At 40.5% G+C, this 60,948-nt stretch overlaps 1 protein-coding gene across 1 annotated transcript; it reads right to left on the reverse strand.

The window, feature by feature from the left end:
• Positions 1-14,080: 14,080 nt before the first annotated feature.
• Positions 14,081-58,966, reverse strand: prdx3 (peroxiredoxin 3). Its single transcript, XM_042066089.1, has 7 exons — positions 58,827-58,966; positions 58,313-58,409; positions 57,265-57,406; positions 51,167-51,302; positions 22,495-22,598; positions 20,958-21,123; positions 14,081-14,261 (listed from the first exon to the last, which is right to left on the reverse strand). The coding sequence occupies exons 1-7, from the start codon at positions 58,860-58,862 to the stop codon at positions 14,211-14,213; spliced, it is 732 nt and encodes a 243-aa protein (XP_041922023.1). The 5' UTR covers positions 58,863-58,966; the 3' UTR covers positions 14,081-14,210.
• Between the last annotated feature and the right edge of the window lie 1,982 nt (positions 58,967-60,948).

A 60,948-nucleotide genomic window follows, 5' to 3' on the forward strand; every position in this document is an offset into this window, starting at 1 on the left:
TGCAGACACTACCACGCCATCGCTCACTTATTTTAATGACACCTGATTTCGACACATAATCTAACCTAAATAAGTGTTGCTGTTATTATCATTAGGCTATATCTTATCACAGTCTGACTAAATACATAGTCATACATTGTGTAGTTGTTTGTAAGAGACATCGTTGTTAGTTGTTACAGATTCTTTGTGAAAAAAGATATGTGCTGTTCTTTCGTAGATGCTAAGTATATTAGCTCATAGCATGCTACATCATGCTAGCATTAGCCAGTTGATAGGTAAAGTAAAAGGGCTCTGCTATATTGATCCGAAGTGACGTTAGCCATAGTCCCCATAATTTACAGTCCTACTTGTTTCAAATGGTTTAACGTAACCAGTGATTGCCGCCATCATCGTTGCAACTTCATTTGAATACACTTTGTCTCTGGAGAAGGCGATGTTAAGTTTCATTAACGTTAACTCTTGCTTAGTTTTGCGAATGGCAATAAACGCCACCTAGCCTGCTAGGTCGACAACCTCGGTATTCCCATTTATGAATTAGCCCGACAAATAACTTTACTTGTGTTTTAGTGAACACATTATTGGACCATAGCTTAACGTGAGGTAGGATTCAAAGTTACAAATGGACAATTTGCTTAGTATGCTCATAACAGCGGTATCTGAAAATGCTGAGTTAAGGTATCGTTGTTACCTGCGATTGCACTGCTGGAGAAGCATTTTGCATTGGTATGATTTGATCAGGTATTCCCAGTGATGTGTAAATCCTCCCATAGACATACCCCATTTCAAAATAATACGTCTAAATTGAAAACTGTGACAACTCATTGATAGGCTCTCTCAATATGTCTGTAATCGTATGCCTCTACCACAGGCTTGCTAGTCTTTCACCAGAGAGGGTGCTCCATTATAAATCAAAAATGTAATACTGCAGCCTTCATGTCAGCTGTAAAAATATGAGAACATGGACCTACTACATCAGGATACTCTGTAAACATTTTACACATAATCAAGAAGCTACTTTGCTGTTCAGTGTGTGATGTGTTTAAAGTGGTACTACGTTTAAAGAAACATTTTTATTCTTTGTTTCAAGTGCATAAGAAAATACCACATTATGATGATGATGGTTATGGTTACCCTTAACAAATACAAAACAATATAATACTTAAAACAGGGATCATTCAATAGCCTAATGAAATAAACAATGAGGGGGGAAAGCAATAATAAATAATAATGCCCATTCAATCAATTATATCAAAAACATGGTAAGACTACATTAAAGAGAATATCAATAATAAAAAATGTCAAATTAATCAACAGCCTATAATGAAAATAAAACAGTACTACTGCATACAAACCATAATGTATAAGAAGTGCTTAAAAGACCAAAAACTATCACAAGAACGAAGAGCACTGGCAACTCATTCCACCAACATGGAACCACTGAGGAAAAGAGTCTTGAATTTGACCTAGCGTTTAAGACTGAAGCTCATCAGAAGACCGCAGTGGGCGGTTGGGGATGTATATCTTGATCATTGAATTAAAATAACAAGGAGCAGATCCAGTCAGTGTCCTATAGGCCAAAGTGAGAGATTTAAATTTAATTCTGGCTACTGTAGGGAACCAATGGAGAGTAACTAGGAGAGGAGTTACGATGTGTCCTCTTTGGCTGATTGAAGACCAGTCATGTTACAGCATTCTGAATGATATATCACACAAAAGAAATTAAAAAAAAAAAACATTCAATATTGATTTAGTATCAACAAATAATTATTATTTTAGTAACGTCTACATCTTTGTGTAGGCTACAGTTAAATACTAAGCAATGGCCTCTGACTTAAATACCAAGGCAGTTAAATGACCGTGGTATGGTATAGTCTACGTGATACACAGGACTACACAGTAAACCCATTTAAAAAGCATCATCATCTCAGTATACCCATTTAAAATAGGCAAGGATACGTATTTAATAACATTTGGGGTTGCTCACAGTATACCCACCACTACAACTAACTAACTAGACTACACCACTGGTTAAATGGCGCATTGCAATTTACAATTTGTGTGAGTTCAGGGGCATACAGAAAGTTGAAGTTTGGGTGACATCAATAAAGAAAATAGAAACAAAGGGATGTGTACAGACTCTAGTATGAATGAGGTCACATTAACAGAAGGTTCAGAGCAGCGGCAGACTTTTCTTGGTGCCACGCAAGTTATTGAAAGTCATGTGTTTTCAGAACGTAGTGGTGCTGTGCCATGTCCCATGTATAAGGGGCTTCATGTTGATCCAGTGACGGTGGGTGATGTCAGGGAGATGGATGTCAGGGGACTTGGAGAAAGGGGGAGGACATGCCACCTCAGACCACTCCAGCCAAACCACTTCACGTAGGCATTCCCTTGCTTGCAGACTAATGTAGATCATGGAGACCACCTTGCCGCCACCTCCAGTACATTCAGCCATCACCCATATCTTACCTGCAAAAAGGAAAGTTACAATAAAGTTAGTCAGACAGTTTTACAACATTACAAAGCATCTAATCAGGCACTCAACACCACTAGTAATACCAATTAATTAAATATGTGTGTGCAATAAACTTCACAGCCTACCTAATGTTAACTACACATTTAAATATGCGGTGTGAATGTTATTAACTTGCGTCAGCTTGAAAAATAACGTTATCAGTATGACTGATCATGGACGTTAGATGACAAACTAAGGTCTTTCTCAAATGTTCACCGATATCCCTGGGAAGTGACTGGTTCTTGGCGTAGTGTTTAATGCAGGCGTTTCATTTATCATTCACTTATGCGGTCTACAACTACCGACCTACCGATCTATTTTTTTACAGTCTATGCTACCGACCTACCATCACAGAAGTAGCTCTAACAGAGGTGTCTGTCGTTAACGTTAGAAAAAATGCAACGCTGGCAAACTGGCTAGTAGTTACATTAACATGACGGGTTGATGAGGTCCATGCTTCACATTATGTTAACGTTAACTTGCGTTGCTTTATCACATCATACCGTTGCTTTATCACATCATATACTGTACTGACTGTCTAGTGTTATTAATCCCCATGTACAGTCAATGGTTACTCCATGTTGAGATGGCATACATTAAGATTGAGATATTTGAAAACAGCAACAACTAATAAAACCAAGTACATCATGCATCGAATGTTACGGGAGCTGTGTGCTAATCTTCACTTCAACGACTAACTTAGCCTCCCGTTAACGGTAACGTTAATGTAGCTGCTAACGTTAGCATCTATTTCGCTGTCCGTATTTCTGTTGTTAGCTCATTAGTATTCACCATACTAAATTGTCACAGTCTATAATCAACATAATAAGCTCTCTTAGACGTATTTAAGAACACCAATAGACAAAAAAACGTTTCAGTTGATACGCAACACTTACCAGACAAGAACAAACCGATTGTTGTTTGTACTGTTTAGCTAACTCACAGCCGCAAAATTCATCCAGCCAGCTAGCCTTCTGCGCCGAGTCGACCTGCGTTGTGGAAAGGAGAAGGGGGCGGGTTTCACTTGACAAGGGGCGTGTTTAACTCGCTGAGTGGCAACTGAGTGGGCGTGCCTGACCGCGACTCCTCTTCACTGCGCATGCTTCAACTTTTGCTGCGCAGCCGCACTTCAAATTGGCTCCAAATTTTCCAAGATGGCGTCGCCTCGGCGGCTTCAATTCCATAGAACACTGTAGAATGCAGCCACACTGTCCAGTTCTATATATACAGTCTATGATTTAACTATTTTAAGAAAAGGTATAAGTGTGGCCACAGTTCGGCTGTGGCATAGAGGGAGGGGTTATGCATAGATAGATAGATAGATACTTTATTGATCCCCAGGGGAAATTCAAGGTCTCAGCAGCATACATACAAGACAAACACATTCTTTAACAGCAGAAAGAGTAATTAAAGTATATAATATAAAAACACAACTAAGCAGTAAGGACGGTAGAAGATAAAGAATATGCTAAATATACTAAAATACAAATTATACTAACACTTAATACAATATATAAAAAATATACTAAAATACAAATTACAAAAATACAAATTATACTAACATTTAATCTAAATCGATTCTAAAAACAGTGTCCACATAGTAGTGATTAATAAATCAGAGGCGCTTGCAATGACTGAGGCAGGGACTGCATATGTGCTAATGTGCTAATATAGCACGCAAACAGTGAGGCAGAAAGACAGTGGTAAAAGTGCCTAGTGGACAGACAGTATCCAAACATGGAGGGGGTGAAGAGGCAGACAGACTATGCAGAGAAGTCTATCTCTCCTCTTCCCTTAAGTGAAGCATTGAACAGTTCAATGGCCCTGGGGACAAATGACACTCTCAGTCTGTCTGTTGTGCAAGGCAGTGAGCTAAGTCTCCAGCTGATCAGGCTCTTCTGCTTTACAATAGTGCTGTGGAGTGGGTGACACTCATTGTCCAAGATGTTGATCAGTTTGTTCAGGGTCCTTTTGTCAGATAGTGAAGTGATGCACTCCAGTTCAGCTCCCACTACAGAGCCAGCTTTCCTTAGCCTGTCAATTCGCCCCGCATCCTTCTTCTTGTGCTTCCTCCCCAACATACTACTGCATAGAAGAGGACGCTGGCAACAACAGACTGGTAGAACATCCTGAGGAGCTTACTGCACACATTGAAGGACCGCAGCCTCCTCAGGAAGTACAGCCTGCTCTGCCCTTTCTTGTAGAGTGCATCAGTGTTGGCTGACCAGTCCAGTTTATTGTCCAGGTGGAGACCCAGATACTTGTAGGTGCTAACCACCTCCACATTGACCCCATCAATGTGGACTGGTAGCAGAGTGGGCTTAGACCTGCAGAAATCCACCACCATCTCCTTGGTCTTTGAAGTGTTAAGTTGAAGATGATTGAGTTTGCACCATTGCACAAAGTCCTCCACCAGGCTCCTATACTTCTCCTCCTGCCCGTTCCTGATACACCCCACAGTTGCAGTATCATCAGAAAACTTCTGCGTGTGGCATGACTCGGTGTTGTAGCAGAAGTCAGATGTGTACAGGGTGAACAGGACTGGAGAGAGCACAGTTCCCTGTGGCGCTCCGGTGCTGCTGATCACAGTGTCAGAGAGACAGTTCTTCAGTCTGACGAACTGTGGTCGCTCAGTCAGGTAATCTGTAATCCAGGTTACCAGGTGAGCATCCACACCCATCTGCAAGAGCTTGTCTCCCAATCTGAGGGGCTGGATGGTGTTAAAAGCACTTGAGAAATCAAAGAACATGATTCTCACAGCACTTTTCCCCTTGTCTAGGTGGGAATGTGTCCTGTGTAGAAGATAAGTGATGGCATCGTCCACGCCCACTTTCTCCTGGTATGCAAACTGTAACGGGTCTAGTGCATGGCGTACCTGGGGTCTGGGCATACCTAAAACCAATCGCTCCATTGTCTTCATCACATGTTATGTAAGAGCGACAGGTCTGTAGTCATTAAGCTCACTAGGGTGTGGCTTCTTAGGGACAGGGGTAAGACATGATGTCTTCCACAGTGTTGGAACTTGTCCAAGGCGTAGGCTCAAATTGAAGATGTGCTTCAGTGGCTCTCCCAGTTCTGCAGCACAGGCCTTGAGTAGCCTTGGACACAGTCTGTCAGGCCCCACTGCTTTATTGCTGCGCAATTTCTTTAGTTGGACTGTCACTTGATCTGTTGTAATGGTGAGGGGTGTAAGGGGAGGGGAGGGGGAGGGGTGCATCTGGGATCTGTGTGTCTGATCGCTGTTGACTGAGGTCGTTGTCACCTCATTGTTCGTGATCGCCATGTGGGGGAGGGGTGCAAAATCCAGTGATGGTGGGGGTACGATAGCCTGTGATGATGGAGGTGAGTGTTGCACTGGTATTGAGGGGGTGTGGAGGTGGGGGATGGTGGACAGACCACCGCCATTGGAGCTGGAGCAGGGAGTGTAAAACCTGTTGTAGAAGTGGTTCAACTGGTTCGCCCTGTCCAGGTCCCCCTCCACAGAGCTGCTGTTCTTCTTCAGGCCAGTGATAACCTTCATGCAGTCCCATGTCTCCTTCAAGTTGTTTTCCTGCAGCTTCTGTTCCACCGTCTTTCTGTAGTTCTCCTTAGCTTCCTTCAGCTTGAATTTGAGTTTCCCTTGCACGCGCCTCAGCTCTGCCATGTCCCCCTCTCTGAACGCCATCTTTTTCCTGTTAAGAAGGGTCTTGACATTGCTGGTTATCCAAGGCTTGTTGTTGGGAAAGCAGCGTACAGTTCTGGTGGGAACAACAATGTCCATGCAGAAGTTCAGGTAGTCAGTTGTGCACTGTGTGACCTCTTCTAAGTCCTCTCCATTCTGTAACACACTCCAGTCAGTGCACTCGAAGCAGTCTCTCAGACCCTCATCCACTTCAGGTGTCCACTTCCTGAAGGTGCGTGTGGCAACTGGTAGCCTCTGTACTTTGGGCTTGTACATGTAGGTGTTTGCACTGAATGCATCCCTCACGTTTGCATACATGAGGTCTATTGTCCTGTTTTTCCTTGTAGGGCAGTAGAAATTTGTGAGTGTGGAATCCATTGTTATGTGATTGAAGTCGCCAGAGATCACAAAAAAGGCGTCAGTGTGTTGGGTTTGAAGCCTTGCGATTGTGGAGTGGATGACGTCACACGCTGTATCCAGGAGAGCTCGAGGTGGAACGTAAACACAGACAGCAATTGCGTGCGAGAACTCCCTCGGCATGTAGTACGGACTGAGACTAACCGCTAATAACTCCACATCCTTACAGCATACAGTCTCCTTCACTGTAACATGTCCGGGATTGCACCATCTATTGTTAATGTACAGCACCAGTCCGCCTCCCTTCCTTTTGCCAGAAAGTTTACAGTCTCTGTCCAAACGAGCTACACTGAAGCCAGGCAGCTCAACGTTAGAAGTGGGGATATGGCTTGTTAGCCACGTAAAGCATAACAAACTAGAAATGCAATTCCGAGGAATTACACGAGGGGATGCAATCTTCTGGTTAGGGTGTTGGTGGGGCTGTTGAGCTTGCTGCTAGCTGGTTGGTAGGGTAATTGTGATACCAGCAAGGGTGCTTTTGGAGTAACCAAATTTGAATCTCGTGTGACATGGCACTCTTGAGATATCACATTTAAGGTGTTTTTGACCTTGACATTTGACCTTCAACCTCCAACATCAACTCACTTCACCTTTGAGTCCATAAAAACACTCGTACCAAATTTGAAGCATGTACGTCAAGCCGTTCTGGAGATATAATTCTGAATGCATGAGATATGGCTGGGACTTTTATTTTGACACACAGGAAACACTTTAAGCTTTCACTTTCACGTTAAGCGGTACGTTTGCGTTAAGCGGTAACATAAATTTGTACGTTAAGCGGTTTGGGCTGAATAGCGTGCACAAAAAGGTAAAAAGAAAAATAATAATAACTAGAAATGCAATTCCAAGGAATTACCAGTGCATGAAAATGCTTAAGTTGTGATGTAAAATATCATGTATAGTTAAAACAGATAATACAGAGATGGTTACTACGGTGATGCTAGGATAGACATGGTGGTTGCATAGATTAATAAAAGTTGATAGTTTAAAAGTAGACTGTTTAAAAGCTGAATGTAGATAGTTTAAAAGTTGTTGATAGACAGTAGATAGTTTAGAAGTTGTTGATAGACAGCTAGTTTAATAGATAGTTTAATGATGGTTTAAAAGTAGACCGTTTAAAAGTTGAAGGTAAATAGTTTAAAAGTTGTTGACAGACTGGAAGTTTAATGAATGTTGATATTCAAATAGTTTAATGGCTGTGTATAGGTAGATATTTGACGATAATTGAAAGTTGGAATGGCTCTGATGTTTGCTAGCAGTTATGCTAAGATTTTTAACTATGCTAACCATGCTACTTAGCTAATGATTTATAGCAGTGCTAGCAATGCTAACATGCTAACCATGCTACTTAGCTAACGTTTTCTAGCAGTTTAATGAATGTTGATATTCAAATAGTTTAATGGCTGTGTATAGGTAGATATTTGACGATAACTGAAAGTTGGAATGGCTCTGATGTTTGCTAGCAGTTATGCTAAGATTTTTAACTATGCTAACCATGCTACTTAGCTAATGATTTATAGCAGTGCTAGCAATGCTAACATGCTAACCATGATACTTAGCTAACGTTTTCTAGCAGTTTTAATAAACATGCTAACTATGTTAGCAATGTTAACTATGCTAACCATGCTACTTAGCTAACTTAACTAACGTTTTCTAGCAGTTTTGCTAAACATGCTAATTATGTTAAACATGTGACTTAGCTAACCTAGCTTATCATTTTTAGTAGTTATGCTAACTATGCTAACTAGCATGCTAACAATGTTAACATGCTAACCATATTACTTAGCTAATCATTTTTAGCAGTTTTGCTAAAAATGTTAACTAGCATGCTAACATGTTAACTATGCTAACCATGTTACTTAGCTAACCTAGCTAATCATTTTTAGTAGTTATTCTAACTAGCATGCTAACAATACTAACATGCTAACTATGCTAACCATGTGACTTAGCTAACCTAGCTAATCATTTTTAGCAGTTATGTTAACTATGCTAACTAACATGCTAACAATGCTAACATGCTAACTATGCTAACCATGTTACTTAGCTAATCATTTTTAGCAGTTTTGCTAAAAATGCTAACTAGCATGCTAACAATGTTAACATGCTAACCATGTTACTTAGCTAACTTAGCTAATCATTTTTAGCAGTTTTGTTTAAATGCTAACTAGCTACAGTGGGTAGGAGTCATAGTTGATGACAAGTAATAGTTACTATGGCTGAACAGTTGAAAAGTTCAGTAGTTTAAAGGGTTAAATTGTTTAACAGTGAAATATTGTAGTGAGGACTTTTATTTTGAAACAGTTGTTTGAGTTTTTTGAACTGAGGGCTTGTATCTCCACTTCTTCTCCCGACGCCTCGTCTTCACTTTTACTCCCGCTCTGCAACCCCGAAAGCACCACAGTTCCTCTGGAATGTTGTCGCGAACACAGCCAGCATTCTGTCATAGTGCGATCAGCTGGTTCCTTGTGTACACAAGCTTGCTGCCAAAAAGTTGCTTAGTAAAAAGTAAACAAAAGACGTAGAAACAAACACTAAGACACGGAGCTGCTGAGGCTGCCACGCTTGACGGCGCCGGAACAATCTTAGCACATTTAAAAACAGGAGTGGACCCAAAGTGCTTTCTTTACAAGTGATGACACTTTTTTTGTACCAACAGTACTCGGTGACCTCAAGAAACGGATCTATGAAGAGTTTTCCTTTAATGTTTATATTTACATTTATTAGCAGACACTCTTGTCCAAAACAACATACATTATATTTTAACCAGACCAAACGAAACACACCAGAAAGATAACTCACTCCCTTCAGGATTCTCAGAGAAACTCCACACATCTTGAGAAAAACAATAATTTCTTTACTATAATACCTGCATTTTTCCAAATAAACATTTTGTGAGGTGAGAAGTTGTAAATGAAAGTCTGGCTTTGGGACCCACAATTTCCCATGTTCATTAATGGCCTCCATTACACCAAACAACTTTGACAAGATTTGAAAAAGATACTTCAAAGATTGGAGTCCTGAGTAAAGCTTGAATGGGGGGCATCAATTAGGCATTAGGCATCTTTTAAGAATATTTCCCAAATCTTGTCAAAGTTGTTTGGTGTAAGGTGGCCATAAGTTGCGACCCATATATTTTTTTAGCGATCAAGCCAACGGATACGGTGAGCTACATGGTAAGACACGCAAAGTGCCTGGCCTACATGTTCGGAACATGCTGATGTAGGCATTACATTTGTGAAGTACTTGACAGGTTTGTCATTGACAGGGGTGCTTTGTTTCCATGTGGCATTTTCTCACGTGCCAGCTATTCAGTGAACACCGCTCACTGGGGTTTCTGTCCCATCTTGTCTCATTTTAAGTGAATTCATATCCTACTTCAAATATTCAGGGTCGTAGCCTACTTGCATTTACCGCTCAGGGTTCCCACGAGTCATGGAATTTCTGGAATATCATGGAATTTTAGAAAGTCTATTCCAGACATGGAAAGTCATAGCCTAGAAATCTAGACGCGCCCCTAGCGCCAGGGCTAGTCTAGCAACTCTCCGTTGGCTTGTGAGCTCCAGAAATCGAAACTCAATCAGGCCAATGAAATCGTGTATAGAGTCGTTAGGTGGGCTTAAAGGGGTGGTTAAGGATTTTGGACATAGGACCTAATTTCCAAGTAAGCAAGTGTGATATTTATCAGTGGAGACCATTTTCAACACGTTTCATCCAGTCCTTCTAATTGCAGGGTTCGCAGGTGCTAGGCTAGCGCAAGTCAACGGTATGTGCTAGCCTGCCACTAAAGACAGTCTTACCCACTCCAAAGTACACCCGAGGCAAATAAATTATAACGCCAGACTATCGATGTAAATGTCTGTATTGACAGTGTTATTTCTAACGTTATTCTATCCTTGCATATCAACGATCGCATTACATTTTGAGGGACTAGTTTCTTAGCAGCGGCGGAATTATACTTGCTCCGGTTAGTAGTACTGCGCCGAAAAGTAAACAGTAAAGCGCACTCCAATGGGGATACCTAGTAGTAGCCTTGGTAATATCAGTCCGCCACTGAGTTGCAAAATGACTACTAACAACTTTAGGGACCAAAGTATAACTATTGCAACGCGATGCAAGGGTAGTTGTATTTCTTACACTATTCTATCAACACAGACATTTACATCGATTGTCTGGAATTTGCCTCAGGTGTACTTTGGAGTGGGTAAGACTGTCTTTAGTGGCAGGCTAGCACATACCGTTGACTTGCGCTAGCCTAGCACCTGCGAACTCTGCAATTAGAAGGACTGGATGAAACGTGCTGAAAACGGTCTCCACTGATAAATATCACACTTGCTTACTTGGAAATAAGGTCTTATGTCCAAAATCCTGAACCACCCCTTTAACATAATGATTGATGGCAGAGTTGCAACGGTTTGGCTTGAATTCCCTGCTACTTGAAAACAAATGAGATGGATGTTGCTGTTGGCGAACAGTGTGACACAAGTTAAGCTTTTATTATTAAGTTGGCAAACGTTTAAACTAGCCAACTAGCTCCGCTGGTGGGAAATGCATGGTACTCATAGCGCTGCCGCTGTCCTATTGCGTGCAGAGAGAATTTGAAAGACAACTGATTATCTCGGACTGAGCACTGTGAACGTTGAGTGCCCAGACCCTACATTTTAATGTGGGTCTGGCTCGTCAGGCTAGGAAAGTCAGGGAATTTTATAATTTTGGGGGCATAGTCATAGCCTGGAAAATCCAGACCCTGGTAATCTAGAAAGATTAAGGATCTGGCCACGAACAATGTAATGGCCCAACTCGAGGAATGTATATGAAAATCTCACTGCACGCAATTGGATAACACTACGACCAATGTTTACTGACCTTCAACGTTGCAGCGGTCGTCATCAGTTTAGCTCGCCTCTGGCCCGCCTATATCAGATACGCCGATTTGATTGGTTCCCCGGATGCAAGGGGTAAAAGTAATGTGCATCATTGCCACAGTGTCTCACAATTCCATTGTGCTCTCGCGAGAACTCAGGATTTCCAGGGTAGCATAGTCATGGAATATCGGAATTGTAGCAGTTTAAAATTTACTTGCCAAAAGACATTAATGCAAATATATTTCCACACAGAATTGATGTATATCTGGTTATTAGCTTTACTGCTTGCTTGAGTTAGTGGTGGGCCCTAAACACATAATTTTGCGCAAATTCATCTAGAAGAGCCAAATTTGGCACAGATGTAGCTCAGGTTATACTGAAATGATTTAGCTAGGGCGCCAGACCCTCATATCCCCTCCTTAGCACTATTGAGAGGGCGTTGCTCTGCGGAGCACATGAGGAATTGTGCCAGTAGCATCGCCGGTTCGAATCCAGCTCGATGTCGTGGCGGCCATTGTCATTGGCAGCCGTGGCCTACTGGTTAGGGCTTCGGACTTGTTTCGGACTGGTTCGAACCCCAACCAGTAGGAACGGCTGAAGGCCCTTAGGCAAGGCCCCTAACCCCTCACTGCTCCCCGAGCACCGCTGTAGCAGGCAGCTCACTGCGTCGGGATTAGTGTGTGCTTCACCTCACTGTGTGTACACGGTGTGCTGAGTGTGTTTCACTAATTCAAGGATTGGGATAAATGCAGACCAAATTTCCCTCACGGGATCAAAAAAGTATATATACTATATATATACTTCTACTATGTACTATGTACTATATATATATATATATATATATATATATATATATATATATATATATACATATACATACATATATATATATATATATATATATACATATACATATATATATACACACATACTTATACATATAGTATAGTAACACGGGGGACCAGAGGGACAGACCATATTTCAAGATTTTAAATATTTATGTTTAATTTAACAAATAGCATATGGTGAGATGTATTAGAAATAGTTCTTTGCAATTATAGTTAAAAACGTAAAAATATTTTTTCTATTACTTATATTTGCAACTGAAGTTAAAAAAACAAAGTTAAACCTAACTCAAAGATTTTCACGTCACATGCCCAACCAGGCACAGTAAAACGTTTGATCTATGTTACTGCACAGTTAAAGACGCATACATGTCCATTCCTCTCCCACCATTGGGCTCATCTGACCACAATTGTGTACATCTCGTCCCTTCATATCGCACTGCCCTCAAGAGGGGTAAAGTACAGACTGTGCATGTTAAGGACTGGTCAGAGGACGCTTGCTTGGCTTTCCAGGGGTGTCTGGATTGCACAAAGTGGAATATGTTCAAGGAGTCCAGCTCTGATATTGATGAACTGACAGATGTTATCAGCAGTTGGATCTCATATTGTGAGAATACTGTTATTCCAACTAAGGTTATTAAAGTATTAACCTGACTTTCGCCAGATGAATTTCGTTCCGCCTAGCTCCACTCATCCATCTGGGATCGCTTCATTGGAGAGGTGTTTCAGAAGGCTGGGCCTTATCAAAAATCCTTGCATATGATTGGATATGCCACTTGTCCGTCATCTATTGACGTGCTGCTTTAACCACTCACATCGACGCCAACCTGTGACGCTGAGAACAGTCTCACAGTCGCTTCTACGCTACGTCACATCTATGAAACTCCCGCCCTGCGACCTGATTGGCTCTACCATGAAATCTGGTGCCGAAATCACTCTCAACGGAACCGATCCCAGATGGATGTGAGTGGAGCTAGGCAGAACTAAATTCATCTGGACAGAGTCAGGTTATTAAAGTATACCCAAACAGCAAACCATGGGTTACAAAGTTCCTGAAGATGTTATTGTATGAAAAGAATAGGGCTTTTAAAGGAAGTATTTTATTTTGTTGGTAGAGGCCAATGTATCCTGATAACGGCGAAGACTATAAGGTATAACCACAGACTGTTCCTAAGGATCTTTGATCTAACACAATGGAGTTGATCTGAGTCAAGATGGTGTTAGTTTTGTTGACTTAGCACCATAACTAGCTAGCTAACTAGACAGCAACTCACAAATTCAAATGAAATTAAATACAGAGCAACACAGTTGTTCACGTCTGTTATCTACTGTTAGGGAGTTAGTTAAGATATCCATCATATAAGCCTAGGAAGAAGCTCATTGCAGCTTGCAGCAAACAAATCAGCTGCTTTCGTTATGTCACATCTGACAAAACTGCTTTAGTGTGATCACTATATTGTATATACACTATACTAATATTGAAACCGTCTCTTTGTGCATGCCTGACAGAGATTGACAAACTAAACTACTTGCGTACAATGCCTTTTAGTGACTCCGTCTCCAGGTCAAATTAAGTTGATTTTTGAGATGTAATTCTATTTGACAGGCAAAAACTGTATGATCTTACACAAATTTGGGATTGAGTTTTTTTTACTGACAACAATCAACTTACACTCTTCACATGAATACTAATACTACAGAATGTTTACATTGTCATTGTCTATGGCTTGTAGGTTACAAATTGTATAACTCAAAATACCCAAAAATCAATAACTGCATGTAAGCCTATGCAAATTCAAGCTTTATTCAACTTCTTTTTTGTAGCTCATGTCAAAGGACCAGACCACGGTTTTTCAGTTCACATTTTATGACCACCATTTTTGATATCACTGTCTGTTGACAAAGTTGGATTAGTTGACAGTCTCAAAGTACTCCTTTGATCCTTGAGGCGTTGGTTTGATCTAGAAGGAAAGAGACAATTAACATGTAATTAATAGCTCCCCTCACAAAACAAACTTTGTAAACAACCAAGGACAATGACTAAATTATACATGAAAACAAAACTGTTACACTGTTAGGTAGATTCCTTTTAAACTACAAATGTCAGTTAAATATTGATTGTGCGCAAACAAATAGCCTTACAGTAACACAATAAAGCACATCCTTTGAACACTTTTGCAAATGCAGACATAGCTAAGAAACAAAAGAAAGATACCCCTCGTGATGCTGCTTGGTTATTCATGAGAGAAGTGTTTACGCCAGTTAGGCTAACACTTTAGTACTTTTACTTTTTACTTTTAATCTGATTAATATAACACTTAGCAACTACTTTCTGCTAAGGCTTCAATTGATGGACACACATCCTGAACATGTGTTGTTTTCCCTTGTTGATTATTATTCTCTTTGTTATTGGTCTACTTGCTCAAAATTGGCTCAATTTTCCCTTACAGGGCTTACATCCATTTTTTGATGGACTCTTTATCATTGATTCTAATGGATTATTATCTCATTAACAATGAATGGAGGTATGAAACATGCCTCTCATGGTAGGCTGTGGAACTGCAGTTTGCTCAGATTAATAGTCTTGGAGTGCCACATAGTGGTGGAGGACAGATTTGGAAAAACACATGCACAATACAACAAAATGCTTATAAGCAGCATTGTATATCAGATTGTAGTAAAATAATAACTATCAATACATAAATTGTGCATCCTGTAAGAAATATAATTGATCTCTTGCTGTTGAGATATGGCAGACAACAGACATTTTTCAGATCAACAAAGTGATCAAGTTCCTCCAAGATCTCAATAGGTGGATTGCACACAATGAAGGGAAACCATCAACTAATTTTCCATACTGGCTAACATCTTGGATTGTTTAAGTCCTCTGTGATTTACAGTGTCACATGCTGCTTTTAAATGAGAATTCCGGCAATTTTTCAAATAGATCTGTTTCTTGAGGCCACAGAGTACTGTCGGTACGAAAAAAAATTGGTTCTACCTAGCTCGAGTGTAGCACTGTAGCTGCCTGGCGGCTTTAGCTGTTGGCTGTAGCAGCTTGAGTCGACTGCCAGCAGATTTGAAAACCTGCACTGATTATAGGCTAGGCCCACTTGAAGGTGGATGATCATACATATTCTCAAACACATGAGAAGGAGTCGACAAATAAGCGTAAATTAAAAAGAGAACGCCAAGTTGAAGCCAAAGTTGCCTGCAAAGTTGTGCTGCAACGGATGACAGGAGAGGAATATTTTGTATATCAAAGGGCACTATAAGTTATAGTTATTTTTCATTACTTTGCACACAATGTATCCTAAACTGACTAACTAACTAAATGCAATTTGTAATTATTTTCTAAATGTAACCTGCGTTCTGTTGAACCTGCGCGATTCATCCCTGTACACGCCCAGACTTGAACCTGTGAACAGCAGCACCTCAGATCGGGAGGCGAGAGTGCTGACAGTTGAGCTAAAAGCCTAAAAGCTAAAAGCATGCCAGCAGCACTCTTGAGGCGTCGGGGAGTGAGGTTTACCAACATTCCACACGCACAGCTAAGCTAGCTGGCTTCCGTTACATAAAGTAACCTCATCACTGAAAGGAACACTGGACAAAGTAGTACTGGAAGCCATTTTAATCTTGGCATGAAACAGCTACCGTAGGAGTTAAATCACGCTCGGAATGGGAGGGGCTAGAAAGTAATATTCTCGAAACTGACATTTTGAATCAGCATTTGGCTTTCGAAGCACAAATGTTGACACGCTGCTCGAAAGTGAGGCTCAAAACACCCATGTCATGTCCTCACAGCTTAAAAATCAAGCAAATGCATGGCAACATCGAGAGTTTTTTTATGAGGAAAAGGATTTTGAGAACAACATAGCGGCAAATAGAGGTAGACTGTATTTTTCTGTCACCTCACAATGTCTCCCATCCAAATACTGCCCAAATACATCACTGCTTGTCATCTGATTTGTAACGTGAGCATAAGCTATGGACTTGAGTAAACTTTCTCTCGCCTACCAAGCACATGATGGCTTTGTTCATCTATTTGCGTCAAATGTTTCAGTGTTTCACAAAACCTCGCTTTGCCCATCCCTAATAGAGTGTACACTGCAATGAAATTGGTCTTTAACTTTTAGGGACAGTGCAACAACTTCGGCTCTTCATTTTTTTGTATTTGTGTTAAGAGTTTAGGTAAGAGTTTAAGAGGGACAGAATGCATTTAAATGCTTTGGGTTCAAGGAATTTGTTTGGAATCCTGTCTATGCTAGAAACCTTGTTGGATCTCATGTTAGTTCTTCCTTTAGTTTTCAAGTGAAAGGATGGAAAATCTTTATTCCCATTTGAAAGAGTAGATCTCCCACACATCACATGGCGAATGTATTTTTTTTTTTATCAGTTTAGATTTTACACCAATGATGGATTTAAGTGCATGATTTAAGATTGAAGTTGCCGCATTGGCCCGAATATAAGACAAGATATTTCTTTTTCCAAAATATGTGGGGTCGTCTAGGAAAAAAAGGAAAAACTCATAGATGGTGCTGTATAGGGGTGGGCGATATATATCGTCTGTGTTAATATCGTGATTGCTGTTTTAACAATGTGCAAATTGACATTATCGAGTATTTAAATTACTTAGAGGGAAAACACTCAAAATCACGCTTTGAACCCCCATACATTCACTAAATCCAGGAGGTGTATGCGAGAGCTCCTGGCTGCAGCAGAGCAAGTCACATGATAGCTAGTGGTCCACGTTGTCACACGCATGCCTAATGTTTATTTTGTGCGGCTACTTCATTCAAGTGGCATTGATGAGTTAAAGTCACGGTAGGCCTATTATATGTAAACATTAGGCTAGCCTGTGAGTATTTTAATAGTCAGTTGTAAACAAGAAATCTTCTTATGTTACCCTTTTGTAAATGGACTGAAGTTTGCTCTAACCATCAACTTTTATCGATTATGCTTTTATCGGTTAGCATCTCTATGGGATCTCTCATATACTTTAGCCATAAGCTAATGCATTAGTTTCTATTCTGTAAGATCTGCTTCTTTTTGCAGTGAAACCTAAGTAAAGGTTTGAAAGGGACATTAGCTTCAGACTTTCTCTTGGGAAACTGTCAGGCCTATCTATCCTCTGTAATGTAGCTGGCTAGACCATGTCATTGCCACACACACAAGTGGGGGCAGAATTGGAAATGTATCAGAGTGACAATGCATTGGTTTGGTAAGTCACAGGTTAGGTTATTGGTTATTATTGTAATGATACTATTCATAATGAGCTGTAAAGTAACTCTGACTTTTAAAAAAAAAAAAAATTCAAAGGATATCGACTAATTATCGGTATCGTCAAAATCACAAAAAATATCGATATTATTTTTTGTCCATATCGCCCACCCCTAGTGCTGTATATTAAGTGAGCAGCCACCATCCTTCTTCATAACAGAGGCACGAGCCTGAATGATGAAGAGACCAAGAGATCATTTCAAACAAAGTGGTTCAAAAGTAGGTCAAGTTAAGCAACAATTGAGAAGGAGCTTAGCCTAGAAATCTAGACGCACCCTAGCGGCAGCAAATTACATTTGCTGCCAGGGCTAGTCTAGCAACTCTCCGTTGGCTTTTGAGCTCGAAAAATTAAACTTCTATCAGGCCAATCAAATCGTGTATAGAGTCGTTAGGCGGGCTTAACATAATAATTGATGGCAGAGTTGCAACGGTTTGGCTTGAATTCCCTGCTACTTGAAAACAAATAAGATAATGTTGCTGTTGGCGAACAGTGTGACACGAGTTAAGCTTTTATTAAGTTGGCAAAAGTTTGAACTAGCCAACTAGCTCTGCTGGTGGGAAACGCATGGGACTCAGCGCTGTCCTATTGCGTGCAGAGGGAATTTGAAAGACAACCGATTATCCCGCCCCTCGGACTGAGCACTGCGAACGGTGAGTGCCCAGACCCTACATTTTAATGTGGCTCTGGCTCGTCAGGCTAGAAGGAGCTATGATGGCAATTTAATTATGGTAATTAATGCGATGGCGAACCCAGAAAGAGCGTCTTAAAAACGTAAACAGTCATAATCAAAATCCATGGTCCTAAAAGCAGCCGCTTCCAACAGATTGGTAGGAGAATGTGTGTGAATATTAGGGGTGTCAATATTAATCGATTCGTAGCGATGCATCAATTATGCAGCCGACGATTCATGCCTCGATGCGTCTGCAAGAGTATTGATTAATGTGTTTATTTTGCCGCCTGTTTGTTCGCCTATCTATTTTCAGCATCAGCTCCGACCTTTCTTTTACTGTCTATGGCTCTGACGTAAGTGCACTACCTACTCCTAAGCTGCAGGTGGCGCTAACCTCATTATGGTCTTCTACTTCACTTATACTTCACACCACTTCAGACCAAGGGGGCAGGCGAACGTTCGGAGAGCGTAGACACTATGGCGGATCTAAGGCTAAATAGTAGACCAGTTCCACCTAGCCATCCCATTGAACCCCATTCAATTTGGCGCCACTTTGACATCAAATAACGTTACAGCTGAAGCGTTTTAAGCCTTTATATGAACTTTTTCTATTTTCGGAGTAATAAAACATTGTGTGATTGGCTTCATAACCTCGTAACTGATTTACCGGCTGAGTAATAAACTTAATTTAATTTCACTTAAAACGTGACATAATTTAAGTAATCAGCATGCGACCAGAGTGGGTGAAAGCATCGCACAGAAGCAAAATAACCTTATTCTCTGGATAAGAACGAAAGCATCGGAGCATAACATTTCAGCGAAGTTTTGATGGATTGACAGTGGCTATGAATGTAAGGGGCTACATACCCAATCTTTCGTGCAGCTATCACAAGAGTTACACGAGTCAGACTATGTGCCTACGTTACATCTACGTCCCCTGAGCCTGCGCAGAAAGCCTCGTCGAGCAACAGGAAACGGTTGAAATTTGCTTCACCCGCCTCGACTGACGTCTAAGTGATGACTCTGTCCATATCTTTTACTGTCTATGCTTCAGACGCATTTGTTACTTACGTATCAAACATTGTTTTGTTGAGTCTGACTTTCAAGAGCGATGGTACCGTTAGAGGGATCTGGCAATGAAAGTGAAATTTTGCACACTCCAGTCGGCGTCAAGTCATGGGTATGGAAGTATTTTGGCTTCAGAAAAACAGATGAAGCAGTGGTAAGACATGTTGCCGTTTGCAAAGCGAAAGACTGTCAGTGTGAGATAAGATACTGGCTACGTCAAATCTATCAGCACACCTGAAAAGGCGCTATGGTATTGAAGGCGAGAGCACAGGCTTCCAAGCCCGCCACACCACTGACAACGTTTTTCACTCAAAAGTTGTCGAGCACTTCAAAAGAGCAAAAAACAATACAAGGCCATTGCGTTTTTTTTATATGCAAAGACATGAGGCCGTAGGCCTATTGTGTCACAGAGAACGAAGGCTTTAGATACCTGCTCCTACATTCCGAACTTCTACACCAAAGTTTGTGATTAAGTTATTCAGGGTCTGATGAGTGCAGAGCGAGTAGCCATAACTTCCGAGGTCAATCTTTGTTTGTTTTTTTAACAGTGAATAGGCTAATTGGCCATACTAGACCTGCACAGTAAGCATTAGACGTTATTATTTTATTTTGTTCTTATTACAATTGATCTGATTGCACTATATTTTACTCTAACTGTAACTGTAGGCAGTAACTGTTCTATTTGCAGTGCATTGAGCACACGCTATAGTGTAACAAGTACATCATGCGAATTAGAATTCTGTATTCTCAATAAAAGGCAAATCATTTTTTTGTTGATTTATTTTAAACTTAATAGATATCATGTAAAAATATCAAGTATTGAATCGTATCGAATTGTATTGTGGGGAATTCTGAAGTATCGAAAATAATCGAATCATTGGCTTAAGAAATCAATATTGTATCGAATCGTCATGAAGGCTCCGATTTACACTCCTAGTGAATATGTGACTAAAAAGCGTAATAATGGAATACTCATTACCAGAGCCGTCATACAGCTGAAGACTTGGGAGATCACTAAAGAGCTAAACACACATACCAACTTCAAAACTAGCCGCAATGATGGCAATAGACTGTCATTGCGTCGCAGAAGTCGTGCCCAGCGCTTGCCCTCAGACTTCGAGGAGAAGTTAACTGTCTTTTCAGCGGTATGTGATCAACTTAAGGAAAACTCATTCCCACCCCCTGGATCTGATGGAAAATGCTGATCGAATGCCAGTGATTTTTGCCATGCCAACATCTGTCAGTGTTGAAACTGCTTCGATTTACTTTATTTTCCGGCCCAAAACAATTACTCCTGAAATGGGTCTTATCAAAATCAGAATCAGCTTTATTGGCCAGGTTTGCATTCACAAACAAACAAGGAATTTGACTCCGGTTAATCTTATATTCAGGGTTCTCTTATATTCGGACCAATATAAAGTATATATTGGTATTTTAACCCAAATGCACCTCAGCAGAATTCTACAGCACTGCTACGGATATTTTTTTGAATAGGCTACTTTTCAATGATGGGCTAGGTCTATGTAAATTATTGATAATTATAGAGACATTGTGTTTATAGAATATGATGCTGCATGTGCAATACTGCATACCCAGAATACATACAGAGGTATTTATTTCAGTAAATGTAGGACTAACCGTGGGGGACTCTGGGGTCCAGCTGGCAGGGCAAACTTCACCATGTGTCTCCACAAACTGGAATGCTTTCACCAGACGAAGAGTTTCCTCAACACAGCGCCCCACAGGTAGGTCATTCACACTCATGTGTCTCACAACTCCATTTGGATCAATGATGAACAAACCTCTAACAAACAAAAATATAATCATCATCATCATCATTATATGTGGCATGTCATGGCAAACTGAGTTTGGTCACTGATGTTCATTCTGAGATATAGTGATTTGAAAGACAATGGGTCTGAAAAATTACTGAAATATTGTTTTTCTAATTATTAATTTGTTTTGGTCAGGAAGAGGGTCTGAAGTGGACATTTTTATGACCCCTGCGTAGGCAGTGTAGTGGTCATATAGGAGTTGTCAAAGTATACACGCACATAACACATAAACACACCCACACATACAAGCACGCACACACCCCTCGAGTATTCTATTAGAAAAGCACCAATTTCCACCAAATTCTAAAACAAAGATGTTTTTTAATACTTCAAAATAACATTTGAATCTTGAACAAATTAACCTTAGATTTTTCAGTAGCCATAGGTCTGTAGATTTGAACTAAATCTGGTTTGGTTCTTAACGGGAGCATTTACTGCCTTAAAAACCAGATTTTGTTTACCGTGCTCGGAGTTTGGTGCTGGGCTGGTGGGTGCCCTATTTCCGCCCACTCACTCAGCACATCAATGGTCAGACCGAGAATGCTCGTTGCGAAATCAAAATTCCACTGGAGCTCCAAGCGGATTTGTACACGCAGCCTAACAACAGTGTTCACCAGTGGTTCCCCTCCTATCTTTCTGGAAGGACACAGTACTTACAAATGCTGAGCTGCAAGTCTGAGAGTACTGCTGTGACAAGAGGGGTGGCCCCAGGGGTCTGTGTTGGGCCCTCTGTTGTTCATTATCTACCTATTCCAACTTGGCACTATCCTCAGGCAACATGGTGTTAAATTTCACTGCTATGCTGACGACACCCAGCTCTACTTATCTACAAAACCCTTCTTCAAAACCTAATTACTGCCTGCCTCCATGACATCACAGCTGGACTGCACCTTGCCGTGGTGGAGAGGCTTGTGTACTCCAATGAACCTGAGAGCTATGCCGGCGGGATTTTATATCCCTGGCAAGTTTAACTAAGCCGGACAGGTCAAAGGAGAGGAGGCAGACAAAGCAGACATTTGACAGAAATGGTGGCCATCTTGAAAATGGTCGCCATCCTGAATTTTTGACCGGCACATACCTTTTTCCAAAAGAGTGTTCCTTGAAGAGTATTTCTGCCTAATTTTATGCTTGCATCACCATTTGAACAATGGAAATAATTAATATCGACAGGAACGGTGGCCATCTTTAAAAATGGCACCCATCTTGAATTTTTGAGGGACTAGCATCTTTTTCCATTAACATGTCCTTTAGAATGTATTTGTATCAAATTGTATGCTTGGATCACTTTTTGATATAATAAGCATTAAATAGAAAGGAATGGAATTGAACCTGTGTCCTACCTTAGTGCAATTCCTGGGCCGTCTAGAAGGACTCCATAGTCTTGAGAAATCTGCTTGTTGAGATCTGACAGAAGGGGGATGTGGATGTTACCCAGACCTCCACTCTACAAAATAAATAGTCTTACATAAGTGACATACAGTACTGTATGGGGAAGTTATTTTACTGCCATGATATAGAAACAACAATTACCATTATATTATTATATGCCTATGCAAACCAGTTCAACTTTAGTCAACTTTTTTGTGAGGTCACAGTGACCTTGACCATAAGTTCATCCTGGAGTCCATTTGAACACCACACACGTTTCCACCTTTTGGAAGCAAAACAATGGAACTATAATGACCACCTGTTATGTCCTGCTTTGGGGTGTACTGCACAGCTTCTGACCCCCTGTCCTACACTTTAAGTGATCTTTTGAATGAAGGACAAAAACACATGGATGCATTTTACCCACCCAGCATATTTCTGCTTATGATTTAGCAGCATAATGTTCATAGTGTACTCAACCGGACCAACACACAGGCAACGGGACACCCACAGACAGCTGGTTACATTAGTCTACGGCCACAACAATTCCATGAGAACTACCTCAAAATTTATAATTTCCTCCAGGAGACTGCAATATTGAGAAACCCCTTTTGAGGCCCCTGTGCCAGTGGTCAGGCAGATTTATTAACAATCGTTATCGGCCAACACCTTTGCATATTTCTTCTTCCGGGGCGCAGTATGGCCGCTGACCCAGTGCTTCACGTCGGTGGTTTGTTTGTTTGTTTGTATGTTTGTACGTTTCTTAACCCTGTCTAGCCCGTAATGCAACTAACCTTTGGACAATGACAAAGCAAGAAATATGGAGCTAATTACTGCTTGGATTGCGATCTACATTGCACTGCTGCTGTTTTCAGCCAACAGTGTCTCAACCAGACAGGACGCTGACGCTGTTTTTACATGACAGACCAGCTATTGACGTTTTAGGCCCAAGCCGGCTGTTTTGAAAACCATATTTCCATGGAATTGTTTCAAGTATGACATTGCATGTTAATGTGAAAATATTACTTCATAAATGTGCCATATTTGAAATAATTTAAATATTTTTCATGAGAATGTCTATTTCTAAGATGATACAGGGTTGAATCAAAGTAAAGTTTTTAATGTCCCGTATCTACAGCAAGTAGCCTACGCCATCATAATAACAGGTTAATTGTAGTACAGGAGAGACTTCAATAAATTAAACAAAAAATAGAGGTGTATATCGGTATCGGCAAAAGGCCAAAATGAGCTTGTAAATATCAGCATATTGGATATTGGCTAAAATTCAATATTGTGCATCCCTACAGAAAACATATTGTAATGAGTTTGGTTGTTTTTTTAAATAGTTCTCAATTTTTTTTCATTCCCCTTAAATAGTGTAATTGTTTTGTTTTTTTCATGTAGTTTGTTTATCATTAACAATGAAATAACATTCATGCTCATCGCTTGAAATATTTATGATTGAGGACTCCTTCAAGCTCCTTCAGCTCATTGTTAGTCTCCATTCAGTTACCGGCAAGTGTCGCCCCTACCAATATGGCGGCCGCGTTGACATATTCCTTCTAATAGAACTGAACGGACAATGCGGCATCTACACATATATATCTATGGTAGGGACCCTTGTGCACGGAACCTTAGCTGACATGCTAGGGGATCACTCATTGATAGCCTACTGCCTGGGATTAGGCTTGCTACTTGGCAGATGTCGGAAAAGTTACCAATGTGGTGGTTACTCCCTCTACTGTGCAACAGTTCTGAAGACGGATTTCCTGTAGCTGCTGCGTGAAGCGGTGTGTGAGATCTCGGGGCATTACAAAAAGGCACAGACCAGAGCCAAATAAGATGCAGAATTTACGTCACTTATGAGCCCATTGTCAGCGGCAGTTTCAAGTTGTGAGATTTGCATATGAAGGAGTGAAGTTGTAAAAAATGAGGTGGGCAAACTACGCAGTCACTGGTAGTTAGACCAGTGGTATACCGGTGTGTATCCTGACATCACTATAGACTACTATTTGATGGTACCAAGGGTATCACTAGGTGTTCACTCATAGGCCACACAATCACTATTTAATTCATTGTTCATCCTTCATTGTTAACTCCAGAAGTAATAAATATCAGCAGTGAACGATTGGGCAGAATATCACACTTCCTGCAGTTGAATATGATTGACGCAACACTCTGGCCAATCCTGGTCTCTCCATTAGTGAGCTTGCAATCATAGACCATCACAGTCCTGCCCACAGCCGATACCAGAAGTAAGAATCCAATACAATTTCTCCATTTACAATTGGGGTATAAGTAGGGTTAGGTATCGTTTGGGTTTTATCCGATACCGGTGCTAAATCGATACTTTTAAAACGGTGCCGGTGCCAAAACGGTTTGTTTTTAAAATGTTTTAAATTAAAATGGTCTAAAGCATGAATTACTTTTTTATTATTGATAAGACAAATTTGAACATGAAATTGAACTGTTATATTCAATTTACTATCAATATCGCATTGCTCCTACGAATAATACATTTAAATGTTAAAACGGCTTGCCATGCATGCACACACAAGCTCTGCTTTCAAGTTTACCCAGTGTAGGCGGTTTGCCATAAGGTACTGTATGTTAAAACCATAGACATAATATACATAGACGCCGCATTGGCTGCTGGAAACAAGAAATGCGGCCGCCATCTTGGACCGGTCATACTCCTCATTGCGTTGCAGCAGAAAACACAAGATGACAGCACTGTGCAGCATGTTCCTGCTCAAATCGGCGGACCATACTCGGGGGATTTACTTTTCACAAGTAAGATTTAACATTACCGTACTATTGGTTGTATTTTGTATTTTCGAACAATGTGGCCTGTATCATAGCTACATGTATGACCTTTGCAGCAAAAAAAAACCGCGTGAAAATCTGTTCGGTATTCAGTGAGATATGATTAATTAAGTGTGCTGACAGCTCATTGCACCGGCCAAACAGATTACACTGAGTGGAGTGGATGACCGGTCCAAGATGGCGGCTCCAAATCTCGTCAGCGCTAGTAGGGAGCAGCGGTCGATGCGGTGTCTATGTATATTATGTCTATGGTTAAAACCGCTCGCCAGAACTGCATGGACAACGGCATTTGCAAGCAAGCTAATCTAACAGGGACTCTACTTTCCAGTTAATTCAGTGTGTTCCCAAATGCTTCAAGAAATGTCATGTCTTAACCCATAACACGCAGTAGTTTTAAACATGTTAGGCTACATGTCGGTGTTGAAGTGTTTAGATTCCCAGCACTAGCCATTTTAACAGCAACTATGGCTATGCGCTAACACCAATCAGCTGAGTTTAATTAGCGATAACGTACGGAGATGGTTTCGTAGCCTCTTTGACAGCTCAGTGACATCAGGTAACCTACATATTTATGTGTTTGCCAGCTAACTTTTAACATGATCTACATATTCATTGTAGAGCCCGACCGATTTATCGGCGGGCCGATATTAGGCATTTTCCTTGGTATCGGCATTTATAATGGCCGATAAATGAATATTTTAAAAAATAAAATAAAAACGGACGAAACACCCTTCAACCATGTCATGAGTGTTGGCGTTGTATAGTTTGTCCACCAGAGGGCACTCTACACCGTCCCTGCTGGCAACACTCGTGTATAACGCGCCACACATCCTGCAACCTGCTGATCCAGCCAGAGTCGGGCAGAGACAAGGGGGCAGGCGAATTCCCGGAAGTAGAAGAATCGACGTAGGCTGGAGGGACCACCTCTCTGCTAACTCCCATAGAAGTCCATTCATTCTAGGATTTTTTTGAAATACCATAACTTCATATAACATATATCCTGTGCTGATATTGTAGCTTTTGTGTAATCAACATAAACACTACAAAGGCAAAACAGACTCCACTACCTCGTCCGTAACGTTGGTTACCCGTAAGAAGAATGGTTAGCTTGTTCGGTTGGAGGGAAGCTAGCTTTGACGTAATCTCTCTTTCGCGCCGTAGGGAGATCACCGTATTGTTTGGATAAGAAGCTCAGTCCACCTTCCTGTCTATGACGGTAACTCGTAAGCAAAACCTAGCATACACGACCGTATGTTAAGGTAAAGCATTACACAGAGGCAACCTAATAATAATTAAAAAGTAAACCTAATTTAAAAAAAAAAAAAAAAAAAAACGGCAGTAATCATTTCAGAGGTTTTCGATGGATTGACCGTAGGTCGGAAAAGTGGAAAGAAAATAGCTTCAAGGCTATAACTTTTTTGTTTTGTTTTAGCATGACTGTTTTTGAAGATGATCATGTATGGTAGCTTCAACATTAACACGACTTGGTGAGGATGATATTAATAATAATACATAAATAAATGTTTAACTTTGATGACTTTGAAGGCGAAGGAAATGTGAGAAGAATTTCTGTGTATCTATCATATGAGTTACAAGATTCAGTTCTATGGCTAACGTCACGAAGTTAAGTGTGAGGCTGCGCAGTACTGGGGGGACCAACTGAAAAATCGTTCTATTTGACTCAGTGCCCTCCCATTGAAAACGACGGAGTCTGTTCGTCCATTTCTTTTACTGTCTATGGGCAGAGAGAACCAGTTATCCGCGAGTGAGATCATCGGTGAAGTGTGTTCATGGTGAGTTGGTCACGAGACATTCATTGCTTGAATAACAATTAAAAGAACATCCCCATCAGTTCTCTTAACTCAAATAAGCGTGACAAAATTCGTGAAAACAATATCCAGTTTTGCTGCTGGTCTTTTCGCTCTCATTTTCTCTTCCTTTTACTCACTTCCCCTCTCTCTCTCATTCTTTACCCCACCATCTCCCAAGCGGAATTAGCTAGTAATTACGTTACGTTGTTACAGTGTAGTTGACTGTCTGTCCTTTTAACTTTTGACAATGTGACTGAAGATGTATTTCTTTAATAGCGTGACAGTTATAGCAGTGGGACGTATCATCTCTCCCCAGCCTGTTATTTTGAAAGCGTATGTTTTACAATTTGCAGTATGACGTTATCCATTGCCAAATTATGGCTCATCATAGACTAGCTAACCACAAAGCTAGCTAATGCCATGACTATCAGTGGAAGACCGCTAACGTTAACATTAATGAGCTTGGAAACCACAACGAACTTATTCTGCCTAAATAAAGTAATGATTACTGTATTTATAACTAGTATATCTGTAGTTACATTTTACAATGCAGGGACTAAGTTCGACGTGCGAGGAGTGAACATTTAGATATAGAGAAAAAGTATCAAACGTAGCTTGTGCAAAACGTAGCTTGTGCATAAAAGTTAGCTTTTCTTTTACACGTGTGTGAAATCCATTGACGCCAAGTGTGCGTTTCAGACTGTCGTTTAGCCGCAGCATTAACGAGTTACATAATGGATTTAGATCACTAAATAGTAGGTTTTAGAAGGCAGGCAGCAACTGATGATTGAAAATGGTTTGATGTAGCTTGATGGAAATAATTTTAAAAGTGCAGGTAAAGGGATAAGCAAGCTGACATTGTAATTGTAGCTTATAAGGCAATAGGGACTAATTATTACGAGCACACACTCAAACATTTAGGAGTGACCTTTATCTTGTTTAATGATAATACAAATGATGATGATAGTAATAATGTCATCATTATTTTTTGTAATTATTACTGTCAATAATAATAATAATAATAATAATAATAATAATGCTGGTAATAATAAACAAGTTTGTTTTTAAAATGCATTATCATATTATTTTAGTCAATACTCATAAATAACTACAAATAACTAATGTTAGGGAAATCTGGATTTTTAAATCAACAAATATTTGTATCGGTATCGGCCTTCAAAATCCTTTATCGGTCGAGCTCTAATTCATTGTGGTGCTATATGGGCCTCATGCACATGAAAGATTAATATCATGCCATTATGTTGTTTAACACACCGTGAAATAAAGTTTTCACCTTACAACTTTGCTGATAACATTTCAAATAAATGCCAGTTAGCGCATTAGCAAGGATATTGTGTAACATATACGTAGGCTAGCCTACTGTTGATGTTTCATAGCCTTTTGCTTGTGTGTAGTTAGGCCCACTGCTAGATTTTGACAGGAGCTTGCGATACCGCTTTAAAGTAAGCTACTTGGGCTCACGCAAGCTGTCAAACACTGTCCACTCGCCTATGTGGTGCACCCCTCTGGTTTATACATCCAGTGTTTATGTTAGCAACACATCCAGATACAGTTAGCTATCAGAGCAAGACGTTAGAGATGGCGCATGACATGCAGTGATGCCTCGTATAAAAAAATAAAAAATGCTATTTAAGCACCGAAATAAGGTACCGAAATCCACGTTGTTATTCGATGCAGTTACTACCGTTTGCGTCGGCACCGGTGCCATATTAGAACCGTGTTTCGGTGCCCAACCCTAGGTATAAGCCATAAAAACGTAATTGTACATGGTAGACTTAAAACCAGCTAGTATTGTATTGGCATAGTATTGGCAGTGATTGTATATGCTCATATTGACGCCAAAAGTTCATGGGGCACTAACCTTGTTTTGTAATAAATGTCTTTTATTCGCAATGTCTTGGATAAGTACTTCATTACCCACAATCCTGAACAATCCCACAATGATGCCTCTGATTGGTGGAAAGTCTGGTATGACATATACAACCCCAAAACAGAAAAAGTTGGGACATTGTGTAAAACGGGAATAAAAACAGAATGTAATAATCTGCAAATCTCTTAAACTCCTATTTAGTTGCAAAAAGGACACAGACAACATATCAAATGTTGAAAATGACAAATTTGACTATTTTGTGGAAAATATATGCTAATTTCGAATTTGATACCAGCAACATGTTTCAAAAAAAGTTGGGACGGGGTAATAAAATGCTGGAAAAGTTGTGTAATGATAAAGAAAACAAAGGGAAGAATGTTTCGCAACTAATTAGGGTAAGTGGCAACACGATTGGGTATGAAAAAGAGCATCCCAGAGAGACTGGGACTCTTAGAAGTAAAGATGTAGGGGTATTTATCACTCTGTGTAAACTTATGTGCACAAATGATGAAACAATGACATTTTAATGCTTCTTAACATAAAATTGTAAAGTATTTGGGGAGTTAATCATCTACAGGACATAATATTATTAAAACATTCAGAGATTCCAGAGAAATCTTTGCAAACAAGGGAAAGAGCTGAAAAACACATTGGATGGCCGTGGTCTTTTGGACCTCAGATGGCATTGCATCAATACCAGACCTGTTTCCAGACCTGTCATTGTATGGGCTCAGGAAAACCTCTGATAACCATTGTCTATGTGCACAATTTAATATCAATTTAAAAACTGCAGCCAACATTGTAACAGCTAAAATTGTATTGAGACATGATACAGAAAATACCACCCTCTTATCTGGGCCTGAGCTTGTTTAAAATGGACTGAGGTAACGTGGAAAAAGGTCCTGTGGTTAGACCAATCAAAGTTTGCCATTCTTTTTGGAAATCATGGACTCATCTGGGCTAAAGAGGAGAGGGCCTATCCAAGTATCCAATCTATCCAACTTGTTTTAGTGCTCAGTTTGAAACCCAACATCTATGACGGTGTGGAGGAGCCTAAGTGCCTACAGCATGGGCATCTTGCACATTTGGCAAAGCACAATCAATTCTGAATGATGTATACAGGTTTTGAGCAACATATACTGCCATCCAGGCAATGTCTTTTCCAGGGACGACTTTGAATATTTTAGGAAAGCAATGCCAAAATGAATTCTCCACATATTTAAATAGTATTTCTCTATAGAGGAAGAGTCCAGGTGCTAAGATGGCCTGTCTGCCGTCCAGATTTGTCAAATTAGGTGCATAATGGAATGAAAAACATGACTAAGAATACCCCATACTGTTGAGCAACTGAAATCCTATATTGGGGATTAATGGGACAAAATGTCATTCTCAAAACTGTAGCAAATGGTCTCCTTTACAGAATTTTGTTAAATGAAGAGGTGAAGCAGCACAGTGGTAAACATGCTCCAGTCCCAACTTTTTTTGAAACATGTTGCTGGCATTAAATTCAAAATTAACATATATTTCCATGAAATAGTCCAAATTTTCATTTTCAACATTTGATATGTTGTCTATCCTCTGGCGAGGTATGTCCATTTTGCTGCTAAATATGGGTTTACGAGACTTGTATATTATCACATTCTGTTTTTATTTGCATTTTACACAACGTCCCAACTTTTTCTGTTTTGGGGTTGTATTATGTTTTAGTGAGTGTCCAAAGGGGAGAAAACCACTTTAAATCAGGTCACATTATTGACTGTTGTGTGTCCGAGGTCAGCTTGTGGGTTTAGTAAGGGCCAGCATGAGGGACAAAACCTACAAAGTTGTGGTGAGTTTTGCAGGGAGGTTGGTAATGCTAGTTAACATTAGCTAGGCTACTGTAGCCTACATACTGTATGAGTCATATCAATCATTAACCTAGGAATACTTCTTTGTGCATTTAATGAACATTTTGAAATAATTCACGGCCAGTTAATAAACTGAATATGGTGGTCCAAGAGCAGACCATGCACCGGTCCATGCATCAGCCCGACCGAGCGGTGATGGCAGTCAGGTACGAAGCACTGCACCATGTTGCTAACGCTAACCGCTTTCACACACGATATAAAATACACAATGATAAATATAAAATTCAATACCAAAACACTATTATTTACACAATTACTCCTGAAATAACTGCTATTAACTGCACATTCACTATATAAAAATCACTGTTTGGAAAAAAAGGTTTGCGTGCTGTCGTTGGTTGTTCAAATGGCTTTCGCACCATGGTTGTGTCTTGGACTATATATACAGTGAGGCGCGGTGGTTTATGGGATGAGTAGTTCCTTCGCTCCAAAATGAAAATATGTACACAGTCTTGTACCTTGTAACTTTTTTTGGATTTTCTCTTCATTTTTTCACTCGAAATGATATGTTGTATGCTTATGAGTTACGCCGTAGCTGGTTAGCCTAACACATGCTCTAAAACTCTTTGGATACAGATTTTTCCAAAACGTCAATGGGAATGGGAAACTTACTTCCGGCAAATAAGCTCTCTCGGAGGAGGGGCAGAACTGTGAAGCTCTATTTTTCAGTTGCCTTCAGTGACCTAACGAGAGCTTCATAATAAACTGTGTAACCCATCCACATAATTTGTTTTACATTAATTTTGTAAAATACATCAGATTTTTTCTGTGTAGCGTTTTGTTTAGGATTATCTGTGTTTTCTAACGTCAGCTAGGGTTTGCTAGCGGTCTCCCCACCAGTCAGCTACTTGCTATCATATCATAGTGACTCGCTAGCATTAGCTCCTAAGCAATGGATTCAATAAAGTTTCGGGCGATGGAAGGATGAACGGATCGGTGACCGCATCTTCCAGGATTCTTTACAATCTTTTTGAAATGAGGAGAAATGATGAGTGAAGGCAGGGGGGGGGGGACCAAGAGACCTGTGAAAATAACACAGTTCGTGGGTGCTACGGTAAGGAGAAACTTTGTTCCATGAATGCCATAAGAAAGTGCAGCTTCTCAAATTAATGTTAACCTGCAAGTTCGCTGATGTGTTAGCCTATGATAACATTAGCCTATGTTATGGATGTGTTATAACATCTTGTCTTCGCATTTTAAATTCTCAACTTCTTTCGGGGAATGTCAAAGACGATTTAGAACAATCTGATTGAAGCTAAGTTTCAACTACCATTAAAAAATGAAATAGACACAGCACCATTTTTCGTGTGGCAGATTGATGAGAGCATTTCATGCAAAGTGCAATTGTCCACTATTATGTTACGATATATTATGTTGATGTGGCTGGAGTGATTGATTCAAAAACATTTTCTAAGATTCTTCAACGTATCAGGAGGTAAAGGCCAAGTGGAATTTTAGTTTTGTAGAGAAGGAAATGGCAGTGACAGAAACAAACTGAAGTACTGCGCATACGCGCAGTTTGTTGTTTGTTATGCACGGTTCAATCTAGTGTCAAGGAGCAGGTATCCACCCAGAGGCAAGAACGTGTCTCATATTAGGCTACTGAATTTGACATTGAGCTTGCAGCATGCCTTATGGGGCATAATCAGTAGTTTAGAATATTAAAGGAAGGTTGTTGTTTTAAGATGTTGTAGACTTTAGCTTAGGCTATTAGAGCCATCAACATCTGGCCGATCGATCGATAGATACTTTATTGATCCCTAGGGGAAATTCAAATTCATTAATATACTGCAAAACTGCTTATGTAATAATAATATTACATTTTATTTAAAAACGCCCAAGGTCGCATCACAGATAAAACAAATAGAAGGAATCTATATCAAATAGAAGGAATCTATATATATGCAGTTTATCGACTGACAGTGCTGCTCGTTATGGGCAAGAGGGCGTTTCTTCTTTCCTGTATTTCTTGTGGGAATTGGTCGTTTAGTCCGAATGAAGTGCCTTTCAGTTCTTTTCCTTTGCTTTTGAGGAGTTCTTTGTGTTTGAAGTGTTCGAACTTGTCAACTGTTTCTGGCGGTAGTTTGAGAGATGACTGCAAGAATTCTTTAACTGCTTTCTCTGGGTCGTCGGGTGTATCTTTAGAAGTTGGCAGGGGAATTGTTTCTTTCATGATCCGATTTTCGCTGGTGAGTTGATTAACCTGGTCGGATAAGTTTGTGATATTTCCTTGGAGTTCACGGTTTTCTAATGCGAGTGTGTCGATCTGTGATTGGGAAAATTCGAGGCTGGCTTTTAAGTCCTTAATATCTGCGTGCAGATGTTCCAGTATTGCAAGTTTGCTGTTTATGGATTGTATAATAATAAACTGACCTCGATGGATGTAGAAGTAGCGCAAGCGGGAGGTGATTCTGGTTCAGTCTCTGTTGAGCAGTCACAGGTGCGTTTCTTGCTGGGTTCAGATGCCATAACGTCCAGAATGAAGAGGTTGCCGTCGGAAAAGGTGAAGAATATAATCCGGTTTTTGATGGGAGTTTTAGAGAGGTAGTAATTGTTTTAGCAGAAGAAAAATAAAGTTTTGTATTCCTACAAGCGTCAGTGTTCAGTGCATTGCCATTTTGGATCTCACCCGAAATCCAGACTGAAGTGGCTCAAACAGATCATTGTCCTTCAAATGATCCTGGAGTTGAGATGCCAGCACCCTCTCCATAATTTTTTAAATGAATGGTAAATTGGGAGATTGGTCGGTAGTTGTTGAGGTCATCATAATATAATAATAATAATAATAATAATAATAATAATAATAATAAAAAAAAAAAAAAGTTTAATTTATATAGCGCCTTTCTCAAACCCAAGGTCGCTTTACATAGTAGGAAGGCAGGGAAACACAATAACAAACAAACAAACAAACAAACAAACAATACAACAGAGATAAAGGCAGGGAAACACAATAACAAACAAACAAAACAATACAACAAAGACAAGTTATCTGTATGGAACTATGTGTTGGGTGTGGAGGAGAAGTGATCATTAAACAGAAAGGTCTTGAGATGTGCTTTGAAGAAAGGAAGAGAAGGACAGGCACAAAGGGGTTGGGGGAGGGAGTTCCAGAATTTGGGGGCCAATGCACTGAAGGACCTGCCACCCAGGGTGGAGAGTCTGGAGCGGGGGATAGCCAAGAGTTTTTGGTCAGAGGATTGAGTGGGAAGGAGTGTAAGGGGTCAGGAGGTCACAGATGTAGGGGGGAGCAAGGTTGTGGAGGGCTTTGAAGGTGAGTATTAGTACTTTGTATTTGATCCTGGACAGAACTGGTAGCCAATGGAGTTGATGGAGAATGGGGGTGATGTGTGGTTCAGCCCAGGTTTTTTCAGGGTTGGTTTGACAATAGCAGTCTTCAATGAAGGAGGGATCTGACCAGTGATGAGCGAGGTGTTAATTATTGATGTGATCATTGAGATGATGGATGGTAGGCACATCTTGACCAGGCTTGTCGGAACAGGGTCCAACTGACAGGTGGAGGAGTTGCACTTGGTGATGAGACCAGAGATGTAACTTTCAGCAGGGAGACTGAATTCACTGAGTGCATTTATTGTAGGTGAGACCAACTCAATCAAGGAGCATGGTTGTTTCAGCTTAGTAATTGAACACTCCAATTGCTGATGGATTGCCTCAATTTTTGTGTGAAAAAAGTTCAAGAAGGCTGAGCAGCGTTCAACAGATGCATTCTGATAGATGGCACTATCAGGTGGCTTGAGGAGGCCATTCACAGTGGAAAAGAGAGCCCTGGTGTTTCCTTCTCCCTCATTGATGATCCTTGCATAGTATGAGCTCTTTGCAGCAGAGAGTGCTTTTTTTGTACTGAAGAATGTGCTCCGAGTACATCCCTTGGTGGACAGCAAGACCAGTCTTTTTTGATAGTCGCTCCAGGCGCCGACCCATTGACTTCATTTGGCATAGTTCAGGAGTGAACCAAGGTGCGGAGTGCACAAACGAAACGGTCCGTGTCTTTAAGGGGGCAAGACTGTTGAGTGCTGCATACATGCAGTTGTTGTAATTGCCAACCAGATCCACTACTGAAGCATTGGGAGAAGGGCAAGGATAGGAGGTAACTAGTGAAGTAAGTTCTTCTGGCACTACCTTTTTTATGTTGCGATATGACAAGACAAGCTGAACTTTGGATTTCCTGATGGACAGATAGGTGTCAAATAGCACAACTTTGTGGTCTGATATGGGTAATTCAGCAGTACTGAAATTGGTAGGTGTTATACCAGAACAACAGACCAGATCTAAAATATGGCCTTTGTTGTGAGTTGGAAAGTCAATGTATTGGGTGATGTCAAAGCAATCAAGCATGTCCATAAAGTCTTTTGTGCATGTTTTAGTAGAATTATCCAGGTGTAAATTAAAAATCACCCACCAGAATAATGTTAGGAGACATTGCATTAAGTTCAGTGAGGACAGTTGAAAGTTCAGAAAAAAAACACCCTTGATGGTTTAGGAGGTCTGTACAATACCGCAACAACGGTAGGTGTAGATCCTTGGAGTTTGACAGCCAGCAGTTCAATGAGGATTGATCAGGCAAAGTGAGCGGTGTCAACTTGACGTTCTCGCGATAGAGCAGGGCGAGACCGCCCCCTCTCCGGGAAGAGCGTGGCTTGCAGATGTAAACATATCCAGACAGAACAGCCTGATTCAGATGGAAGAAGTCGTTGTTTTGCTGCCAAGTCTCAGTGAGACACAAAAAGTCAATTGTATGGTCTGTAATAAAGTCGCTGATCAAAGGAGCTTTGTTGGAGATAGATCTGATGTTGTAAAGTCCAACTTTTACTCGGTTAAAGTGAGTGTGCACATTTGACCTGGGCAGAGAGGCAAGTAGGCCTACACGGTGATCAACTCGTCGATCATGCTTCACTTTGCAGCGGTTAACAGACCAGAGAGAGGGAATCGCCTTGTTGTCCTTTTTGATGTATATTTTGTCACAACGGGATCCTCGGTGGATATACTTCGGACACCGGAGGATGTCACGTTGGTATAGGAGTTCTGCAGGAGGCTCAAAGTTTCCCCAAAGGCAGTAAAGTTCATTCTGTGAGTATTGCCTCATCTGTAATCCAGTAAATGTTGCAGCTGGCAGTGGTCTATTTCGGCCAAACTTTCGCTGGAGTCCACCGGAATCAGAAGCGCAGGTCAGTCAGTGGGATGACTCCAGGCGAAACGCATTAAACATGTAAAAAATAAAACTGGCACTTATTTATAGGGAAAAGTAACTAATATATATATATATATATATATATATATATATATATATATATATATTAAACTTAGCTAAACTACTATAGATAAAAATGTAAAAATGTTCAATGCATTTGTGATAAATATTAAAAATACTGAATAAAAACAAGCCAGACGGAGCACAAAATGCTAAGCATGCATCTAGGCCAGTGTTTCTCAAACTTTTTCAGACCAAGGACCACTTTATCATTTAAAACAAAAATCGCAGACCACCTAGCCCACGGGACAGTCTAAAACCTAAAAAAACCCTTCTTAAACAGCCTATATTATGAACTCATTTGTAATAATTAGGTTACTACCAAAATTACCACCAAAGACCTTGAACATGATTTATGTGAGCTGAATTTCTGTTAAGGTTCAGATTAAACATGTACAGACCTATTGCCTTTGGTTGTGATGTGATTAATAAAACATGAATCGGTGGGCAGATGAAGAGGATTTATTTGAAAAAACAAATGCTCACAGTGAACAGAAATGTTCACTGTCATTATCAATAGTAGAGTTGAACTCATTGTGAACTAGTTCAAAATTAAAGGAGATAGCTATGAACGTGAATAGCCTTTTCATTTTTAATCTTTGCACTGCTAATAAAAGAACACATTGCAAATAAGCATAATAGCTTTACAAATAGCAGTCAACGCACTCATCATTGTCTAATTATTAATGGGATGAATGGTGCTGCTTATGAAGCATCATCGACTCAATGTTTGGCTCCAAACTGGAGAGTTTTAATCTCATACTAGGGGCTACATTGATCCTGTTGCGCTGCTTTGTTCAAACCAACCAGTGTGGAAAATCCAACTTCACAGTTGTAGGTGGTTGAAAACGGCATTAACAGTTTTAAAGCAGACTCAGCCAGCTCAGGATGTTCAGGTTGGAGATAGACCCAGAAGTCTGCATTTTTCTCTAAATTCCATCCTAAGTGTCCCATCTGATGCAATGTCCACAAGACGGTCAACCTCCCGTGCTGATAGTTTGGAACTGACACACTCAATGTGAGGTTTGTCTCCAAATGGATTTCTGATCCACTCAAAGTCCCCATCTAATTCTGGAAAGTATCTTCCCATGTCTGTGTGAAGGCCTTGCAGATGTTTTTTGAAGGCTGCAACGGTGTTGCCATCCAGGACCTCTTCGGCTGCGAGGAGAAAATCCGCTAGAGTTGGGAAACAGTCAAATTCCTGGCGATCAAGACGGACACACCATAACTCCATTTTGATGCGTGCAGCTTTAATTTTGTCCTGCACAGTAAAGATCGTGACTGAATTTAGCACTGCAGGGAAAAGCAGAGTATTGAGAGTGCTGAACACATCGGCAAGGTAGGGTAATTTTGCGAGCCATTGAAAATCATGCATTCGGTCATTAAGTTCATTTTGATGCAGAAATAACCGGACCTCATCGCGCAGTTCAAAGAAACGGGTGAGAACTTTCCCACGCGATAACCAGCGAACTTCAGTGTGAAAAAGAAGTTTTGTGTGCTCGCTCCCCATTTCTTCACACAGAACTTTAAAAAGACGTGTGTTCAGTGCCTTGCTTTTAATTTAATTAACTATTTTAACGGACTCCTCCAATACTGTTTTAAGCAGGGGGGCATTTTTTTCACTGCCAGTTGCTCTCTATGGATGCAGCAGTGCGTTGATGCGGCAGAAGGAGCAACAGCGCGTACACGCGCAACCAGGCCCTTATGTTTTGCGGTCATCGCCGTTGCACCATCAGTGCAAACGCCAACACATCTCTTCCAATCAATGTTATTCTGCATAATGAAGCTATTTAGCGACTCAAAAATCGCTTCTCCTGTGGTGTTGGTTGGTAGGGACTGGCAGAAAAGAAAATCATCCACCACAGCACCAGCATGTATATATCTCACAAAACAAAGAATAGCCTCATTACCAATGTCTGTGGACTCGTCCAGCTGCAGAGAAAACAGATGACTCTGGCGTAGACGTGTCACCAGCTGATCTTGGACATTTTCAGTCATGGATGTTATTCGGCGTTGGACTGTGTCATTGGACAGAGGTACTTTGTTAAGTTCATCACTTGCTTTCTCCCCCAGTATGATGTTGGCCATCACCTTCGCAGCTGGTTTAACTAAAGTCTCACCTATTTAATGAGGTTTGCCAGCTTTCGCGATCAGTAGGGAGACCTTGTATGAGGCTTCGGTAGCCTTCGCATTTTCCCCAGGCACAAAAAACTGCGTGGCTTCCATTCTCATGTGTCGCTCAAGCTCTTCACATTTTCTCTCAAAAAATGCCACAGGTTTGCAGATGTAATCTTTGTGTTTTGTCTCTAAATGCCGCTTGAGTTTAGCAGGTTTCATTGCTTCATTGGCCAATGTCATAGCACAGAACACAATGCGGCTTTGGGTCTTCAGCCTCTCCAGTCCAGAAAAATCCAAATTTTATGTAGTCACTAAGGTATTTACATTTAGCTTTTGCACACAATGTTCCACAATGTTGTGCTAGGTCCTGCTGCAAGCTAGGCCTACCCTGGGACTCGATGTTCACCTCGTCACTTACGTTGGACGTTTCTTCAGCTTTTCTTTTAACTGACCCCGTCTTCAACCCATTGAGGCCCATTGAGATCGGGCAACATAATTTCTATTAGGACGATTAGGATACTTAGTAAAACAAGTACTCAACACTATTGTTTGGAAGTCAGGTGGGGTTGATTTTCAAACACACAATATACAATATAAAATCTTTATATTGAAATAAAATTTAAAAAAATTCAAAAAAACATGGACTAGGCTATTTGAGTTTCTTAAAGCTGAGCTGTGCTTAAATTGTTCAATACATGATTTCATAACAGGCCAAATATAAAATAAATGTTAAATATAGCCTAGATATCTGTAAATATTAGATGATCAGATGATTCAGTTCTATGTAATATGTCATGTTTCTGTAATGTTTCATACAGTGATGCAGGTCTACTGCAGTGAATAGGCTAAATACAACTTTGATCATTTTTATAGCCTACTACTGTATAGTTAACTTTGGCCTTGGTGCCCTGACATGTGGTCTTTGTGCCCCCCACCAAATATGCCCAACTGAAGGCCAAGTGGCCTTGCCCCCAGAATGGTGAAATTCCAAGCCTGGTTGGTATTATTTTCAGTATAAAGAGTTTCAGTATAATACTAAAACAATACCAAATTTTGATTTCTGTTTACTGTTTAAAAAGTCATACTTTTTTTTCATAGTTTGGCTGGTCCTGCAACTTTGTCAGGTGTGACTTATATATGAAAAAATATATATTTTAAAAACAATTAATAAACAATTAATATATAAATGTAAATTCATATTAACTGACATGAACCCTACATGAAACATTACCGCCTACAGCCGCGAGAGAGAGCGCTTTCAAATGCACAAGTTCTGTCTGAGATTAGTGCTTGCACTATGACTGAAACACACGTGTATACCTAAATCCTCAAATTATGGCTGGGATTCTATTTATATCCTCAGATTTGGACAAATAAAGGCCAGTAATAATTTTGTTTCGATTTAACTTATAAAAGAGCTCTTCTTAATATTTTATAGTTTGTTGGTTTAATATTGTTGCCAATGAAAAGGCATTGTCCTACACCATGAGTCTCACACGTCGCTCTCAAGCCAATGAAAAGGCATTGTCCTACACCATGAGTCTAACACGTCGCTCTCAAGCTACCAGTCGCTTGGCACCCCTTTCTGAGCTTGCCAGAGGCTGAAGCAGTAACCTACATTTAAACACAATTGTTGCTGCCAGGCATCAGCCTACATAAAAAAGTAAATCATGCATAATTAAAAAAATATCGTAGACCTCTTTGGCTATACGGAATAAGGTTTCCATTGCAGCACAGCACACGTTCCATGAATGAATGAAATCTCGCAATAAGCGGATGGAAATCCCGACACTCTTTCAACTACATGAAACTTAATAGTGAACCATGAAATACCCCACAGATTTCAGTGGTCATCAGTCCCGATATTTAGCAATATAATCAAACAGTCCAAACGTAAATTAAATCCCAAATCGAACATCTTCTGCTTTTGATAGCCTACCGGTATGCGGCTCCAAACGAAAAGTAGGTCTATTTCTTAAATGTCTATGTCTCACAATAAAACTCACCACGCAAAAATCACACTATGTCTATGTCTCACAATAAAACGCACCACGTAAGAAATAAAGGCCTAGCTGCCTCGAATACAAGCCCGCCCCAAATAAAGGTGCTGTGCTTTGCTCAGCCTAAATAAATGTACGATAGTCTGTCTCCTAAACATTCCTCACCCGTTATCTAGACATGCATGGAAACATTTGAAAACAAAACTTACTGCCATATATGTAGTCTAATATTTGATCGCGGTTTCACTACAAATCATCTTTCACGTAATGAATGCGCACACTAGAAAGTGAAAGTAGGCCTACTATGCGCTCAGTGTCTGTAGCTGTCTGTTCACATCCGCAATCAATTATAACGTTCCTCAAATGGAGAACACATCTATGTTCTTTCGCGTTATAGGCTGTCATGCTTCTGTTTTTTCAAAATTCCTGACGGTTCCTGATCGCAAACTTTTGTTTTCCTGTCCTGTCGATAGCGGTTGATATAGAAGCACTAGGCTATTATTTGACTTCAGCAGTGCCAAATCCTGCTGAGAGAGAGAGGAACCCGCAAAGTGGTCCTGCGCATGCGTGTCTCTGCATGGGGCTACGTTCAATTGAAGAGAGTTGGTCCGTCCAGTCAATAGTCCCGCATTCAGGCCGCTCCATTATTAGATTAACGTTATCAGACAGCGCTGTAAAATGCGTGCGGGAATTTCTCGCATTATGATGGCTAGAGTTGCGAGACTTTTATTATTATGCGCAATACTTAATAACTTATACCCGCTCTGAAATTTAGGCCCTGGTTTTAATGCGCATCTTTTTTTCTCTTGCTCTCTCGGAGGTGGCCTGTCGAGCATTTGCTCTGCTGCCAGCTTGTGCCAATATATTGTCCAAAATGCTTGATTGTATTTTTACCTAAATTTTCATGTACCACATCAGCATTTTTGTTCCGTTAATCTTTTATAAATTGCTTTACAATTAGCGTCGGGCCCTAGTTGGCAGCCTTCTTTATCGCTCGGCCGCCTCAGCTGGCAGCCATTCACTCCTTCCTCTGCATGTTATTTTAAAACGTGCATCTTTTTCTCTCTCATTCTGGGAGGTAGCCTCCCGAAAATTTCCACTGCTGCCGGCTTGTTTCTCCACATCCCCCATAATGCTTTATTGTATTGCACTCTCCACATTTTTAGCATTTTTGTTCAGTGAATCTTTTGTAAATTGCTTTATGATTACTGTCGGGCCTATAGGCCTACTCTGATGCCTGGCTTGCCTCAGCTTCGGTCACGTCCTTTTAAAACTGCATCTTTTCTCTCTCTCGAGCATTTAATCTGCTGCCGGCTTGTGCCCAAAATGCTTGATTGCATTGTATTCTCCACATTTTAGCTAAATTTTGGTGTACCACATCAGCATTTTCTTTCAGTGAATCTTTTGTAGCCTAAATTGCTTTACAATTGCCTTCCGGCACTCTTGGCTGCCTTCACTCCTTCATCTTCATTAACATGAATCTTTTTGGCCTCAATAGCCTAGTTAAATTGTCCGTTTTTGGTTTTGGATTTTGTGGATAAGTCCGGTGCGACTTATATGTTTTTTTCCTGTTCATGACGCATTTTTTGACTGATGCTACTTATACTCCGGAGTGACTTATAGTCTGGAAAATACGGCACTCTTCGGTCCCTGTGATTATTTGTGAAACTGTGCGAGAAGGAAAGTGTGGTAGCAAGCTCCCAAATTGATGCTCGTCTGAGAAATGGAGTTTTGGATAATGTTCAGCTTCAGCAGCTTTACCTATATGCTGTTCGTTATTTATTTAAGGGGCTACCGGAGGAGTTTTGGAAGCATTAGTCAAAAAAGATGTGACCCTCCCTCGCCAGCAAGAAATTTTTCTATGACCCTCCAAAGTGATTGAGAAAAAACGCATGACCCTCCCCTTCAATTTATTGATGCCTTCTGTTCTGGGTCAAATTGGGAGCTTGCATGCTACCACTCTTTCCTTAAAATGCCTTGAAAAGGCTTATCGTTTGCACAATTTCATAAATAATCACCGGGACTGAAACATTGCCTACCTGTCAACTTTTTCTGGGTTTATCACATACTGTATTTTAACTTTTGTCCCCGTCTTAGGAGGAGCTGCAGGGCCGTCGCAAGGGGGTGCGAGGCCCTGTGCGAACTTAACAGGTGCGAGGCCCTTTTCACTTATGTGCATGAAATCATGCGATAGCCTACTTTACACGTAGCCTACTGACGGTGCATTTTAGCCCAGGCTAAAGGCTACACCAGCTTGTCTTTAAGAGGGGAAATTGTATAGCCTATAACATTATCTGAGTCACATATTTGGCCAAAATACAAGTCGTTTATCATAGGCTACATCATGAAACCAAACTAGTGTAACAAAGGCAAACACTTTAACAGGGGGAATTAATTGGGCATGAATCATTGTGCTGAACGCTATTTGTCAATGAGCAGAAACACACACGACATTCAAACTATTGATAACTATTGGAAACTGGTCTGTAGGCTAACATTGGACAAATAAATGACATTGACTCGACATATGCTGACTAAGAAAAAAAAAAAACTTGCTTACTGTGCCGCAAACTCAGCAATGAAATTATAGGCCAGCTTGCAGGTAGCCTACGTCTTCTCATTTCATAGAAGGGCGAGCCCACTAGTCTCTCCTGTGACATGGAGGTGCGCAAATAATAGCCTATTCGACTTAGAAAAGCTTCATTCACCGAGGTGCGAGGCCCATCAGATTTCGCCCATCAGCGAAATGTCAAAAGCTAACTTAAATAACTGTTTTCATTGTTATAGGCTACTTTACAACACTATCGTTTTGTCAAATCGCAGTTGCAGTAGGCTATTTTTCTCAGCATGATATTGGTGACGACGTGTGTCTGTCACTGAAAGAAAACACGCAGCGTTTTAGTCAGAGAGGACCGTCATGTCGTTTTTTTTTAGAACACCAGTGTAGCCTAACCTTCACTACACTATCAGTCAAAAATGTTCACAATGTCATGAAAATAAATGCCATTTACCTGCCTGCTAGTTAGGCAAGTTAACCTCTATATCGGAAAGTGACCCATTAGGCTACCGCCCGTGCCCTATTTTTGTGTCGGCCTATGAGTCACTTAATATTCATTTAACCAATACGGCGGATTCCTAAGGAAACGCAAGCATCCAGCTCATTTGGCTCATTACTATATTTGTACCAAAAATAACATTGTAGCCTACAGTGATTTGAAGAGCGGTAGCCAAAACAGTGTTGTGAGGCTGCGTGTACAAAACCGCTTCTTTACAGATCAGCTGGCTAACGCTTCTTTTGCCAGCTGCCCATTACGCCAGATCAAATTTTGTATAATTTTATTCAGACGAGAAAGATACATTTAGATTTCCATGTGAACAGTTTAGGAAAAAAGTACCTATTTTGAAATTTGCTTTGCCATTTTTTCTACGGTCCCAGAGTTGTCCCAGACACCATGCTACCACTCCTTTCTCCTTGCATTAAATCATGCGATAGCCTATTGACAGTGCATTTTAATAGTAGGCTAAAGGCTACACCAGCTTGTCTTTAAGAGGGGAAATTTTATAGCCTATAACATTAGCTGAGTCACATATTTGGCCATAATCTGTTTATTATAGGCTATCACGAAACCAAACACTTTAACAAGGAGAATTAATTGGGCATGAATCATGCTGAACGCTATGTCAATGAGTTGAAACACACATGACATTCAAACTATTGATACATTGTGCACTATGGACACTGGTCTGTAGGCTACCATTGGACAAATAAATGACATTGACTCGCCATATCCTGACTCAGGGAAAAAAAACATCTTCTTGCTTTTTGCCGCAAACTCAGCAATGAAATCATAGGCCAGCTTGCAGGTAGCCTACGTCTTTTTCATTTCATAGAAGGGCGGATGGATGCAACCGCGAGGACGGCAATGAGTTGTTAACAGACATGAACCAAAACATATAGCCCAGCAGCAATCTATCTAAAATAACACATACTTGAAGTACCATTCATGATAAGCTGTAGGATGTTTCATTCGTCCCCCTTAAATAACTCTTGAACGGTTTTGTTCAGAGCTATACATGCAACATGCGACAAAGGACAGATGTATGTTGCTAGTGACAAAATATTAACTTTGTAAATATTACGATGTCTTTGTCATGGGGAAGTGTTTTTCCCCATGCATTTATTCTAGGCTACTGTCAGTGCCGTGAGAGAAGCGGGTTCTGTGTTGCGTTCATTTCAGTGACTGACGCGAGAGAAGCGGGGTTTGTGTTGTGTTAATTTATTTTCATTGGGCATGCCCTGCCGTGCCGTCCACAGCTCTTCAGTTCCGACAAAGCCGAAATTACTCATTTTGAAACAATGAGTGCAGGCCGTGCGTTTGTATTGTTATATTGCTTGACGGGGGGGATTCCAAGCAGCTTTCAGCCATAAGGCTACTTTGAGAAAATGTCCTAATTAACCCGACACTAATATTCAAAATGTTGAATTTCGGCATAGCCTATAAACTATTTTGGCATAGCCTATAAGCTATTTCGGCATAGCCTATAAGCAGTTTAATTAAATGTAATGTTAGTTGTAAACAAACGGGCTACTTGGTGAGGCTTGGCCTCACAGATACGCTCGTGCCTTAGATGGCAAGAAAAATCTTCACGATATTAGGCCTATTAACTGACCGCCCATTTCACGTTGGCTGGGGGGCAGGGGGGGCCATCAGACATTTGTGCCCAGTTAACCCGGCCCTGCCCCCAACAAATCACACCTTCCCCACCTCTGTGACAGCTTAAAAGAAGTCGAGAGGACTCCTAACTCACAGACCTATTCACAAACCGGTTTTGTGGCATTTCGCCATGTTTTGAAATCCTATGCGGCTACAGAAGCTTCCAATCGTGAAGAAGCAATTTTGCATTGTAGGCATAACTAACATGCAATAACGCCACCAACAACAACCAAAACTAGGCTACTCATTGTCAACATGTAAATTAAATGTAACATTATTGTGAATCAAATTAAAATGTTCTCTTTTGCAAACATAGGCATAGGCATAGTAACAGATTAATTTAATAATGTTACAAAGATACTACATCAGTATGTTTCATTAGGCTACTAGGCTATTTGTTTTGCCTTACTCTTGATTAATTTAGGCTAGGCCTTTTTATTCAGTTATTCATCATCTTCTGTCCTTGTGTTGCGCACGCATTCTCAGACCTGCCACCTGCCACTCATCATCGTAAGGGAGGTGTTTGGAATCATTCCTGCATTACAATCATCAGCCAATCAAGGTGGTCACTTCAGTCAAGCTCGTGCATGAGTAATAATGTCATCCATAGCAACGAAGACTCACTCACTCTTAGTCAAAGATTCTAGAGCGCTCCGCTCCAGAATCTGTTCAGGAGTGGTCATATTTCCTTACTAAGAGTAGGTCTGAAAGGCTTTGTGAATAACTTAACAAGAGAAACTCCTAGCTAAAATATTTTATTGCTATTTAGGAGTAGCCTACTCCTAGTGATAAGATAGAAGGTTTTGTGAATATGGCCCCTGGTGTCTAACCCAATGCATAGGCCATTTACACAAAATAATGGTCGAATATTAGGCTACTGATGATCATTGTTATTTAAGAACATGCAGTGCGCGTAGGGCACCAAAAACATCTTGCTCGTAAAAAATCATCATACCGCACATTGTGGCGGGTCTGTTATTTAACCTACTTACTGTAGGCTGCGCAAACCACAGGCCTTTATTTTGGGAAAGCCTGCATTCGAGGCAGGCCTTCTGTTAAAGAATTTTATATAAAGCGTGCGCTAACAGTAATCCTCCTGCCCCCGATACCACAGCTGTGGATAGTGTGGAATGTTCAAGTAATAACACAATCCAATGTGTGTCTCAATTGTCCCCCGCTGACCACCTCACACATTTCTCTAGATTTTGCAACGACCTTACATGACACAATGCCATAAAATGCCAGTTTTTAGGACACAGAATAATGTTTGTAATGATACCAGTTAAGGCCTACGTTTCACAGTAACATAAGTGTAATGGGCTATTCATTGTCGAAGGTGCATGGTGAAGTGAAATTCTTACTTTGGAAAACAAACATTTGCCGATATCATTGAATAGGGGATAGGCCTACTTGTTTATTTTTTTACATAGCCTACAATGGCCAGTTCAGACAAAGCCGAAATTACTCATTTTGAAACATTTGTATGGTTATATTGCTTGACTTAAATCCCAGAGAGTAGGCTACTGCACCCCACAGTGATGGGCCTAGCGTTCAGTGTGGGGTATAAACAAGCTGAGAATTTAGCGGTGTCACATCTGCCTGTCACAGACGTGGGGAGCTCTTTGAAGCTTGGGATAATGTGGTACAGTTACTACCGTAACAGTATTTTATTCTTACTCTTACTTCTTATGGAATATTTTTTTTTTCAATATTATAAAGGCTTTGTTTGAATGCTGTTGGAACAAATAGTAGTTGATTATAAAGGCAACTTTCTGTTGCAATATTCTGTGTGTTCTGGACTGCAGGTAACTTGTTAAGCCAGTGGTTCTCAAACTTTTTCTTTCATTCCCCACTTTGATCAAGGGGGCATTGACTGATGATAGTGGAGATAACGTGTTATCCCAAGGCCTTTGCAAGTCAGCATCTCCGACGGTAGTCTACCCTATTAAAAAAAAAATATACGTTTTCGATGTCCCAAACAAAGAGCCATACTTTATTGTTTTAACGATCTCTATGCTACTCACCAAAATGTAGGCATGGGAACATGATGAAGTATCCAACTGTCGTGTGTTAAATTATTGGGATTACGAGCCAGTGGTTTTCAAGGATACAAGGAAGTTTATTGTCACATGCATATAGTTACTGGATGTAAGAAATGGGGGGGGGGGGGTAAAAAGTGCAGTAGAAGAGGGACATTTTTCATAATTTCAAACATTATGCGTGACTCTGACATCGAAATGCAACAGGCTCATATCGTCCTCACATTCGCAAAATGAGGACATACAGACTGCTCAGATAACAGGTGTACCTCCAGTTTTGTACGGTTTTAGTCAAGTTATAGGCCTGTTTACCTTTAAAGGTTCTGCATTCTGCATTTTGCAATGAGCAGTGCTTTCCCTTTTGAATTGGAAATGCTCTGTGTCATTGTGTGTGTGTGTGTGTGTGTGTTTCTATGAATTGTTAATCCGGCCCTGCCCCCAACAACTCACCTTTCCACCTCTGGCCTATTGTCCAGGAGGAGGAGGGGCCTGAGGCCTGGACAAAGTCATCAACAGAGTCATAGCACTGAAAGGAGAGGCAACTGGCATGTGATCTTCCCACGGGCCAATGAATGTACAAGTTTTCTCCTGTGCCTACGATATTTAATCCAGTGTTTTGTCAAATTGCAAATTGCTATTCGTTTTAACGAATTTTTATGATAGTATGAAGTACTTTTTGTATAGGCTACTATTTTAATTGGTTTATACTCAATACTTGACCAATGGCTATTGCATCTTTCTATTGCAAGTGAGAATGTGGCAGGTGATCTACTGTAGCCTATAGGCTTCATAAAATAAAATAAACGGGTGCGTTTCCCATACAACTACGGAGGTTAGATTTTTACTAACGTGGTACGATGCATCGTTCAACTAACCAACATGTAAGTTACGACTGTTTCCCAAAACTGTCGTACTTACATAGTACTTGTAAGTTTGGACCATGATAGTTTCCAAACTTCAGTAGTCTGGACTAAGGTGGTTAATGATGTTTAGTAGCACGTGACGGGCACACCTGCACATACAGTAACAGAGACTTAATGATGGACTACCTTAGTTTAATCCGTGAAATCTGTTTTCACAGGGTGATCAAGTTAAAGGAATTATCCGGAGTAAAATGCACTTTAGATGAATTTACGGATGATTGGGAGTACATACCTTGAGTTGACATCAAAATCATGTCATTCGGATGTGTTTTGAGAAAGTTCGATTTTACCGTTTTTAGTCAAAACTCGTTAGCCTGTTAGTGACCAGGGCATGTCATTTCGCCGCTACAAAACGCTATTTTTATACCTCTTCTACAGTTCCAAACAACATTACACTTACGTGGTAGTGAGTAGAGGGTCCCTAAAGCCAAACCGAAGTATCCTGAGGTCTTTATGTGGTCGGATAGAGTCCAGAATGAATTTCATCAAACCAGTACCTTTCCGGAAATGTTGCTGCTGCAGCTAGCATCTTTAGGGGAAAGTACGGACTCAACGTATGTACTCCCAATCATCCGTAAATTGATCCAAAGTGCATTTTACTCCGGATAATTCCTTTAATTCATTGGTTCATATTAGAGATGCACCGATATGGAATTTTAGGGCCAATAACGATAACCGATATTTATTGGTTTGTTGTGGCCGATACCGATACGATAACTGATAATATTACTCTTGAAAAAAAATTGTGAAAAGTGATTTGCATTTAATAAGCATAATTTTATTGTAGTAATTTTACCTACCACCAAATGATGGACAGAACTCATAATAGCCCTCAATAGTACGGCAGTCAACAACATAACAGTAGCCTAGCCCTACAGTATGTGTGGCTCCTTTAAGTGAACCTGACGTCAGTGAATTGCGAGTGAGTGGCTAGAGAGTTTGAATCGTTTTCATTTAGGACTAAACGCTCATAAACGGCTCAGCTTGGAATAAGCTACAGTATAGCGACCAAATCAGAGTTTGTGAGGGAAACTTGGGTTTAGTTTCAAATGCGGGTAACTGAATAAAGCTGCAACTCCTCAGACTGTATCTTATGTCCGTCTACTCTGTTGCGCACAACCTGCTGCAGCAGAAATGAAAGGGGTTAGCCCCAAAGGTTTTAATAACTTATTATGATGACCTGTCTGGAACTGAAGCACGCAAGGTTAGCATATTTCTAGGTAATAATACAAAACCCAAGCTAAAGTAATGCAAATATAATACTAAAACACAACTTAGAACTAGGCCTACGTATGTACTCGTCCCACTAATGAGTTTGTTTATTTGTTTCCCCGACCAGCGCGGTAAAGTGCAAACACACCAGCACAAGACGGCTCTAGATAGGGCTAAGCTCCGCTCTGGTAAGGTTAAATGGCGGATCATTCACGAGAGGATTTTGAGATGCAGATTCGCAAATGAACGCATATCCACAGATTTTGTTAGAGTGGTGAAATACATTCACACCGCTGACCTTATATAGGAAAAAGTATAGCCAACCAAGCTCAAGTAGCTCAGTGTAGCCAGACGGACCTTATGTAGGCCTACCTTAGGACTTTAAAAAAAAAAAAAAAAAAAAAAAAAAAAAAATTCACAATAATATATATCGGCCGCCGATATATCGTGCATCCCTAGTTCATATAGGCTGACCTTGTAAATTAACCATTGCTTTGAATTAACGTTTAACACGTCATTTAAATGTGCTGTTGAAACAGTTGTGTACTCTATTGTTATTTATCCCCTATTCACCCACGCCGTCAATTCTGTGGCGCAGTGCGTTAAGGCCGGCTGATGACAGCCGCCGTTATGCAGCAGTTATCAGTCCCCTGTCCAAGAGTTCGAATCTGCGTTAAGCGTAGTTAGCTTTTGGGAAACGCACCCCTGATGTCTGATGTGTGATCAGTGGAATATGGGGAGGGAAGTGGCAGTGTTTTTTTGCGCGTCTGCAGAAGTCAGCCAAATATGATGTAATTCTGCGGCATAAAGCAGATGTATTTGTTTATTGTACAGAAAAATAAAAATGACATGTCAAGCAGTCAATTGACTACATTGCAGTCAAGAAGTAGGGCAAATTAATTTACGAAACCAAAACGTGGGTCATAGTTGTCTAAGCCTCTATTGTGTAGCCTGTTAAAAACGTCGCCAGATAGTATTAAATCGCCAACAACATGATTTCTGCAGAAGCCTACCCAAGGCTACAGATTCATTCTGAACAGTTATTTCTCTACTGGCTAAATTACCACACAAGACACTGTTTTGATTTGCGTTTGAGTTGCGTTACCCCCAACACTGACAATAATGTAAACAGCAAATTAAGATATTTTTTTGTTTTGTGGAGCGGCACCGGTAGGCTATCAAAAGCAGATTTCGATTTTCGTTACCACCGTGTAGTCAAGCCTTAAGCCATACCCAAGTAGCCTAAATCGAGGTAATGTTTAATTATGCATGCATTTTGTTATTAATTCGTAGGCTGGGATTCCTCTCGGCAATAATTATGTTTAATGGTAGCCTCCTGCTTTTTCAGAAGGGGCGGCAGGCAGGCTGACAGAGCGATGTACAGTGGCAGACTGACGCACAGTGGCTGAAAGTGGTACTAAAGCTTCACGCAGCTTCACGCCGCGTAATGTGCGACTGAAGTGGCCATTTGAAAGCAACGCCCACTGTATGCTATTATGCTTAAAGGAACATGCCAACATTTTGAGAAATTAGCTTATTTGCAAACTCCCCCAGAGTTATATAAGATGATACATATTCTTGTTGTCTCTGTGTACAGTAACTCACTCTGACGCACCCACCGTTAGCATAGCTCATTGCAGTGGTTGGAACCAAGCCTATAGCTCGTAAAAGTGACACTTTTCCTATTTACATGTTGTGAATAGTATAATTACAATGTGTACAAAAGCCAGTGCAAAATGACACAGCGATTTTCTAAGCATACATACTTGGAACTATATACTCAGTGAGGCAAAGCACTGCTACTGCACTGCTAGATTTTTAAAAACACTGACCCTGAACATAATACAGAATGATAATATGGATGATAACTCGGAATGATCCATCTACTAAATGTTTAGCCATAAACAAGGTTGAGCACCTAAAGCAATGACTGTACCTTTCTTGGAGTATTGATCCAAGCTAGGTGAGTGAAATGGGAATCCACAGATACACCAACAACCTCACAGTTGATGTCATGGAACTCATTGGCCTTGTCACTGAAGGAGATTATCTCAGTTGGGCAAACAAATGTGCTATAAAAAAGAAGTCAAGAATAGTAAATAACAAGCACAAATACATTTTTGTTAAGTTAAAAATCAGCCACAAGGTGTCACCAAAACAAGCAGACAAACAGACAGACTTTTTCAGGCCTTTCTTAAGGGGTGCGTTTCCCAAAAGCATAGTTGCTAACCAACAGGTTGACCTGTTGGTTAGCAACTATGCTTTTGGGAAACGCACCCCAGAGCAGTTGGCCCAGCCCCCTGGTTACTGTTGCTAATGTCCCACAAGCTTCATAGTTCATGACAGGTCCACAATAATAATGCAATAGCAATGTTTTACAGCGATTCTCACATCGCTGAAAACATTGTACTTGGTTTCTTGCCACTTTATTTACGTTATTTCCATAGTTTTTGAGTTATTCTTAGTCCTTTTTTCTGATTACAAGTCTGCTGATACCCAACGTTAATGTTAACTAACATTAACATTAGCTGCTACTCCATTGGGCTGATAAGCTTGCCTTGACTGGCCGTCTCTCATCCATCGAGAGATTGCTGAGACTGCGAGAGATTTGCAGCTGCCACAACCACCGAGCTGCGGCTGACCTGCAAGCTGCCATACTAGCATCTGACGTTGGGTGCCTGGAGTCTGGATTGAGTGCTGAAGTGGGGAGCTCTGATGGCGACGTCGGGAGCCATGACGCAACAAACTGTTACTGTCTGAAGCCACCGAGCTGCTGATCAGCAAGAAGATCTCCCATCATGATTTCAGACTGTTCTGTTCTTCCAGTGCCCTCCAGACTGCCAGTGAAATCTCCGGGTTGGTCAGTTGTAACATTAAAGAACTTTGTTGCCATTGCATCGGTTGTGAACACACAGCTGTGCGCAGTTTCACGTGGGTCATCATTGCCCTTGGACATTTTCAGCCGGTTGGAAATTGGACTAATTTAACATGATTTTTCTTTTTCATTTTATTTTCTTCTTTACTTTTTATTTATTAGTTTGTTGTCTGTCTTGTATGTAAGTATGTCTTGGCGTCACGGGTACGCTGGCGACAACGGCGCTCCGTCCGGCATCTTTTGACTTTTGTTATGTGTCAATGACAATGTCATATGTGGAGCGCTTTGGGTTGCACTCCAGGGTTTCCCGCAGCACTTTGCAGTTAAGGCGGCCACCTTAGCAACACACGCCTGCCGCCTTAACTAGCCTACGTCGTCAAAAAAAAAAAAAAAAAAAAATTATATATATATATATATATATATATATATATATATATATATATATATATATATATATATATATATATATATACACATTGCTGCTAATAGGGCTGCTATTATGCCAAAAGTTTGGAACAACCAACAGTCTTCCTAGATCTGGCCGCTCAGCCAAACTGAGTAATCCGAGACGGATGGCCTTGGTCAGACAGGTAACCAAGGACCCAATGGTCACTATAAATGATATCCAGAGTTTCTTTGAGGATGAGAGAAGCGTCTCGCAAGTCTACAGACAATTTTCTCGACCATTGTGGCTTGGTTTTCACTCTGACATACTACAGAAGCTACTACTACTATAGCTACAGAAATTACAATGTGCCGTTTCAAATTCAGTGTCACATTTTATTGTGCACTTTAACTTATCACAGCATACTCTCTGCTTGAGGCTAAGATTGTGTTTAACTAGTGTATTGTGTTTAAACTGCAAAGTGCCTGCATTGTCGGCAAACTTTGTGTTCCCCTCAGTTCTGGGGTAGCGACTGCAACATTCGCAGTTCATGGAGTTTGTCTCCTTATAGTACCTCAACCAGCTGAATTCTCGCAGCCAGTCTTCCCGAAAATGGTGGGTTTGGGCCTTTTTCACCACACAAACCTCTGACTGTGAATCATCATCCGACTGCGACACTGTAGACCAGGGGTGGCCAAACTTTTTGGCTCAAGGGCCAACAAAGTTTTGTATCATTTAAATGATAATAATGACAAAGCAATTTTGTTGTAGCAAAATTAATTTCTTAAGAAATACTGTTAATTTGATGCTGTTTAATTTATGTAGAAATTGTGCACTGCCACTTTAAGACTCTTTTGCTAGCTCCACTTAAATATAGCCTATGGCTAGTGCTGTGCCCTCTCAGTTTATAAATGGTCAGTAGTGGGAACTACTGTTGCCTTCGCGATTTCCTTTTAAACGTTTCTTAATAAAAGGAGATATCAATAATCACAAGCCAGCTGGAACCTGCCGCGCTCTCTCTCTCGCTCTTGTGTGCGCTCAAACGTGTTCCCAATTAAATGGAATTGCATAACGTAAATGAGATCTGCTGCAATGGAGATTACAAAAAATATCATCTCTATGTAACATCCCGTTTGACATGGACATTGTAAACGTTCTCTAAGAAGAGTGTAAAGCAGTTTTCAGTAAAGTTAACCACAACGTCGTCTATCGCTGGGAAAAAAAATAGCGAGCAGCCTATGATAACCTAATATGCCGCAGGCCAGATTAATGTGCGTGGCAGGCCAGATCTGTGATAACCTAATAAATGCTCGGCAGACCGGATTAAAGTGCATGGCGGGCCGTAGTTTGGCCACCCCTGCTAGACTCTGGCACTAGCACACTAGCCACAGGTTGGAAGAACGAGTCAATAGTTCGCTTGCTCATTGTTCAGATGCACGTAGCAGGTTGTGATATCTGTCTCCTTCCTACAGACGTTTACGTGCACTCTATTGTCTCTAGGACCTTCCCCCTACACACATTAGCCACTTACAGTGGCCATTCCCTATCCTTCTCACACTCATTGGCCTGCCACAGATTCCGGATTCATTCATGCGTCCCTTCCACGTTTAACGTGTAAATAAAGGCTCAAATTTACTGGTCGCACATGTAAGACTAGTTGTAAAATTCAGTCGCACACTTTCAAATTTTGGTCGCAAAATGCGACCATTTGGTCGCAGTCTGGAGCCCTGAATGCAACTTCAAGAATTGCCGACCCGAAGACATCTTGCGAGAATCGTAAAAACATTACCATGTCAGTAGATATAGCTCCTTGGAGATAGTTTAAGTCCTTTGCCTCCACAACAAAAGCATTTCCATTGAGAAGTAGGCCACTTACAATGGCAAAGTAAAACATAAATACATCGGGACTCTACGGGGAGCTCTAGAGTCGCCAAAAATACCTGAAACTGCATAGTATATATAACTGCACTGCATAGAAACCTTTAGATGCACCTGTTCCAACTGCTCAACTTCTATGCCCCCTCTTTGTCTCTCTCTCTCCATTCAACTAGTAGGCTAATATTGATACAAGGCACCTACTATCTAGCCTAGTCCTACCACTCTCGTACATTTCATAATGTACAGAGAGTCCGGCCTCTTTCCATTGCCAAGCGTTAACTTCCTTGAAGGCGATTACTTTGTTGAAGTTTAAAACTATTGGATCTGCCCAGAACCACTCTGGATCTGCCATAACCAATCGCTAACGCTTGGTCGTGACATATGTCATGCTCAAACTAGCGCACAACCTCAACGTCATCGTTCTCAGCCACCCCCTCTGTTCGCTGATTGGACAGGTAAAATTTGGCCTGAAAAAACCCATGAATATACCGAAATCCCAGACGAAGTACTGAACGGAAATTAAAATTAAGCGGAAGTGCGTAGGAGGGCGGAGCCAGGCTACCTACTATCCACCTTTCTATCCATCCATCTACTTCAAACCATTCATCCATCCATTAAACTATCTATCAACATCCATTAAACTATCTGTCTATCAACATCCATTAAACTATCTACCGATCAACATCCATTAAACTATCTACCTATCAACATACATTGAATTATCAACATAAATTGAACTTTCTATCAACATCCATTAAACTATCTATCAACATCCATTAAACTGTCAAGTCAGTTTTATTTAGTATAGAACATTTAACATGCACAGAGTGCAATTATAAATCAGTACAAAATATGAACGTTCAAGTATGAAAATAGAACTGAATTCTAAAGTGACTGAGTGTTATGTATGCATGTGCAAAGTGTTTGAAAGTCCTGTCAGTAATTTGCAAGAAGCAGTTGTTCAAGGGGGTCCTCTTGTTCTGATGGCACATGTGGTTAGTAACTGTTAACCCTCTAGGCGCCATGGTCAAGTTTACTCGACAAGATGCGGTACTGAATAAAACGGCCGATTTAGTGAAATAGGGTGTCATATTTCGTTCGACCTCCACTCCACTAGATGGCAGACATGTCATACGTCATCCCCGAGTCGAAAAAACGACATGCTTTAAACAAAACTTTCTAGCTACAGGCGCATTGAATCAGTGCGTGAAATACTGGAGCTAGTGTGCGTGTGAGCCACTTTGTCAAAGCGATATTGTCAACGTCAGCGAGTATTTGCATTAGATTATCGTGTAATGACATCAAAAAAGTTTACCTGAAATGGAGTGTTGGGTCTTCTATTCGCGGACCCTGATTCTGAAGGGGAATATCTGCCTTCAGAAAATGACGGTGATTCGTTTAGTGAGGCTTCAGATGCGTCCCTGCCTTGCAATGATGCAGCTGGACAAAGTGAGAGTTTACTCCATAGTTTAGCTTACACCAAGCACAAACGTTGAATCGTTTGCCCAATGTCACTGGTGGGAATAATGTTTCACGGGTTCGGAGTGTTCATCGGGAAGTTAGCAGGGTGTTAGTGGTGTGGCGAACGAGGCTGGAGGTAGCCTAATATCCATAGCGCTAGCTTCTGTTTCTGAACGTGTGCCTCTCCGCAATCGCGGCGACAGTAACGTGGTGGAGCCTTTATCTAATGCCACTGGGTATGTTAGACGAGGTCGAAGTGTTCATAGGACAGTTAGGGGGGGAACGTAGAGGCAGTGTAGGGAGTCGCAATGAGAATGACAGTAGGCCTAGTCCGAGCTGCGCAAATTCTCTCCACTCGACGCGAGCGCGAGGCAGATCTGGCCATGCTGCTCGCAACAGGAGCAGAGGTGGTGACACGGGGCAGGAGAGCCATTAGGCCATGTATAGTCTATCACAAGATGATGGGAATGCCGGCCCTGTATGGATAGGATATGGATATGGATAGTCATTATCTCTACAGCAAAAGGCCTGCTACATAAAAAAAAAAAAAAATTGTCAGCCATTTATTAGTAATGATTTACACTGTTGATTATCTATTTCCCTGACCATTTAGGACATGTATTCTTTTTTGTGAGTTCATGTCCTTGTGATGTGTGTGTCTGTCAGCTAAAAAAAAAAAACAACAAAAAAAACATCAACAAAAACAACAAAAAGAAAACAAATACTAACATTGTCTCTTGTCTTGTCTCGTCATCTCACTCCTGATCTGTGCCTTGCCGTGGCAAGTGAGCTTTTGAACTAAACAGGTCTTGTCTACTTGTGTTTGTGTGTCATCTGAATAATATATATGTGCCCCATACATGGAATCAGAGTGCCTACTGTATGTAGTAAATGGAAAATCTCTACAGCAAAAGGCCAGCCTACCGCTACATGCATTTGGTTTGTTTCTGCCATTTATTAGTAATGATTTATACAGTTTGTTTACTACTTACTATTTACCTGAGCATTCAGTATTGTCCAATATAGCATACAGAAGGTGAGGGACATTTTGGGGGAAAAGAAGTGGTGCATTTTATCATTCAAACATGCAACTTTTCATGAAAATTCTATAATCCAAGATGGCCGCCACCATATGACATCATAATATGCCAATTAGATATAAACATTTAATCTCTACATAAACTTTGGGTCATCCTTAATATTTCTCTAATTTCAGAAAGTCTCTATCTCTTATCACTTTTAAGATATAGCCTTTTGAAATGAAGATGTCAAAATCGAACGTTTCGGAAAAAAAAAAACCTCTGGTGCCTAAAGGGTTAATCAATGTCACAACCTGTCTGCAATCTGGGGGCCAGGACCCCATTGCAAGAATTTCTGGAGGTCAACAGATTGTGTGGGGGAAAAAACATGCTAATACTATAGCAAAAATACTTACAAATCTAGGGGGTAGAAGAAAAGCACAAGGTATTTTCCTTTATAGTCATCTAGGCTGATCTCTTTAAACTCGCCATGGTGGACAGCAGTGCCTTTGAAATGAGGTGCACTTTGCGTAACAGCAGGTGTCCACTTAGCGCAGGCTTCATGGAGTAGAACAGAGGGCAAAATAAACAAAGAAAAAAGTTAGTTTGTTTTACTTCCTGCTGGATAATAGTTCAACAGAACATAAGAGTTCAACAGTCCCGCCCCTCCTATGAGAGACGCTTAGTTTCCGGAAGTAAGTTTCCCATTAATTTCTCCCAATCGACGTCTGGAAAAATCCGTATAGAGTTTTAGACCCTGCCTTAGGCTGACCAGCTATGACGTGACTCATAATCATTCAACAATCAACATTTCTCATTTCAAGCAAAAAACAAAAAAAGCAAAATAACAAAAAATTAAAAAAAGGCTAAGGTACAAGCCTGTGTACATTTCCGAGTGGTAGTGGTAACATACTATTTTTATCAAAGAAAGTATTATTAATATAGAAGTTATACTTAACCAGAAACTGACTTAATAGGGTTTACATTACGTTCTCTTTTGCATACTTCCAACATGGCCGCCACCCACTTTATGACGTCAGGTGGCGACACCAAATTGTGGGGCATCAAACCCCAATCAACACATACAAAATGACGGTAGTCTTTACCACACTCTATGTGAACATAGAATCGCTTAATCATGACAGCTGGTTTTGAGTCTACCGTGGACAGTTAAGTCCACAGAGATCGCGTTTTTTAACAATGTATTCAGGACACAGACAGCTAGCGGTTGGTTAGGTGAAGTTCGCAGTAAGTGACATAAAATGTTTTAGCCTAAAAAACGGGTGGCATCGCTTAGAGCACCTTTACCGTTACTTCTGGATCGGAGGCTTATCAAAAAAAAAAAGAGAGAGATCCCACAATGTCCCTTCGGGGGCTCCGTAGCTGTACGGCAGACTGTTGTTGGCTAAACTAGTTGGCTAGGCTACCGGTCACATTTCACTGTTTAGGAAGTTAATAACTTACTCGTTGAAAAGTTGTTCATGAGAGTTTTCGAGACCCCGAGAGCAACTCCAGTTCTTGAAGATGCTGCTCGAATCTCATTGGCTGCTATACGCTTCACCTAAAGACACAGGAAAATGCGCCCTGATGATTCAGAACATGTATTGACACAGGTGTTGGCTATTATACTGTCAAGGTGACAGTAGTCCTAGGCCTATGAACCCGACAAACGTCACACACAACTCTAGCACAGCTTGGCATTAACGTTAGTCAACTTTACATTAACCGAGATTCCAGCTAACGTTACCAAGGAACTAATCGTGCTAACGTTATACAAACGGTGAACCTAAATGCTTCGTGTGCAAACGTAACGTTATAAATCCAAGACAGTGAAGCTTGAGGTTTAATTTGCTCTCGCATTATCTTCGTATGAAATAGTAAGAGTTACTGTATGCCCTTAGACTGATGCTAGCAAAAATAATAAACTATAACCAAAAACTGTTTCATTGACTCAAAAGGAGCTATTTGAGTTAATTACCACACTGCCGAGTAGTCTTCCTGCGTAAAATGCCATGCTATCAAACGTTGCGCGTGAAGCACAGTATTCTGTCAGATTGTGATTTCACACTTCTTCTTCTTTCATTTATTGGCAGATTACATCGTTTAATTGTTGTTTACCGCCACCTACTGTACAGGAGTGTGTAGAGGGATGCTATTGGAATTTTTGGCTACTCAATCAGAAAGGTGTAAAATAAATCTAGAGATAATAAATAATAACAAAACAGAAACCAACAAATAAACAACCAATCAAAACAAAACAAAAATGTAATTCTTTTCATTAACTCAGTGTCTTTCAGGAAAGCAAATAAGGCTCTAATTCTATCTCCATTCCTTGTTCCCCAAGAATATCATCTATGTTCTCATCCTTCTGCCAAGTTTGTCTCTGTTCTCTGTACCACCCACATCTAAACAAAACATGACCCACATCTTCCTGTGTTTGGCACTCTATACATAATCCATCACTTTTTCCTATCAGTTTAAGTGTTGAATTTAGTCCTGTGTGTCCCATTCTTAATCTTGTGTACACTATTTCTTCTTTTCTATTTTGCATATTCATTCTTTTTCCTCCAATGTTTTTCTGATTATTGTAATAGTGTCTAGCCTTAGGTTCAGCGTCCCATTCCTGTTGCCATCTCTTCATTATTTCGGATTTAATTTTAGTTTTTGCTTCTCCTTTCCCTATTGGAACATTGATTTCTATTTCTTTATTTTTTAGTGCCTTTTTAGCTAATCCATCTGCCTTTTCATTTCCTCTAATTCCAATATGTGCTGGAACCCAACAAAACTGAACCATTAATCCTAGGCTTCTAATATTTAACAATATATTTCTTCCATCAGTAGGTGTTCTCTGACTGAATCACCACTTTCAAAGCTCTGCAGTACAGCCATTGAATCAGAGCATATTAGAGATGTTAATGGTTATATCTCTCTATCCACCTTAGAGCTGTTATTATGCCAGTCATTTCTATTGTCTATACTGAGAGGTAATTATTCAATCTGTACTTCAGTCCTTTTTTAAATTCAGGAATGTAAATTCCTATTTCACAATGACCATTTTGAGGATAGATATATTTCACTATAATTTGCAAAACTCTGATCATCAGGGTATTCCCTCTTTTCTTTCAGTATTTCTATATTAACCTCTGGAATTGGTAGCATCCAGGGAGGGACGTGATTTCACACTACTGGAGAAGCCAGAAGCGACAGTAAAGAAAATTCCAATATGGCCGCCATTCGCGAATCCTTCGTAGGCTATGTGTTAATGACAGGCCTAGGGTAGGCTATATGACTCGGAGTTAGTATGGCCTATACCTATAAAGGCGAATTTGGCATAAATATCTATGTATATTCTGAAAGTACAAGGAGTCCATTTTACCACCCTAAGTTTGAAGTGTTATTTGATAATAGTGTTATTTTATGTCATGTTCATGGAAAAGGTAATCTTTCCACAATTATATTCATGCATAGTATAATCTGTATTCATGCATAGTATAATTTTTCTGTTTGTTTTTGTTCCCCTCTTTTATTAGTAGCCTACATCAGGAGATGTAGACTATTGTCTTGCCTTGCATTGAGAAAGGTGTTGCGTGAGATCACTTCCGTTAAATTTCAAGGATGTTAGCAAGACAATTCTGCTACAATTACAACATTTGCACATGCATTTACATAGGCTAAGTTTCAGCAACATGTTTACATTTCGTGTAAACCTTTGAAATACTCTGAAAACCGAATTTTAACCTACTTTATCCGATCGTTCGTTTGTACCTTTATTTTGGCGCTTTTTCGCCACCATATTGCCCGCTATTGTCGCGTACTGTTGCTTACTGTTTCTAGCTCCACGGAACTGAAGCCAGACCAGAGAATGTCTAATAAAGGAAGAACCGCCACTCTCGGGAAACTTCCGCTTTCTGAACTGGTTGCAGTTCCTTTTCTGGTTCCACATGAGGGCGCTCACGAATAAGTGCAGAATTAATGGAGGTCTATGGAGCTGTACCCCTCAAATCCACTTTTCTCAGAATATAATATTTTGCCCAGAAATTTGAATGTTGCATGCGAAAGAGGGGACAGAGAAAATACACACCGCTGAGTATTATATTTTT

The sequence above is a fragment of the Alosa sapidissima genome, chromosome 16 (genome assembly GCF_018492685.1).
Source record: "Alosa sapidissima isolate fAloSap1 chromosome 16, fAloSap1.pri, whole genome shotgun sequence".
NCBI lineage: Eukaryota > Metazoa > Chordata > Actinopteri > Clupeiformes > Clupeidae > Alosa > Alosa sapidissima.

Bases quoted from the DNA above. Each gene is read 5' to 3' on its own strand.
- prdx3 (XM_042066089.1), bottom strand. From the start codon at position 58,862: ATGGCATTTTACGCAGGAAGACTACTCGGCAGTGTG. The intron at 58,410-58,826 runs GTAATTAACTCA...CTGTGTCTTTAG, and splicing joins GAAGACTACTCGGCAGTGTG to GTGAAGCGTATAGCAGCCAA. The intron at 51,303-57,264 runs GTAAGTATTTTT...TCTTTTTTATAG, and splicing joins TTCTTCTACCCCCTAGATTT to CACATTTGTTTGCCCAACTG.